Raw genomic sequence first — 71,817 nt, 5'->3', positions numbered from 1 at the left:
ACTTCTCATTGATCTGTCTCCAAAGGATCAAAATGCTTTAATAAATACCTTAGTTCCTTTAGGTCTGGGAAGAAATGAAACAGTTAGTCAAGTGTAGTGTGACATTGAACGAAAGCCTTTCATTCCATTTAACTCGAGAGCCTGCTGGATAAATCCAGGGACCGATAAAGTGAACCACAACACACTTTCTTAATGGCCAATTAGGGCCTACTTTCCTAAAGCAAATAAATAAGCAAGCCTCGGGATGGGGCTTGGGGTTTTGTTAGCGGTCAGATTCCCAGCGGGGTTGTGTACCTTGTATAAGGATTATGGGAAAAATCCACTGCCTCCGGTGGGTGTGACCAGAGCAGGGCAGAGGCAGAGAGCTAGCTCATGCTCTCAGCAGAGGCAGAGGTGCCAACAGGAGGGAGCATTTGCCCGGAGTCCCAGAGCACCCTGTGTGCCAGAGCCCTTGGGACCTTGTGAGAGGCGCATCTTCCTGGACTGGCCCCAGGAGGCCCGGGTGCAGCCTGAAAGTGACCTGCACTTGTTGCCCGTGCCACCTTGGCTCTGGAATACCTGGTGGGCGTGACTGGCTCCGTCAGGCAAATGCCCCTTCCTCTTATTAAGGGCCACAGCCCTGGGCTTGGACAGGCCCTTTTTCACCCAAGGCCAATGGCAGTGTCTTCCTGGGATGAGCCACTGTCAAAAGCTCTGGCATCTGTGCCAGAGGTCACCTAGAGGATCAAGGTGCCCACAGGACACCCACATCCTTTATCCTGGCTCAGCCTCTGGTCATCCCACAACCAGGGGAAGGAGGTGTGGCATCTTAGGGATTTAATGTCCCCCTGCAGATCTTTGGTTGTCTCTGATACCCTTGTCCTGCCCCTGGCCTCCCATCCCTGTCCCTGATGGTGCTCACCATACCCATTACCTTGTCCCTTCCTCTAGGCTATTTTCAACAATATCCACATGAACATGAGGCTGACCTTGAACTTGTGATCCTCCTTCCTGCCCTCCACCAAGTCTGTGGGGACATCCATGCCACTGTGAGCTGTCGTCCTCCAGCAGAGCTCACACTTTAAGTGTGTCCCTCCCCACAGGGACTGGGATGATCACTGATCATAGAGTGTTCCAGCCCCAAGTCCGCACAAGATCACAGTGCTGGTTTGGAGCAAAGGACATATTCTTTTACATTTTGTTTTGGTTAATCTATAAAGAACACCGCAAAATAAACAAGAAAGGGCTTGTGGGGGCAATGACCAAGAACAGGCTAGGGAAAGTGACCCCTCTGGAGGGAAGACGGACAGTGAGTGGGCAGGGCTGCTGCTGGTGCAGCGCAGGCCTGGCCTGTTTGTCAGGGGGCCTGTCTCCTTATCTCTTCTGCCTCCAGGTCCCTTTGTTGTTAACAACCTGGAAATCAAATGCAAACAGCTCTTTTAAAAAACCCCTCAGTGCAGTTAGCAGGACACTAATTGGCCCAAAGTCTCCTGGCACACACAGGGGTGGGCGCAAGAGAAAACTTTCCTTGGGGACAAACTCAGGAGTCTCTGCCGAAGCATTCCCAGGAGCCTCCTTCATCTCTCCAAAGGTGGGTCCTGGGGCGCAGACCCCACATACGGGGATTTTCTCCTTTATCCTGGCTCAGCCTCTGGTCATCCAGCGCAGCGCTCGTGTGTGTGTCCAGCTAGCATTCAGATGCCTCTGTGGGCGTGCTCTGCTCTCCTACGGGCTCAGGAGAGGACTGAGGCTCATCCCCTCTGGGCCACAGCGTGCTCCTGGGGGTCAGGCTGGGCTAAGACGTGCTGACTGGAAAACATCCGCAAGTGCGCAGAGCGGGAAGCCTCAGCCCAGCCACCCACATGCGCTGTAAGGCACATGTGTGTTTCATGGGCGTCCCACACGTGAATGGGGGCGCTGGAAGGGAGAGAGGAAGCAGGCGGGGCTCTTGGATGGCGGGAAGTAAAATAGGAAAGAGCACTTCACAGATGGATAAAGACCATGCATTAGGGCCAAGGAGGCCAATGAACTGGACTCTGCTTCCAGGGATAAAGGGACAGAGGAAAGGAGGAGGGAAGGAGGGAGGGAGCAGGGGGGGCGCAGGAGAGGGAGAAGAAAGAGGAGCCATTTCATTCACCTCCCTCCCGATGCCAGCCTGAGAAGCGTGGCACAGGAGCACGCCAGGCTCCCAGCACACACCAAGCCACTGGGCTCCAGGAGGGCACGGCCAAACTGGGTCTCAGCCACTGTGCTTGTCACCTTTGCCTGCCAGGAGGTCCCTGTGGATGGCAGCCCGTGAGTGAGCAGACGTCTTATTTGCTTCTGGGCCTTTGCCTCCCTTGTTCTTTCAGAGTAGCACTCGGTCGGCACTTGGTCAGCAGAGCGTCGTCCGCAAGGCAGCGCCCAGCATGGTGCAGGCAGTGAGGGGACTGGGAACAGGAAGGTGCTGGTGCAGGGTCACACAGAGGCCCAGGCAGATGAAGGTTGACTGGGAATGTCAGGGACGCTTCCCGAGGAGGCGGGCACGGGGGTCTGTGTGAGAAGAGTGGATGGTTCATGCTGTCACTTGGTTGGTGGAATGCGTGGGAGCCCCAGCCAGGCTTGCAGGAGGACCGGGTGTCTCCCCAGCTTCAGAGGGTGCTGTCCACCTCAGGCCAGGCCCAGGCAGGGGGAGAAAGGCTGATGGGAGCGCCCTGGGGTGACCCGCCCTGAGTGGTCAGGGACAGCCTTCCTTGACAAACCCAGGAGCTCCCAGGACCCGAAAGCCTGTGTGGCAGGGGCTTGCATCCTGTGACTTGTCTCAGGAGGGTCCACATACCCGGCCTCCTGCCCTGCAGTTGTCCTTAATGGGCACCGAGGTCCCAAAGGACATTGTGTCCTAGGAGGCAATGCTGAAATCAGGGGGCCCTTTTTGAATTCTAGTGTCTTCAAACTAAGCATTGACAGATGAAGAGCCGTGTTGTGTTAGGTTCCTTTTATTTCTCCTCTCCACCCCAGTGAGGGCTTCAGAGTGGGTTTCCTGGGAGTCTGTGCCATGGGTAGCGGGCAGGGCCTGCGGAAGCATCTCGAGGTGGAGGGGGAGCACTGCTCAGAGCTTGTCCTGTACACCCTCGAACCTTTCACCCCTCTAGGTCCAGAGTCCCGCAGGAGCCAAGCCCACCTCACTCTCCACAGCTGACCTGGGCAGGCCTCTGGGTGCCTGCCCCTCCACTCCCTCTGCCCCAGGAGAAGGAGAGGGTCTCACTGCTGCAACTACATCTCTTCCCACCCCTAGGGCACTACCTGGGCTAGGCCACAGTTCAGCCCCTGGACTCCCAACAACACCTGGGACCTTTCCACCCCTCACCCCCCATTACAATGGCCTGTGGCTTCCTGTCACTCCTGGTGAACTCTGCCTGCTCTCCTGGTGGGTGTGTCCTGCTGCTTCCCACTTATTCCCGTCTTACCACCCTCCTGCCTGCCTCTCCGCCTCCCTGAGCTGGAAGGTGACCTGTGCTATCTGGAGACTCGGGGTGCTCGCTCCTGACACCTGGCCTCCCATGCTCCCAGCATTCCAGCCACTGACCTCTTCTCTGTGGGCTCTCTCAGCCAAAGGCTGGCTCCCGGCTGTGCTGTCTCAGGGGCCAGAGGACGCCCAGCTCAGTCAGGAGGGCTGCTCCTGGGTGGGAATGGTACCACGGGCTTGTTTGGTGGACTGGATCGGGGCACTCCCTTCCTAAGGCATGACTTCGCTACCTCTTCAGTAGGATCCACCACCTGCCACCGCATACTCAGCTTGAACTAAGATAAAGCCCAATCCTCAGAGACCTGCCAAGGTGGGGTCGACATTGTGCCTGTGAAGCAGAGCCACCGGAAGGTCTGAGAGCCAGGTCTGTTTACATCCCAGCACAAGCTCCGCAGGGATCAGCCTTCCCTCAGACCGCCCCAGGGAGAGGCAAAACCAAGGGGTAGGGAAAGAAAGGAACTGGCCTCGTGAAGCCAGTATGTGCTGGACAAGCCAGCGTCCCCCAGGAACTACCCTGCACTACGAGGGCACAGGGTGCCACCCCTGAGTCTGACTGCATCTGCCTGACCTCCAAGCCCCTGGGCAGCCTCCTTCTGAATAAGGTGGTGCACGGCTGCTCACCCAGCTGTTGCTTGCCCAGGGACTTATCACCTTCATCAATCACTCCCCCCAGAATCCTGGCAGGACAAAGGCTCCACCTGACAAATCTGCCCTTCAGTGGAGGCCCTGCCCCTGGGGGTGGCTCCCCTGACCGGCTGGCAACTGCTCAGGCAGGAGGGTTTATTGGGCCCTGAGCTGTGGTTTGTTCTCCACAGTCTCCCCTTCCCCTTTCCCAGGCCACAGCAGCCCTCTGTGTTGTCCCCGGGGCAGGCTGCTGCGAAGGTCCAGTGGCTCTTCAGCTGGTGAAGCAGGCGCCTCCTTCCACGCAGCTCCCAGGCGGTGTCATCCTTCAGAGATGCCCCTGTCACCTCTGAAGTCTCGCAGGTACTGCTCTCTTCAGTCGACACAAGCTTACGGTGCCCACCTCTGCCCAGCGCCTTCAGAAGCAGGCGGCTGCTCCTGGAGCCTGGGCCCCCTGCTGGACTCCTGTCTGTGGGCAGGGCTCAGAGGCATGGCCAGGCGCCGAAGGGCCTTATCGATCATGCAAAGATCACGAACATAAACACAAGCAAAATAAACACTGTGGGAAACACGTTCAGAAAAACAAGTTCACGGAGTACTGACGCGGCAGTCCTGAGCGCTGGGTCGACGGCCTTCGCCCTCGTATCTGCACCACCGACCTTCTTCAGCAGAACACTCACCTGGCGCTGCCCCTGCCGCTCCCCTCGTATTGCCAAACAACTGGTGTGAGGAACGGGAGGAAATGCTGGGTTGGGGCTGTGCTCAGTGCAGCCGTGCGGTCCCAGCTTCCCACAGAACTGGGAAGGAAAAGTCCCAGGAAGCAGGCGACTCCACAGGGGAAGGAGGTGGTTGCTGATGCAGCGTGGTGTGTTGGATAAATAGTTACCGGAAATGTGAAAATTAGGTAAAATGGCCCCTAGGAGGGGTAAAACCTCCTGAAATTCCCCATAGGAAGAAAAGCAGATGAAAGAGAAAGATAGTGTTTGTTGGGGGAAAGAAAACCTGGAAAACCCCTAAAGCATGTGTCACAAATATGATGCGAATAGTGTGATAAAGGTGAGGTTCCACGCAAGCCTCACCCAACAGGTCGCAGCGTGCTCTGGGGTATGGGCCCCTGCGCCTGTGCCCTCTGGGCTGGGCCTGGGCCATCGCAGGCAGCCTTGGCTTTAGCCATCCCTCCTGCAGCCCCTGAGGTCCTGCTGGCCACTGGACCTGCTCCCCGCCCCAGCCTCTGCAGGGAGACACACCTGGAGCTGGAGCCCGCAGCCCGGTGGCACACGCAGCAGTCTCGCCTCGCCACTCAACTGGGCACCTGCCTGCAGCAGTTGTCCCCCAAGGCTCAAACCCTGGCATCTCTTCCCGGTCCTGAAAGGGCTTAATTTTTTCAGCATTACCTGCCTTTATTTTCTATTTAGTTTACTTGTGTCTTGGTACCAGGGATTGAACCCAGGGATGCTTAACCACTGAGCCCTTAACCACATCCTCAGCCCTTTTTGATTTTTAGTTTTTATTTCGAGACAGGGTCCTGCTAAGTTGCCCAGCGTGCCCTTGAATTTGCCATCCTCCTGCCTCAGCCTCCAAAGTCACTGGGAACACAGGCGTGCACCACTATGCCCAGCTTCTGCCTTTAGTTTTACTTATTATTCTCTGAATCTATTAAAATATGCCTGTATCCTGGAAAATACTGAAGAAACTACGAAGAGAAAATTTGATCTCGCCCCAAGTTCCAAGTGAGAAGAAAGAATGCTGCTATCAGATCCCTGCACTTCCTATGACAGACCCAAAGCTTATTGTGCAGGATGAGGACAATAGTATCAATAAAGCTTTATGGATGCTCCTCTGTGACAGACACACCAGGATGCATCATCTTGGAGCCATGAGAACCAGAGGCCGTACATCCCATTATTACCCCCCTTTAACAGATGAGGAAACTGAGTCACAGAAGTGGATGAGACTGTTCTGCTTACACCACCAATGAGGACCAAGAGGGATTAGAACTCAGGTCTGGCTTGGGGACTCACCTCCATGTGACCTGGCACCTCACCTCCTTTTGTGCCTAGGAGTCTTCCCCATGCCGTGGAGAAGTCCTGAAAGCCGGACTTTGGGTGAGGTTCCATCTCCTGGCAGTGCAACATTTCATTTAACCAAATCCCAAACATTTCATATTTAGTTATTCTTTGATCCTAGGTGTTATAAATGAAATTGAAATGAGGCTCTGCTCTTAAACCTCTATGCACAGTGGCTGGTGCCATTTCAGTGGCTGGTGCCATCTTTGACGGTCTCCACTGATCTTCCCTTTTGGTGAAGGGTTAAAATTGAGTTTCAGATGTGAAAGGAGGAGGCACCACTGTCTGTCACCACCAGTTTCCTTAAAGAATTTAGAAAATTCAGCCCATGCAATAAAATAAGAAAAAATCAATATGGTATAATTACTTAAAAGCATAAGATTAAATTATTTGTTTAGATGACATCGTCCATCTTCAAAGTTCAATAGAACTGAAGTTTAAAAATGAGTACCCACTAATGTACTGAGTTACAAAAGCAATAAACAAAAAATCAATGGTTCTACTGTATATTAGCTGAGGAAGTTAGAAAATAAGACTGGTAAAAGATCACATTTATAACAGACATGGAAAAATAAAATATTCAGTATTAATGTAATAAGAAATTGACAAGTTGATATGAAGGTAAATGAATGGCATTATATTCTCCGTTACTGGAAGGAATACTGAAAAGTTATCAATGTTATACTAATTAGTTTATAACTAATGAAGTTTAATGAAAAGCAAACAGGTTTATTTTTTTCTTTTGAAACCAGACAAAAAGTACTTTAAACTTTCTATTATAGAATGAATACATGGTAATGGCCAAGCAAAGCTTGAAAACTAAAACTTCAAGCCAAAATTCAGTTTTTCAACATAAGAAATTAAAGACACTAAAGAAGCTGGGTGGCACATTAGTAGTAGTAAGGGTGGCGCTTCCACTGAGAGGGGAAGTGAGATTCGTCCAACTCCTTGTAAATGGATCGTAGGTTCCAACTTGGAAGATTTAGAAAGGTTCTGAGCTCTCCGTTGACCCACCTGGTAAAACAAAGAAAAATAAGACCATGGTGGGATGAGAGAAGACATGGACAGCCATTGGATTGCAGTTAATATCAACAAATAAAGCAGAGAGAATCTCTGATGGCTGTGCCTCTCCCACAGATCAATGAAACCCTTTCCAAACATACACACAAAGGAAAAGGATCACGTTTACCCTCATTAATTACAGAAAGGCGCTTTCTTCCACAAATACTATAACCACTTTAAAGTAAGCCATATACTTGGCAGCAGCACTGCCCGTTAAAACAGGATGTGGACCCTTCCCAGGTGAGGTCAGGACTCCACACAGAAAGAGCGAGTGGATGAGGAAGGACAGCCTGAAGAGACAGCAAGCACATCGGTGGGGACCACAGAAACGTGACTCAGAGCAGCCAGGAGTGTCCTTGGTTACACTGCCACAGCGGGGACACGGGGACACACACACTTCAGCAACTTTTTGCCGGGCTGGCTAATGTGTGCCACGACGTTGCCACTGAGGGTTCAAGCTGGTGGAATGTTCTGGAACAGACGCACTGCACAGCACTGGTCCAGCGGCCACCACAGTCTGTCTGCTTGCTGGTCTGTTGGTCTTGGTGAGTGCTTGTTGCATTTCCCTGAATTCCCCCCTGGGTTCATCTCCCCTAGTCTTCTTGGAAAGCCCTGTGAGGTGTGCACTCAGGCCGGGGAGGCGGTGTGCCGCGCTGGGTCACAGCTCAGACTCCAGGGAGAACCAGGCAGGAGCCCGTGCGCCCTGTCTGCCCCTAACCACAATGGTGCACAGGGGTCTCCACGGCTTCCTTCATCCCAGGGAAATGTACAACAAGAACTGAGAGTGAGCCACAGAAGTGAAATGCACACAGTGTGGGCGGCAGACGTGAGGTCGTAGAGGGCTGGATTATATGATTTCAAGTGAAAAATAAGTAACTGCTCTTTTGTGAAAAGTTGAAAACAAGACAGAAGTCAAGCAGGAAGCAACCCACCAAAATCCCAATCTGTGGGCTCCACGTGGCTGAGTGGGCAACGTCCGGCTCTGCTTTAGCTGTTCTGTTCTCAGTGTTGTTTAATGGCACCCAGCTCACCAGGTGTGCCTGAGCACACACGGGCACAATGCAGGTGACATGTCCCCACAGGCAATGGCTCCCGACAGACCCTCAAGGCCCCGCAGGGACAAAGGGCCACATTCACCAGCTCGTTACCACCAAGGCTGCCCGGGCGCTTCCTTGGTTTCTGTCCTGGTAAAGTGGACTAAAATAGAACCAGGGCGCGAGCAGCTCGGGGCAGACACCCCAGGCAGGCATACTCGGGGCCCCAGCCTGGCTCAGTTTGCAAAGAGTGGAACTGGCCCCGTGAAAGCTCCCATTGGATGGAAGCAAAGCCTCATGGGTCAGGAGCAGCAAGCAGCCCACGCTGGTGAGGCCACCATGGGGCGTCCACCGGGGAGCGCGAGAAGGTGACTTTGGGGTGCACAGTCGAGGGGCTTGTCTGGCTTCTGTGGGTCCCGTAAACACTGCCTCTGACATTCGGTCACTGGAATGCAAGACCTCTTCCAGGCTAGAGCTCCTGATTCATAAAGTGCTCTGACTCCGACAAACTCTGAAGTTTGGTTGAGCTTCAGCTGCATTTTGAACAGCTGTGTGGTCACAGACTCCTCGCTGCTGCTCCTGAGTCCCCTAGTCCCAGAGCGCCCGCCCCTGTGCTTCTGGCCACAGAGCAGTGGCTGTCACAGGCCCTGCGGCAGGTCCGGGAGCTCTGACCAGGCCTTGCCCACTCCACCTCTCAAGTCCCCTCTTTCCTATCATCACTGGCTGCAGTCAGGGCCACTGATGTCCCCAGATCACCTGGGCCTGCCTGTGCCAACAGAGCAGCAGGCCATTTTTCCTGCAATCCCCCCCGTCCCAGCCACATCCTCCAGGGCACCCAATGGCCTACAGCAGGAAGTTTGCTTTAGCGATGCCACCAGTTCTCACGAGAAGGTCCTGGGTGCAGGGGAGCTGGGTAGGCAGGCCCCAAGGGGGAAGGAGGGCCTGCTGCCCTACTGGGGCAGGAGAGGGGCTGGAGGGACTTTCCGGGTGCAGGGAAGGCAGTGGCACCTGCAGCTTGTGAGACAGGGAATGGGGAGGGGGCGGGAGACTGAGCCGTGGTGAAGGGCTTCAGGTTACCAGGAAGCGACGTGCCTGAGTTTGCCGAGAGTCCTGGTCACATGAGCAGTCACTCAGCCTCACCCAGGATGCCCTTCAGAGTGAACTGCAGGGGCAGTGGCTCTGTGGGCACCGCTAGCCCCGAGTCCTACCCGCTCCCACATCCCTGCCCTTGAGCCTTTCTGTGTGCCTGTGAGGTGGGGTACTCACGTGGACTGAACTCACAAACAGCTGGTGCCAGCTCCACCCAGTGCCCCCAGGGATCTTCTAGAACCCTGGGCAGGGTTGGGCACAGAGTGGGTGGAGGGGCTGGGACCTGCTTTTGCAAATGGCTCTGGACACGTGGTGTTAGGCTGCTTTCCTGCTGCTACAGCGGAGTCCAGAGATTGCAGCAGAGAGCATCTGGCAGGCAGAGTCTGAAATATTTACTACCTGGCTTTTTACAGAAAATGTTTCCTGGAGTCTGATCTGCACATCAAACCATGACCCGCCGAGGAAGTAGGGAGGACCAATCTACTGCCCTGGTTGACTCTCAGGCAGGCGAGGAGGCTAGGGTCTGCAGGGAGCTTATTTTGGAGAGCTGGCAGGAGGCCCCATGTCCCAGTGCCCTGGGGAATAGGACCCTGGAACCTGAGGGACACTCAAGCTGCAGAAGCTAAAGGAAGAGGCAGCCTGAAGCTGCAGAGGACACAGCTTTGGTGGAGATGAGCTGCTGCTCATGTGTGTGTCCCCAGTGACCTGCACCAGGAGAGATGGAGGAGGGCGGGAGGGGGGTAGGAGAGAGGCAGAGAGATAAAGACAGAACAAACACCGACCAGGTGGTCTTCAGGCACGGCCAGGAGAGTCCCCGGGCAGGGAGGACAGATGAGCAGAAGGCAGCGGGTGTGGCTGGAAGCCAGGCTGGAGGAGGGTGTGATGGGCCTGCCACAGGGAAGGACTTCCCTTGCAAGGACCCATCTGTGGGGCGATGGGGGCCTCAGCAGTGGACTTGGCCAACTCTGAACAATCCAGTGTCCCACACATTGACCACCATCTTTCCAGAGGTGCTGGGAAATGAGTTCTCATGTCCCTGCACTCTCCCTGCTCTCCTCCTACCCCAGGGCAGAGGCCACACTAGAAACGTGCAAGGCGCAGGGCAAGAAGCACTGGCAGAGGCAGTGCAGAGGGACCTCGGCCCAGTCCAGTCTGCTCTGCCCACCAGGTACGACCTGAGCTAGGACGGAGAGACTGGCCCAGAAGGTCAGGCTTGGAGGGTCCTCCATACCTCTGTACCTGGGCTGGCGGGAGGCGCCTCTGACCTGAAGGTTCCGGAGAATCTGTGCCAACCAGAGTGTGCAGATGAGTTGTGGGCCTGACCAGCATTTTGTCCAGTAGATGGGGAAACTGGCCCCACAGAGCTTATGTGAACCAAGAGGGGAAAAGGAGACAGCTGGCTCCATCAGGAGAAAGAGGCTGCGCAAAGGAGGTGAGAAACGGCACCCAGCGTGAGGGCCCCCTGCTGGCAGGTGACAGAGAGTGGTAGGGACTATGGCGAATTTTCTAAAGGGGCGACCGTGACTCACCACTCGCCAATTGACCTCCATGGAAATCCAGGCACAACTTGGCCAAAGAATTATTTATTAATAAAGCAGAAACCTAAATGTTAATGTAAAATATATATACTCTTACCACCGAATTCCTGTCAATTTTAAATTTAAAAACATCCCATAGCCAGGGAGGCCCAGACAAACCCCTTCATCAGTTAAAGGTCGCTGGGCTTTAAAATGACCTCCAATCCGAGCCCAGAACTCTTCATGTCCGTGTCCCCTGCCTTCTGCTTTTCCTTCCCCTTCTGTGCATCCACAGTTTACATGATACAGATCCTGTGCTGCTGGCTTCAGCAAACATCTCCACCCAGAAATCTCAACGCTTATGTCAAGGATACTCAGTGAAAGGTGAAACACGTGGCCTCACTGACGCTGTGTCATTTCTCACTCTTGCCCTTGCTGAGTTCCCGTACTTCTCCAAATGGAACACACATAGGCGCAGGCACACACACTTGCACACACATGTCCACACATGCACATGTACATACACACATGCACACACACATGCACACTCACACAACCCATACTAGCACACCCACACTGGCACATGTGCACATATACATGCACACACATACATATATGCACAGACACAGGCACACACATACACATGCATACTAGCACACCCACACAGGCACATGTCTACATGTGCACATATGCACAGACACTTGCACACACACACATGCACACTCAAATATGCACACACACACAGGTTTTTGTGGCATCCACACAAGAGTTCAGCAGACCTTCCCAGTGATTCAGGAGAAGAAGAAAGCATGAAATCCTTCACCTGAGATATATTTGACAACAACCTCAATGTGCACAGGGCGTGTGACGTTATTCAGATAGCACCACTCTTCCCGGGGACTGTGGACTCCATTAACAGCTGCTCCATGGACAGGGAGAGCTGCTCGCCCACAAGACTCACTTACGAGGATGAGCTTGTTACGGACACGTTAATATAGAGACAGCGTGTGCTGGACTCCCGTGCAACGTGCCTATCAGGAGAACATATTCGTTGTCAAAACAACACTTATTACCTGAAAATAAAGCCCAGTTCAAATGCTGAGCAGAGGCAGGTGGTCAGCACACAAGCTGAACTTGATTTTCCCTGGGTCTGCTTGTTTTCAAGCAATGGAGGCAAATGTGATGCTAGACTTATTTCCTTCACTCGAATATTATTTCTTCACCAGCTATCAATCTGTTTGGGGGTAACTTTAGCGTTTGGGGATTTTCTACCTTGCCTGTGAGCGGCAGTCACAGGAGGGTCATCTTCCTCTGTGTTGGATGCTGCAAACAGGCTACCTCATACAGGAAAGAAAGTGCGATCACCTACGCCCCTACCTTCACATCCCACTTCCTTCCAGCTGGATTCAAAGTTGCCCAAGTTCCTCGGAAGCCCTAGCTTCCAGAGTCCTCACCCTTTGAAATGAAACTCCCCTGACATTGTGGCAGCTCACAAAATGCACAACTTTAAGTCCTCAGACTCTCATCTAGCTTCCACAAGGGATGGGAGGCTCAAAAGTCAGCCAAACTTTCTTAAAAAAGAAGAAGAAGGAGAGTGAGCTGGGTTGGGACACTGTTCTACCCACGGCTGCCTTTGGAAGTCTTCACAATGCTGCTCTTTTGTGCTATGCATGTGCTTCAAAACCCGGTGGAGACCTGTTTATCTCCAACATTAAACAAAGAAGCAGTGTCCATCCCTGATGTATGCAGCCAGAACCAGGCAAAGCATGCAATCAAGGAGAGAAAGAACTTCCAGCACATTAAAAGGTTTTTCCCTTGCAATGTAAAATCGACTCATTGAGGGACCTGAATTTAACCTAAGGTATTACGGCAGACTCAGAAGAAAGAAGAGAAAGATCTTAAAGAGTGAACCATGCATTTGTAAAACACTGTAAGACAGTTTATAAAATATTTATGGACAGATTAAAAATAGTAATAAAACTGGATCCTGCCACCCGCCCCAGGGTGAAATGGAAGGTTGCTGGGATCTTAGCCCAGAGCAGCGGCTGCCCTCTCCTTCCACCCAAGGCCATCCTACCTACATCCCGCTGGCCCTTCCTGCCTCTCTACTAATTGCACCACCCAGGTAAGTGTCTCCAGCGCTTCTCTCCGTTGATTTCACTTTCGACAGGCTGCCTGGTGTAACTTGATAGTGGACCTCACCATTGGTCAGCGTCTGTCCCCAGCTTCACAATTCCTTTCCAGTACCCTGGGGGCTATTCTAGGTCTCTTGCTTCTTCAGACAAATTACAGACTCAGTCGGGGGATATCCAGAAAATAGCATGGGAGAGTTTTAATTAGGATTTCCTTTCTGTACTCCATAGATCAAGTTGAGAAAAATTAACATTACCAATATCGAGTCTTTCATTACACGAACATGGAATCCTATTTATTTAGACCTTCTTTGATCTTTTTCACGAGAGCTTTCTAGTTTCTTGCATCTATATCCTATATATATTTCATATGCATAATCCATTGTAAATGGTGTTGGATCTTAATTCTCATAGCCAGTATATAGAAAAACAACCGACTTTTGTATATGAGCCTTATATCTTGTGGGATGCTCATTAATCTCATAAATGTGTCAGTTCCCTGCTCGTTTCTACACAGGTAATCACCTCTTCTGCACCCAGTGACAGTTCTTATCTTCCTCCTTCTCACCCTGCTTGTAGTTATTTCTGTTCACCAGCTTGTTGTACCAGCTGGGGCTTCCAGGATGAGGTTAGGCAGAGAGCAGTGAAAGGTCACATCTCACCACTCTCTGACTTTAGGGGAAAGCCTGCAGCTTCCTGCATTAAGTGCAATGCTAGCTACATATTTTATGGGGTGATTTTATCCCTTTACGGTTTCTCCACATTCCTACTCTGCTGGGTTTTTATCACTCATGGCTGTTGAGTTTGTTAAGTGATTTTTCTGCATCTCCTTCTTCAGCCACTTAATGTGGATTCAGTCAATTAGTTTTCAAATGTTCCATCCACCTTGCATCCATGAAGTCACTTCCACCTGGTTGTGGGACACCAGTATCTGTAACCTTGTTGGGCTTGACTTGCTGATACTTTGTGAAAGATTGTTGTACCTATCTACATGTAGATACTAGATTTCAGTTTCCCTTTGTTGAATGTCCTCATGTGGTTTTGGTAATAGAATAACAACTATTTCTGTTCTCTAGAAGAATTTGTAAAGAATTGGCCTCTTTTCTTCCCTAAATACATGGTAGAATTCACCAGGGAAACTATGTAGACCTAGAGCTTCCTTTCTTTCTTTAGGTTTTTTTTTTTTGGAAGGTTATTAGTTTAAAATCATCAATTCAGTTTATTCATGGCTGAAGCCTGTTCAGATTATTTACTTTTTTTCTCTTGTGAACTTTAATTACTCTACCTTGCAAGGAATTAGTCCATTTCTTCTAGATACCAAATTTGTACACATGCAATAGTTATAATTCTCCTTAACTGTCATTTTAATGTCCATGGGATCAGTAGTGATGGCCTCCCTTTATTTCTGATACAAGCAGTCCCTGGTCAGCAGGCCTTCAGGTCCATTACCTATACTCGTTGTTTTGGAGCTTCAGCCTGCGGTAGCAGAGACCGTAGGCTGGCTGCTGGCTTGGACGCAACAGATCCTCACTGGGCGTTCTGGAGGCTGGAGGTGCTCACGCTGACAGGAGGGTTGATGTGCAGGGAGAGGCCACTCCTGGCTCTCATGGCTGGTCATCTCCTGATGGTGACCTGACCCTGGAGGGCAGGATGGAGCAGCTCTCAGGCCCTCTCATGAGGTGAGCCCCTGTGACTGAGCCCCTGGGGGCCCACACCTCCCAGATGTGCAGCTGGCAATGCAGTCACCGTGGGCAGGGTGTGACTGAGCTGGGGCTGTGCTCAGTTCCTGCCCTCCCCATCGTGAGCAACCCTCGGGGCCCATGGCTTCCTCATTGATTCCCGTGTTCAGTTCACTGACTCCACCGAGGTGTGGCTTCCATTCTTGCTTTAGGCTGCAACTGCCTTTCCTGCTCTTGTTACCTTCGGTGGGAACGTTCGCTATGGATTCCAAGTCCTCGCTGCCTACCTGTGGGCTTCACCTGAGGCATGCCGTGTGCTCAGACCTCACTGTCCACACATTCTGGCGAGTCATGTCCCCATTCTCGTGCACTTCATGGTTTACATTTCAATGAAGCTCACTTTTTGACCCAGGTGTTATTTAGAAGCACATAGCTTATTCTCCAAACGGTTGGGGCTCTCTCTGTGTGCATGGCCTCCCTGTCCTTCTCTCTTATAAGAATCCATGTGGCTGGATTTAGGGTCCACTCAGGTGATGAAAGATAATCTCATCTCAAGACATAATTTTATCTGTAAAAACCCTTTTCCCAAATGAGGCCAAGTTCACTGTTCTGGGAGTAGACGTGAACATTGGAGGTCATCAACCTCACCAAGACCAATCTGGCTACAGTACAGCAATCGTCTCCAACCTTGGAGGTTGCACCTCTATCAGGAGGGACAGTGTGGAGGAGAAAGGGACAGTTGGTAGACAGCTGGGAGGGCAAGGCGGGGGGAACCATGGCCATGCACTAGAGACCTCACCTACACTGGGGACATTGCTGACCAACCAGACCAAGACCAGAACCGAGGTCACTGGACACATGAACACACACACTCCTAACTCAAATTCCCCACATTGCCTGAGATTGTGGCTTCAGCCTCCATTATCCCCAAATCATTGCCCGGCCAGCATGATGGGCACAGGAACATTTTTAAAGTAGCCCTACTGGTTGGGTGGAAGTCCAAGTTGGTTCACTAATGAAAGAGCAATAAAAAGACGTTTGTCTGACTATTATTTGGACATTTCGCTGATGGACGGAGCAACAACATGTGTGGTTCTTTTCTGCAATGCTTTTCTACAGCAACCAAAGCGACCGCTTCTCTTTGGGCATGGGCTGCGTGGAGACAAAGGGAGGACCATGAGAGTCTCTGGGACATGAACACCAGGGGCCGAGGGTCAGGATGAGGGGTCCACTTTGCCTGCTCTGCGGATGATTTCTGAGGGACACCTTTGTGAATTTTCTTGCTTTTTCCTTGAGCCATGAGAGTGTGGCATTTGGTTAATTCCCCATGGGGACCAGGGTGAGTCCAAGCAGAACTCGGGCCAACAGCACCAGGATTCTGGAGTCAGCATCTTGTCTTTTACTCAGAAGGAGAAAGGCAGGTAATCCATTTGGCTACCCAGTGCTCAGCCAAAATGACATTTCCAAGTGAGAATATATTGTCAGCTGTTTTGTCTGTTCATTCATTTTAGTTTTGTTAGATCCTTTGTCTCTTTGATGCTGAGAATATTGCACCATTTGGCGCTAAAATCTACATTAGAAGAGCATTAATTAAAGGCAGACACAGTGCAATGGAGACAGTGTTAAAATTACGCTTGAAGGTACAATGTAATTAATTTTGTACAAGAGATACATAAAGGAGGGAGAGTGAAACTGGAGGAGATAGGACCAAAAAGCACAAAATGATAATGAGAAATACAATTGCAGATTAGACAAACCATGCAAAGACATATGGAGCCCTTGGACTTCAAGGGGGATCACAGCAAGGGTCACTTGCTAAGTACTCATAAAAACCGGATGGAGAGTGCATGTCTTGCTTTTGGGGCAAGTACCTTCCTGAGCAGGACGACAGATAGCAAAGTCCCTGCCAGGTGGAGGGGAAGATGAATCTGATGCAAATTTGCTGGTAACTTGGACCACGGGGGCAGGAAGATGATGGTACTTGAAGCAATTCTGTCTGGTGCAAGTGCCAAAAACAGATAATGAGCTGTGATTAAGTTCTCCCTGCCAAGCCAAGCCAGAGCGGTCTTCCACCCAGAAAGTCAACCAGCAGAGATGGCGGTCAGGGCTCCATCGCAACGTCCTGGGATGCGGGTAAATACTGGGATTGACGGCGTCTGTATATCAGTAGAGCTCTAGGGCACTGTTCCAAAGTTACAGAAAACTCATGAAGTGGGTCTGGTGAAAAAGAAAATGAATTTATACAAAGTATTCCTCATGGAAATCCATCCAGTGACTGTATCGTCATCACCATGATGGCAACGGGCTTTTGACCAAAAGAGAACTCTCACTGATCACCACTACTGCGTGTCACAGAGCTCCGCAGGGTGTAGACGACTAACACAGATGGCTCACCACACCCAGGAAGGGCGTCCAGCACCTTCTTCACAGGTGTGGAAGCTGAGCACCAAGGAGTGAAGGGCTCAACAACCAGGAGAGACCCTCATCTGTACCCTTCACGGGAAGAGGACAGGCAGGACCCGCATCACTGTGGCCTCTGCGATGTGCTGGGGCTTTCTGTGGGGCATCTCCTAATCCCCAGAACCATGGGCCACTCCCCACCTTCCAACAGAGGAGGGAGAAGCCCAGGAAAGAGAGGGACAGGTGGAGGTGGCAGAGCCCAGACTGGACTCCTTCAGGGAGACTCCGCGGCACCTGTGGATGAAAACCTTGCAGTCTCTTGCTGTGTCAAATGCCACACAGCTGGCAACCTAAGGGGACCAGTGGATCATCTCAGTTTCCATGGGCCACAGTCCAGGCACAGACCGACCCGGGGGCCTCTGCTCCAACAGTGGAAATGGAGATGTCTGTGGGGCAGGGCTCTGCAAGAGGCCACTCCTGAGTCCCACAGTCATTGGCCTCCAGCTCCTTCTCGTGCTTCCTTACCCCATGGCTCCATGCCTCCTCCTGCCAGAGAGGGACACTTGAGTCCCCTGACCTCGTCCCCGACAGCCCTTGGCCTCCCCCTCCCCTTCCGTCTCCATCCTTCTCCTGGGCTCACGGCAGGCCCCCCGGGCACCCTGTTCCTAGCCATCTCCTCAGGGTGGGGGAAATCTCTTCTGGGATGACCAAGAGATTCTCCACCAGGCTTCCCGAACTTTCAGAGCTCCTTCTGTATTTCCATCCCTGACCTGTCTCGGGATCATTCTGGAAACCAGGGACCTCCTGCCATCATGCTAGTTCCAGGGTTTGAATGAACATTTTCTAAAAGGCCAGGCATTAAAGATGTGGTCCCCAGGGTGGCACTACTGGGGATGGGGTCTATTTGGAGGGCCTTAGGTCACTGGGTGCCGGCCCTCCAAGGGCACCATGGGACCCTGTTCTTGTCCTGTGCTCCTCTGTACTTCCTGGCTTGTGCTGTAAGTGGTTTTCTCTGCCACACACTCTTGCCATGATGGGATTCTTTTCAGAGGCCTAAAGCAATGGGGTCACCTGTTCTTGAACTGGAAACTCCAGAACCAGCAGCCAAAATCAACCTTTTTTGTGTGAGGTCATTGCCTTGGGTATTCTGTTATAGTGATGGAAAACTCACCGATACAAATGGCTGAGGGTAGCTTAGCCATCTGGGTTCTTCCATATAGCCAAATATAAAAACACAAACTTTCCTTATTTCTGTAAAAAAAAAAAAAAAACCAGCCAAACCCACACTTCCTACTCCTGAGGAGGCTGGAGACCTTCCATCCTCCTAGCAACAGTTCACTGGACACTGAGCCACTAGTGAGGACCCACGGCCACTGTCCTCATGGTGGGTGAGGGAGAAAGGCAGGCAAGCTAACGAAACATGGTATGGCAGGAGAAGTGACAGACGATCAGGGTTTGAGGGAACTCAGAAGATGGATAGCTGACCAGGTCACATAGGTGGAAGTCATCAACAAAGATCCCCAAGTCACTAGAATCAGGTGAGTGAGGAATGGGGGAGAGAGGTGAATGTTGGGGACAGAAGGCACATACCAAGGTCTGGAAGGGGAACGGCAGGAGCAGCCAGGGGGTGGGGGAGGGGAGCCCTGGTGGAAGCTCAGGGAGGCTGGCAGGTCTGCCTTCTGGGCTCTTCTGGTGACAGTGAATTGTTAGGATTGATTTGAAGATAACAGACACTGCTGAACATCAAAAGGCCCCAGTGGGGTGGAGGATGGGAAATAGAGCCCAGCACTCCCTGTCCTGCCTCCTGGACCTAAGTGCCTATTCCTTTGGGCTATCTTGTCCTTCTGGTGTCCCTGGTCAAAGCTCCAGGCAACCAAGGTCACCACTCCTGCTGGTGGTGTTGGGAGCCTAAGGGGACGCTCACTCGGGTGATGCTGCAAAACCCAGCAGGAACACAGCTCTGCCCCTTCAGTGGCCCTCCTGTCCCTTCATCTTCTGAAGTCCTGCAGAGACCTGGTCCCTCCACTCTGGGGGATGTCCTGCGTGGTGTCTTTCCTAGTGGCTGACCTTGATGGCCAGGGCCCCCGGTGTTTGGCATTTCCTGCCTGACCCCCTGTCGTGGGGACAAATGTTAGCATGGTTCCCCGGGACCCTAGGGAATTTACCTTGCCAGAGACCATCCAGCCACTGCGGGGCTCCTCCACAGCCACGTTACTGTGAAGTCTGAGCGGAGCTCTGTGATGTTGACTGCTCTGTCTGAGCAGAAGATTTATGACCAACGATGGCAGTGCAGCCACAGTACATGGCGTGCAGGACGCGGCCTTGCTCCCTCACAGCGGAGGTCTCCTGAATCGATATCTTCTCTTGGATGTTTCTCCTGTCATTCCTGCATACAGAACAGGCGCTGAGTTGAAAAATCAATTCAGAAATTAAGATCTGGGTGCTGGGTGTCACTGTGCTGGCCCTATATCAAAGTTCTCCATCTTCAGCAATGAATTTCTAAAGCCAAGCTAGAAGTTGCTGAAGCTCCGCAAATGGCATTCTTTAGCTTTTAACTTTCACATAAAACAGAATAAAAAATTATCACATGTCCAAAAAAAAACCTGGCTACCGCTTGTACTAAATTCCCGTGCACGACTCTGGTGCAGCGTTGGAGAGCTGCCGGCCGCATGCTCACTCTGTATGGTGCTCCTTCTCATTTGGGATGCAGGCATTAAGAAAGATGTCAGGTGTGTGCATATTAATCTCTCTATTTATACTATGCACATTTCCAGATGCACATAAATACTTACCCACAAAGACACCCATGCCCACACACCAATATATTTTCTCATCCCAACCAACCCGGGCCTCAGGGGCATCTGTTCCTCCACAGCCTTACTCAGTGAAACACTCCATCTTGCTGAAAGTCAGACCTGGAAGGAAAATCAGGGTTCCCCCACTTGCATGTGGTACTGCAATTCCTTTCATATGGAGGCCTTGTTTTCCAAGGTTCATCTATTAGAAGACTGTTTTTTATAACTTCCACACTTTAGAATGCATTAGAGAAGTCTCACTCTGTAGCTGCAATTACACAAAAGCATACACCACCGAACGGCAGGAAGGGGTTTTGAAATGAGGATAAAATTTAAAAGTGATTATGATCATTATAACTTTGGGAGATAAAGAGTGAAGAACAACACTGAGACCCTGTGGGGTAGAGAAGACAGAAGACAAGACAGGAGGAAAAGCCAACTTCTGGGTCTAAATTGATGCAAAAGGATTAGATCAAAAAGACTGTCTGTCAAGTCCCCGCGGCAGACAGATGGCTCAGCTGAGGTGGTGGACAAAGGGCCAGTTCACCAGGGTGTAGACAAGTGACACTGGAGAAGGTAGCCCCTGCAGGGCAGCACTTCCACCAGCGTTTCTTATGTGGTGAATGGAGGGAGCTTGTCCCTGAACCCAGAAGGAGATGGAGATGTAGGGAGGGTGTTGTGGTTTACACATGAGGAGTCCCCCCAAGCTCACGTGTGTGATAAGGCGAGAAAGCTTAGAGGTGAGATGAGTGGGTTATGGGAGCCTTCACTATCAGGGAATCACTACCCTGGTAGGGATTAACCGGGGGTAGCTGCAGCTGGATGGGGTGTGACTGGAGGAGGCCCGTCCCTGGGGGCCTACCTTTGGGGTTTACATTTTGTCCCCAGTGAGCGGAGCTCTCTCTGCTTCCTGGTGGCCACGTCCTGAGCTGCTTTCCTGGGCCACACCCTTCCGCCATGATGTTCTGCCTCACTTGGGCCCTGAAGAATGGAGTCGGCCATCTATGGACTGAGTCCTCTGAAACCATGAGCCGCAGGTAAATTTCTCCTTCTTCAAATTGTTCTTGTTGGGTCTTTGTTTTTCTCAACAGTGAGAAAGCTAACTAAAACAGAGAGTCTGCGGGACCGGAGCCCAGCCCTTGATCAAGGACGACAATGCTGCTGCGACCTGAGCTGCCGGAACCAGAGGAATGAGCGCCCAGCCCTGCCCTCCGCTCTGCCATCTGATGGTGCCTGGCACCCCCACAGCCAGCCAGCAGGAGGTGGAGGAAGGGGGTGCAGCAGACACCGCTGGGGTCAGCACCCGGGACTGAGCAGGGACGAAGGGGAGAGTCAGAGGATCAGCAGAGGCCAGCAGAGAAGGTTCAGCCGAGGGGAGAAGAAGGAAGGGAGGGGAGAATGGGAACCGAGCAGGAGCGCTCCAGCGGTACAGGGGACCCCGGTGAGGGCCAAGCCAAATCCCGGACTCATTGAACTCCCAGAGTCTGTCTACCATTTGACAAGGAGGTGGCTTCAGAACTAATATTTTTAAATACCCACCATGTGCCAGTCAGTGTTAGGGATCCAGCAATGAACAGGTTCACACACGTGGAGCGGAACCGCCGGGGATTGAGATGACGGGGAAGGCACCGCCTAGCAGAGACCTGAGGGGCCCAGGGACGTTTCCTACCAGGTGCCCAAGTCTGGCTTTAAATTGAAGTTTTAGACTGATCCCTCAAAAGAAAATGGATCCAGTCATCAATGACACAGGAAATAGCATTCGAGGGAGAGAGAAGAGTAAGGCAAAGGTTCTAACAAGCGAATGAGCTCAGAGCCTCAGAAGCTCCAGGGGCCCTCGTGTTTGGAGCCACGGACAGGGTTGAGGGGCAAGCGGGGAGAGGCAGGCAGAGCCAGTTATGCAGGACCCTGGACACGCTCAAGAGAACCGGGTCTCCTCCACTGGAGGGCGGCAGGCAGGAGAGCAGCATTAAGTGGGAGTCACTCTTAAAATCCACCTGGAAGGCGTGCAGACCAGACGGAAAGCCAGGCGGCTTGAGAGGCTACTTGAGCAACAGGCGGGAGCTCCTGGTGGCTGGTCCTGGGGAGCTGGTAAAGACGGGGAAGCCAGGCACTCAGGATGCTTGGGCTGCGCCCGCAGGACTCATGGCACCATGGTGACACGGCCTGGGCTGGCAGACCTGGCTGTTCCTTGCCAGGCACCTTGATAGGTGGGAGGGGGTCTGACTGCAGTCTGACCTGCCTGTTCCCCAGTGCTGAGCCTCTCCTCATGAGCTCATCAGCCATTGTCTGTTTTCCTTGGCAAATGTCTATTCAAGTGCTTTGCCTATTTTGAATCAGGTTGTTATTTATTTATTTATTTATTTATTTATCTATCTATTTATTTATTTGTACTGATACTGCTGAGCTTCACAGGTTCACTAAATATTCTGGATGTGAATCTCTTATGAGATATAGAATTTGCAAATATTCCCCCATTTCTTAGGTTGTCTTTCTAATCTAGTAATATTTCTTTTGTTCCACAAAGTTTTCATGAAGTTAAATTTGTCTGCTTTTGTTAGATTGTCTGTATCTGGTTGTCACAGTCATAAAATAGCCATGATGATTGTGACCACTTTTCCTCTAGGAGATGGAGGGGTTTTGCTCTTACAGTTGGGTCTTTGGTCCAGTTTTGTCGGAGACCAGCTCCAACAGGGGGTCTCAGGAGACGAACGCATGGTGAGGAGTCGGCGAAAGGGGGGTGGAGAAACAACACAGACACCAAAGTGAAGGTGCTGAATCCCAATCTTTACTTGTGAAGTCGATCATATATACTTTTCATTTTGGCAGGCTCACAGTACTTTGTGGTTACAAAACAGGAATCATTATTCAAAGAAACAAAGTATTACGTAGCTACAATTAGAATAGAAGAATGTATCCTGGCTTATGCATAAGCAAGCATTTTTCCTTTCAGTTCAAGTTTTGCTTTGAGCTATTTCTGTTTAGTTAACTTTTAATAATAGTTAGAAATGTCCCAACTATTGGCTATACCTTGACTATTCTTTCTTGATTTATTGACTGGAACCGGTGCCATGGTTACAGCAAGTGGTTGACTTGAAAAGAGAGGCTACTAATTTTAATCAAACAAGAGTAAGAGCACAAACCACTGTGCACAGGAACAAGAACAAGTTGCCCAGTACTAAGCACTAATCTGTCTTCTTAACATTAATTCTTCTTCTCTAGATTTTAATTTAATTTCTCAAAAACTTCCTTGACAGGAATACAGGGAGTTTTTCATTAGACATTAACAATTTACGCTCCACAGCTGAATCATTGCATTTAGAGCAAACAGATCTATTCTTAGAAGTAGTTGCATTAATTGGGAAAGTCATGTTTTTTCCTTCATACTTAATGGTCATATGAGAAATCGCAACTATACTTATTAAAGGAATACAAAAACCAACCAGCCCGTTCCCAGAAACATACTGCGCTCCTCCAGAGGATGGACGCCCTGCGCCATCCACCTCAGTAAGGCCTTGCCATTGCCTGAGTCAGGGGAGGGGTGCAGCACAGTTTTAGTTAAATTCTGTGTATGGAGTGAGGTAAGAGACTGGCTTCATTCTTTTGCATGTGGACACGCAGTTTCCTCAGCACCATTGTTGAAAAAACCATCCTTCCCCACTGGTGTCTTGAGACCTTTGTCAGAAATGATTCTTGTCACCCAGCCATATATGTGAGAGATTTTTTTTTCCTGATTTCTGGGCTTTTTATTCTATTTCTATTCTATTCTATTCCACTGGTCAATATTTTAGCCAGCTTTGCATCACTGAGAGCAAAAGACCTTACAAGAACATCTTAGAGGAGAAAAAGTTTGCTTTTGTTCATAGTTTCAGAGGTTCAGCCCGTGGTGACCAACTCCATAGCTCTAGGCCCGAGTGAGGCCGAACATCATGGCAGAAGGGTGTGGTGGAGGGAATCAGCTCAGGACATGACACCAGGAAAAAAAGAGTATCTTAAAGTTCCTGTCTTCCCAGGAACAAAATGTAAACCCAAAAGTCACCCTCCAATGACCCACCTCCTTCAGCCACACCCTACCTGTGTACAGCTACAGCCCAGTTAATTCATATCAGTGGATTAATCCAGTGATTATTTTACAGCTCTCGTAATATGATCATTTTACCTCAGAAGACTCCTTCATTGTCTCACATGTGAACTTTTAAGGGACACCACCTATGCAAACTGTAATAGTCAACACGTCAATCTTTATGCCAGTACTAAACTTTCAACCATTATGTCCTTATAAGTAAGTTTTGAAATCAGGAAGTGTGACTCCTCCAGATTGGTTATTTTCCAAGATTATTTTGTCTATTTGGAATCCCTCGAGTTTTCATACAAATTTTAGGATGAGTTTTTCTATTTCTGCAGAAATGTAATTGAGATTTTGATAGGGATTGAATGCGTAGATTACTTTGGGTAGTATTAACATCTTAACAATATTAAGTCTTTCGATCCATGAAAATAATATGTATTTCCATTTATTCATGTCCCCTTTAATTTCTTTCACAGTGTTTTGTAGTTTTCATTGTACAAGTCTTTTATCTCCCTGGTTAATTCCTAAGTATTTTGTTCTTTTTGAGGCTACTGTAAATGATGTAAATGGAGTTACTTTTGTTATTTCCTTTTCAGATTTTTCGTTGTTATCATATACAAATGCGGAATAGTTTGTGTGTTGACTTTGTATTTTACTACTTCACTGAATTCATTGATTAGCTATGGCATTTTTGGTTGTTGATCTTCAGGTTTTCTATATAAGATCATATCATCTGTGAACACAGATAATTTTACTTATTCTCTCGCGTTTGGCTGTATTCTGCCTCTTGGTCTTGCCTCATTGCTCTGCCTAGAACTTACCATGCTGAGCTGAATAGCTCTTCTACCCCTCGTCCTGTTCCCTTCTTAGAGGGAATAGCTTTATGTCTTTCACAATTGAGTATGAAGTTGGCTGTGGGCTATTTATAGACTGCTTGGTCATGTTGAAGTAGTTTTCTTCTGTTCTTATTTGCTGAATATTTTTCCTTAGGAATGAAAGCTGAATTTTGTCAATTTTTTTCTGCATCAATCAAGATGATCATGTGATTATTTTCCCACTCATCCTGGTCATGTGATGCATTTCACTGATCAGTTTTCACCTGCTGGACCATCTTTGCATTTCAGGAACAAACCCCACTTGGTTGATTGTGGTGTAGAACCCTCTTGGGAGAATGATAAATTCTGTTTGCTTGTATTTTATGGAATATTTTTGCATTAATGTTCATGAGGTCTATAGTTTTTTTTTTTTTCTTGTATTTTCTTTGCCTGGCTTTGGCATCAGGGTAATGCTGTCATCAGACAATGAATTATGAAGTGTCCTCTCCTGTTTAATTTGTTCTGAAATTCTTAAGAAAACTTGGGGTTCATTCTTCTTTAAGTGTCTGGTGTGTTCACAAGTGAAGCCAAGTCCCTGTGCTTAATTATCAGGGAAGTCTGACCCCTGGCTCGCTCTCCTTACTAGCAGGAGGGCTGTGCAGATTTTTCTAACTTTTCATGGGATTTGTCTTAGTAGGTTTAGTGTTCTAGGAATTTGTCCATTTCATTGGTGTTACCAGTGTTTAAAAGAGGTTTGTACTCCTTTCTTTTAACCCTTTGTATTTCTGTAAAGTTAAACATAATGTCTCCACTTCTGTTTCTTGTTTTAATAACAAGTCCTTTCTCTTTCTGCTCCTTCCTCTCTCAATACACTAGAGAAGTTTGGTTAATTTTATTGATCTTTTCAAAGAACCATGTTTTAGTTTGCTCATTTTCTCAGTTGCTTTTCTATTTTCTGTTTTGTGAATCTCAGGTGTAATTTTGATTGTTTCCTACCATCTGCTAGACTGGAACCACTTTGTTCTTTGCTAGTTCCTAAGTTCTCAAGTGAAGTTGCTGATTTAAGATTTTTATTTATTAAAGTAAAATAAGATTTTATTTTGACGTGAACATACACAGCTATAAATACTCCTCAGAACTCTGCTTTGGCTGCATTCCATAATATCTGGGTTGTTATGCTCTCGTTTTCATTCTCCTCTAAGTATTTTCTGGGTTCCCTTGGGATTTCTGCTCTGATCCATAGGTTGTATAGAAATGTGCTGTCCAATTTTCACAGATTTGTGCTTTTTCCATTTTTATTCCTGCTGTGGAGTTTCAACTTCATCCTGTTCTGGTCAGCAACAACACTCTCTATACCTGCCTTGGGGCTAAGTACTGAACAGCTTCTGTGTTTGGACCTCACTTGGCTGAAATTTATGATGCAAGCCTTGCCCTGGGTATTGGGAGACTTCATTAGATTCAGTTTTCCAAAATAGTGACATAAGACAAACTCTGCCAACACAACTTTGTTCAAGTGAGGAGACGGCTTCCTGGCACTTCCTACGGTGCCGTCTTCTCAGAGTCCACCCCTAGGGTAGTATATTTTATTTAGTCCAGCATGTCTAACAATCTTATAATGCCAACATGCAATTGGTGGAAAAATCATTGAGATGTTTTGCATCTTTTTTTTTGGTACCAAGTCTTTAATATCCAGTGAGCATTTTACACACACAGGGCTCCTCAGTGCAGACTCACTACCCAGCAGTGCCCACAGGGCCACACTTGGCACATGGCTGCCATGCTGGACAGCTTGGGCTGGGGCAGCTGAGTGGCGGTGATGCTGCTTGGTGCTCAGGATGGTGATGATGATCAGGGTGAAGTGGGCAGCAAGCTCAAGGTTAAGGGATTGATCTGATCCCTGTGGCCCCTATTAGACACACAAAGAATGATACCAGAGTCAGACAGTGAATCCAGGGATCTGGGGAGAGACCAGCCTGGACCCACGGGGAGTCATGTGTCCTAAAGCCACCATAGTGGACAGTGTAGGACAATGTACACACAGGGCAAGACGTGGGCTGGCACTCTGGGAAAGCTCAGCATTTACAGCATGGTTTCTTACCCTTGCCACTCTTGGTAGCTATGTGGGCACTTATTCCTGGTGTCTTGCCCCTGGCCTGTTGGCAGCTGAGTGGGTGTGCAGGGTGGTGGGCACTGTTCTGCTGTCTCCCCACTGGCCCTGTTTGCAGCTGGGTGGGTGTTCACAGGTAGTGAGCACCATTCCGTGTGATGGTGGGTGTTCTGTGCACTTGCTGGTCTCCTCCCACCAGGGGCCAGTGAGGCCCTCCACCCCCACACTCTGATGTTACAACACAGACAGAAAATGTTCCTGACCTAGCCAAATGTTCCCAAGATGAAATTTGGCCCCGACTTAGTGATTTACATGCTGGACACAGGAGAAGACGTGCAAGAGGCAGAGAAGGAGACGCAGGGGAGGGGCAGAAGGAAAGCCGTCACCTGAGGACTGACTCAGGGCATTGATGGCATGGGGAGTGGAGACTGGGGGCTTGGCTTCCAAGGACAGGCAAAGTTAAACTGAAAATGGAGACGCATGGGATCATACAGTCAGTGCGAGGTCTTGGGGGGCGCGGGGGAAAAGAGGCCAGTGAAAGATTCTTCCAAGAAAGGACGAGGACGGCCACAGAGTCTCCAGTGTGAGGAGGCAGTGACGCGTGGCCTGGTTCCTCAGCCTGGAGAAAACGTTCCCATCCAAAACCTCACATAACAAAGGCGCAGAGAAGGGATTAATATTTTTCAGAAAACACAATGTCATATTTATTCCACTTTCTGTGACTTATTAAATTCCCTGCTACAATAATTATAGCTATGTATTGTTAGGGAGGATAAACACTAGAGGAACTTATTACTGTCAGAGGTGATTATTAAAACCACAAAATTTTGCCTACAGACTAACACAAGCAAAGAAAAAGTTATTAAACCTCATTTTCAGGAGTCTGTGGTGTCCTTGGGCTGAGTTCTACAGCAAAGAGGAAATTGATACTCTGATCGGTTTCCTTTACGGCCCTTTTATTAACAGCGTATCTTGTCTCTACCAATTAATCGTCACAGAAGTTCGCCCTTCCCGAATGCCGGCTGAATTCTGATGTTCTGCTTCTCATGACTTGGGCAGAGCAGGAGAATGCTCCTCAGTCTGCTCTGCACTGGGGCCTCTCTAGACTAAGCCCCTGCATGTTAAAGCCACCAAAATGCTCCACTGCTACAGAATGATGCACAGTGGCCACAGTAACCACGTGACCGCATCCCCCCTTCACTCCCTGTCTCCCCCACCAGCCAGTCCCTCCTCCCTTCCTCCTTGCTCTCTCTTAATGAGGACATTTCCAGTGAACAGATGTCCTAACCTGGGGACCTCTTAGGCCCCCAGTAAGCCATGCACTCCTCTCTTCCCAGACCAGGGATCCCCGAGAAGAGTGACTGACCTCTGTGGAGAGGCGGACTTGCCTGGCCTCTGCTTTCAGGAAGGAGAGCCCCTTCCAAGTGACACGCACCAGCACGTTCATCAGGGACCAGAGCTAACATAAAAACTGTTTTACCCCAAAATGTGGTCCTCAGTCCAGTGAGAAATACATCCTACTCCAAAAAATGCGTGGGTCGGGAGCTGGGGTGCTACTGGCTTCTGCCGGTGTGACAGTCATGCTGGGGCTCACTCCTGCACATGCAGGACATAGTGGAATCTTGACAAGGCTCCTGCCCTCCAGCCCATCATGAGTGGGTCCCTGAACCGCAGGTCCCGCACTGCTCCCAGGGGTGCCTTACAACCCCTGTCGGGCACCTGGATTCTGTGCCCCACTGAAGTGGAGGGTGGGGATCGGGGACCGGGGTCAGGGAGGGACATCAGGTTCTTATGACCGGGCTGACCCAAAGAGTCTCTGAGCAAGTGGAAAGTTCCAGCATTACTCCCATCTGCTTAGGAGTGTCTTTATTTTAATGGCTTTTTGTGGCATTCCTCAGGGCAAAGTCAGGCTTTTTCGATGAATTTCTAAGGGAGCGAGAGTGCATGTCTGTTTAAAACCACGAGGGTTAATCGCTGCATTCAATCTGCAAGGCTGTCAGAGCCAGGAATGCTGGGATGCGACTGTCACGTCCAGGGCAGAAAGTCAGCAGGCAGACCCAACTCCATTTATTTTGTGGGCTTATGTGCCTGATAAGGGCTACCAGCCTGCTGTGGAGAAACTTAATAAAAGTAGCTCAGCCTCCACCTCATCCTGAGCAATGTTGTCCTCAGTTTTCTGAGGAATTGCTTTTGCTCTGAGAATTATATTTCCAAATTAAAGACACCCCCACCCCACCATAGCTTGCTTCTGGATAACTGAAAGGAATCGAAAGCCTGCAGCTGGCTGGGCTCTATTAGCTGCACATTCCAATCCCAGTTTATTCATTTCACTATTGTATTAGCCTTTTAAATATCATTCCATGTCTATTAAAATGAATGATAATGCATTTATCTTGGTACCATTGGTCAATTTAATTTTTTAGTTAATAACTAGGTGACTTGTCAGAATAAAATTGTAGGAAATCTGGGTACCATACACATTAGTTGAGAAGAGAAATAGAGATAATTGTGAGACTTTGCCAAAGGTTCTCAGCCTTGTTCCATAATTCTGTTCATAGAAAAAGTAAATACTGACATGAAAAATAGTTGGTAAACCCACATACACAATTGTTTTAATTTCCAAGAAAACAATACTTTTTTTCTAAAAAGTACCTGTTTTAGAAATTTTAAAAAAGTACTTTTTCTTTTAGAAAATTTTATTTTAGTATATTTTGTACATTTGGAGGATAATTTGCATATGTCCAAAGCATTATGCACATTGACAAATTACTTTTAAGTGATGCCTAGTGAACCAGAGAGTAAATTGTCAGTGTGCATATGCATGTTCCCATGTCCACACCACATGCACACACTGATGGAGTGCGTGGATCTGTGCATGCACACACAGCACTGGTCTACCTACCCACTCAACTTAAGTCACAATTCAGAGGTTCCTATCCAGTCAATGTGTTCATGGAAAGGCAACTGATTTTTGATGATATAAGAGCCTCCTTCAGATTGAGGGTTAAAAACACACACACACAAAAAGAGCATTGAGTCCAAACTCTAGGCCTGACCTGCTGACTGGCCAATGGCTGCTTCCTCTTTGCCACCGTTTGCCAACAGCCGAAGCCCAAGCCTTTGGTAGCAAATGAGACTCAAGACGACACTTTCTAATCATAACAACCAAAAGGGTCATGTTGGACTATGGAGAACGGGAACTACCTTCTCTCTTCAAGCAACTCGGAAACAAGATAAAATATACCAACAGTGGATGTCAGTCGAGGTACTCGGGCGTGCAGGACAGGGCACCCCAGACGAAGAACGTAGACAGGTCCTCCGCATAGTGTCCTGATCACTGCTGGGGAGGCTCCTCTGCAAAAGGGAGGAGTTTGCACATGTAAAGAGCAGAGCTCCAAGAAGTGGGGCACGGAGCCCTGGGGAGAGAGGAGGAGGGGGCAGGGAAGGAAAGGGGGACAGAGAATTAGAGTGGTCCAGGGGGCTCAGGAATTCAGCTGAGAACACATCTATGCATCACATTAGGAAACCGCCAAGGGCAGGCACAGAACTCCTTAGAAACAGGATCCCCAGAGCACCTCACGAAGAGAAATCCTTGGGGGTCACTGTATGCAGGGTAGAAGCCATGGGAGAAGTTTCAGCCAAAATTAAGCACAAAGAGTAAGAAGATGGATCAAGAAAAAACAGATCATCGGGGAGTTGAAGACTCAACAGGAACACAGCTATGGGCCAAATTGAAGCAGTCCCCCCTGAGCACAGCTGTGGCCCACCGTAGAGCAGTCCTCTTGAGCACAGCTGTGCTCCACCATGGAGTGGTCCCCCTGAGCACAGCTGTGGTCTACCATGGAGCAGTCCCCATGAGCACAGCTGTGTCCCAGCATGGAGCAGTCCCCCTGAGCACAGCTGTACCACAGCAGGGAGCAGTCCCCATGAGCACAGCTGTGGTCCACCATGGAGCGGTCCCCTAAGCACAGCTGTGGCTCACATGGAGCAGTCCTGGTGCACACATCTGGAGTCTACCATAAAGTATTCCCCATGCACACAGCTGGAGCCCATTAATGAACAGTCTAATGGGAACATAGGTGGAGTCTAGAAAGGCCAATTGGAAAGCATTGAGCTTATGTATTTGAAGAAATAATGTTCAAGAGTTTCAAAATTTAGTACAAATAGTAAAGTCACAGACCCCAAATCTAAACCCTGAGCATGAGCCGAGTCCTATGAGACACACTGTGAGGCCAACGCCAGGAAGGGGCAGAGTTCAGAGGATGGAGGGCTAGAATGACAGCAGAGTGCTCATCGGAGATTGCAGCTCCAGCCGGCAGGTGTAGGACCTGGCTTCAGTTTAAAGGAGGGAGGGTGTCCACCCAGTAGTGCTGTCCAATCAAGGGGGTCACTGAAAATGAAGACAAGAGTTTTTTCACCCAGAAACTAAGGCCAGTACAGTCCAAAGACACGAGGATCACAAGGACTGTTAAAGGGAAACCCTCAGATGGGCACAAAGCGAGATGAAATCTCAGGGAAAACCAAGGAGTGGGGAGGTGGCATTTGATAAAGGGGCATTTAATCTCTTCAAAAGCTGTTTAATACAATAATAGTGGGCACTCCGTATTCCCAACATTTGTAAACGAAACGTCAGCCCTGTAGCACTGTCCTAATGTACATGCTGTGCTGTGACAGTATTTAAACACGGGCAAGGATGGTAGGTTAATAAATGTGCACCACGGACCCTGGAGAAAACATGGGGAATAGGACATAGGACAGTTAGAAGACTAAATTGCATCACAAAATTATTAATTAAAACAAAACCGGTCAGGGAAAGAAGGGAAGTGGCAGGTAGAACTGATGGAATCTTTTCACAGATGGTCCAGGAAGAACCAGGAATCTAAGGAGGAAAATGAAACTCAAACTTGACCTTACCCTGTTCACAAAATTACATCAAGCTAAAACAAAGAGCTAAAATTATAAAACTTCTAGACATAAACAGAAGCGATCTGTCCTTACCCTGGCTTAGGCAAAGATTTCTTCAATGGCACACATAAAAGCACAAATTACAAAATAAGTTTGACCTGAACAAAATCTAAAACCTGTGTTTTTCAAAAGCCATTGTACAGAAAATCAAAAGCAAGTCAGAGACTTGAAAAATACACATCTAATAAAGGACTCACGTCCAGAATATATAAAGAATAATTAAAATTCGATATCAAGATGACAACTCAAGTTTTTGAAATGTGCAAAAAAATTGACCATAGAGTTCACCCAAGAAAATACGTGGGTGATAGATGAGCTTCTGGGGAAAAATGCAGCATCCTTTGCCATCAGGGAGATGCAGATTAAAAGCAGAATTCACATCACTGCACCCACCCCACAGGGTAGGATAAGAAGTGCAGGCAAGGGTGCAGAGGAGGCAGAATCCCAGTCACCACTGGCGGCGATGGCCAGGAGACCCTGGGGAAACACTTTGGCGGGTCCTTACAATCACCTTCAGCAGGAGTCAGCAAATCTGCTCCTGTGACTTATCTGAAAAAGAAGAAAAAGGTGAGCCCGGGTAGGGCTCCACACCTGTGATCCCAGCTACTCCCCAGGCTGGGGCAGGAGAATGGCAAGTTCAAAAGCAGCCTCAGCATTTTATTGAGACTCTGTCTCAAAACAAAAAAATAAAAATAAATGAAAGTTCTGGATGTGTTCCTCAGTAGTCGAGCAGCCCTGGGTTCACTCCCCCAGTACTACCAAAGGAGAGAGGGGTGGGGTTTAGGAAGCAGAAACCCACACGAAGGCTCGGCTCCCGGCAGCCCAACTGGAAACAGTCCTGTTTAACTGCCCGTCAACCAGTGATCAATTCAGAAGCGGGTGCCTCCACACAGCTGAGTGGCCCTTGACAAGGAGAAGAAACTGAGCTGCAATCAGGTGCCTCTTCAAGGAGGGACCTGCACACTCCTCTGCCCTGAGAGAAGCCAGACGCCCGAGAGAGCTGCTCGATCGAACACAGGACTCCCTATAGCTGACCCCGGCAATGGCGCCAGACCTCCGGTGGCCAGGCCAGCCAGGAAGGGAGAGCCTGCCTGCAGAGGGCACAGAGGGGGACTGGGGGTCACCGACGCAGTCTATGCCCTCTTTTGGCGAAGGTTACTCGGCTGTGACTCCTTGTTGGGACTCATTGAATTATAGCCTAACGTGGTTGCAAATCACAATCCCGGTCCTCTACTTGACTGCGTGCCAAGGTCACGTGGTAGCTTTAGAGACAAAACTAATGCCAGGCCTGATTTAAAATTAATATCATTAAATGAGAGGGTCCTCGGCTGCTTCTAGTTAACAAGCAGGGTTGACACCCTCAGGGAGACAGACAGGCAGAGGCCAGGCCAAGGGGTCAGGGAGACTGACTCCAGGACCGGGCACTTTCTCCTCAGGGTAGTGGGGAGCCAAGAGTCTAAAATGAAAACAGGTGCATTTAAAGAAAACTCCTCTCGGAAGAGAATAGGGAGGGGCAGGCTGTGTTTGTGAAGATCTGATAACAAGAAATTAAACGATCCAGGATAGAGATGGAGGGGTGGAAAGGCAGGGAGGGGGGTGGCCTGAACTCCACTTGGAGGCAAGTCTGACAGGCTTGCTGGCCAGTTAGGTACAGGATATCTCAGCAGCGGGAATTGTGGGGGTGAGCGGGCAGGACGCTCGCGCCTTTCCCGAGCCCAGCCATCTTGCTTCCTTAGACAAGTGCCAGAAAAGGAGGGGGGGATCTGATTCTTGCAGACAAGGACTGGGGACACTCCCTGCAGGCCAACTGTGGCCAGCTCCAAACCTCGCCCTCGAGGGCCGAGGAGACAACAGGCCACAAGCAAGCACAGACGGGACCTTTGTTTTGAAATGTTAAAAAAAGAAGCCTTACACATTGTTCCATTCGCCTCTTAAAACTGACCCTCTAGAAGCTCGGCGCTGACAGCCCTTCTCCGTCTGGTAATAGGCGTCGGTGCAGAAGGACGAGCCTGCTAGGTTCACGTCAGAGTCCAGCTCTTCCACATGGAGCTGGTCAGAAATGGGGGGCTCTATGTTGAGGGCCAACCTTCTCCACAGGTCAGGGGGACACTGTCACTGACAAGGACGCAGGAAGATGTGTCCTTTATGAAGGCACAGGAGGGAGGGACCAGCACAGAGGGGTGTATGGCCCCACAGGCTTGTCATGTCTGTTTCACCACCCCGGCCTCCCCCAGGTCCAGAGGCCTCTTCTCAGCTCCGTCCAGCCCTGGTGGACTTCTTGCCAAGGGGACATGCTGAAGCAACTAGACTGCCTGCTTTGCAGCAGAGACGCCAGGAGAAATGTGACAGGCACATGCATCTCATTTGATGTGGAGGGGAGGACCTGAAGTGAGTGTCCATCTATGAAACCAACCACTGTCCTGCTGGCCCTGCTGGCCGTGCTCACGTACTCGCTAACAGATCTCTTAATTTCAGTCCCTCGGCTGTGACTCCTTGTTGGGACTCATTGAATTATAGCCTAACGTGGTTGCAAATCACAATCCCGGTCCTCTACTTGACTGAGATCAGTCCCTCCCAATATCCCTCTCCTCACTTTAGAAAACAATGGAGCAGAGAGCCTTCCTTCCTGGCCGGGGCCCGCGGGTGACTGCAGCCCCCGGCTAAGCTGCCCTGGTGTGTGAGCCCCCAGGTCTTGCCTGCTACCCAGAAAAGGCTGGGAATCGTGCTTCAAAGGAAACCAGGAGGCAAATGTCACTAACAGAGTTTGCTGCATATTTGAAACCAGGAAGATGGTCAGGCCACCTGTCTTTCTCCTGCCAGCTCCTATTAAACCATCAAAGGCTTATTTGTGTCCCTTTGATGTGGGCTGCAAATGTATTTCCCGTGAATGATAGTAGATTAAATGCTATAAATGGACCCAAAAGGCATCCCTGGAAAAGAACCAAGCTCTCATCTTGGGATCAACTGTATTTCCAGTTAAATACCAGCTTTCTATGGTGCTAGCTAAGGGGCATATATGGTTCTAAGTGGACAACTGCTTCAAAGGGTAATTAGCAATAAAGTTGCATCCATCACAATTAGAACACCAAGAACAAGAAAGAAAATTTATGCAACCACCCAAATGGCATCCAGGGGACAGCCTCAGGAGCCACCACTGCAGCAAAGAATCCCAGATACTGGTCTCAAGTAAGCCCCATCTGTGAGCCCTGGTTAGCACGTACACGGCTTTGTGGTGTGGGGTGGGGAGGGTAGAGCCAGGCATGGGTGGAGCTGTGGGGTCTGCTGTGAGATGGAGATGCCAGGGACACTTCCTGACGTCTCAACACACTAGGGAGACAAAAACCGAAGTGGGGTTCGCCAGGAGGTGAAAGGCCAAGGTCCCCTTGATGGGGCGAGAGTGTGAGAACTGGGTTCCCCGCCGTTTCACCCTTGCGCTGTGCCAGGCATCTGACTAGGCAGCCACACAGGGAGCAGAAGAGGGGCAGGGGCTGCAGAGACAGAACCGTGAGTCCTACTCTGCCAGGAAGGAGAGTCTTTAATGAACAGACCAGGCTGTCCAAGGGCTGCCTGGAGGACCCTGGGTGTGCCCCAAAGCAGATGTGAGCAAATAGGCCCCCAGGGACACAGCCCCCGGAGGCAGGTGACACAGAACGCAGCCAGGAGAGGTGGCTGTGCACAAATGGCTCAGCGTCATTCAAACACCCAGTCGGAAGAGCAGAGGTCCGGCCCTCACACCACCCTGCAGTAAAGCCCACTAGACAGTTTCCGACCCATCTGTGCATGGCAGCTGGCCTTGTAGAAGAAAGCTCGGAGCACCCCCGTTCCCCTGGGGTGGACAAATGCTCTCCCACAGGACACCAGAGGCACTAAGTGTGGAGGAAAGTGACTGATGAGTTACCCTTAAAATACACACAGGTGTCATAGGCAGGTGTGAGGTAAGTGGGGGGGGGGGCACTTGCAGCCGTGTGTCCGTGACGGCCTGTGATCCAGTGTGCAGTGAAGAACCTGCCCCACCAATAAATAAAAGGTGGATGTCCCCACAGGAAATAGAGGATGCCACAGGCGTTCTGCAAGGGGACCAATGGCCATCAGGCACCACATCCATGGAAAGGTAATCAGCAGATTTAAGAATGTTGGAAGTGCAAAGTCAACTCCCAAAGTGATGTCACTTTGCGGTCACCACAGTGGCTAAAATTGAAAAGACAGAAAACACCAAAGACAGGGACCAAGGGTTCTCCTGGAGTGCTGGCAGGAGGTTATGCAGGGGATTTGGGAAATCTCTCTGGGAGTTCTACTAAAGCTGGGCCTGCAGATGATCTGTGACCAAACAGTTCACCTCTTAGAGAGCAACCCAGCAGCATCGACATTGAAAATATGTGCATTAGAAATATGTCCAGTCGCCTCGGGCACTCTTACTATCAGTCGGCAAAAACGCGGAGGCCTCCCTCAGGCCATCAACGCTCCAGTGAGTAAACTGGTGCTGTCGTATAAGGGGTCTCAGGCAACAGGGAGAATATAAAACTTGTGACACACCCAATAACGTGGACAAAGTGTACAGACAGGCTGGCCAACAAGGAAAAGAAAGAACGCAGGGCGGCGGGCGCCCTTGGGGGAGGATCACATCTGAGTGGGGGGCTCCCAGGGCTTGAGCCTTACCCTCTTCTGGGTCTGGTGGCCTTACCTGTGAGGGCTGCCTTTGAGAAGCCCTTGATCTGAAGCCCTCTGCTTATGTGTTTTCTGTATGATGACGACATTGCAATAAGCATGTCTCCCGGCCCAGATCCCCATCTGGGAATTTGTCCTACTGCTGTGATCACAAGAAACAAGGACTTCATGTAAAGTGGGTTTTCTCTTTCTTTCTTTCTTTCTTTCAGCAGTATAGTTTGCTGTCTCCAACACCATGTGGCTCTGCTCAGGTAAACAAGGGCACATCTCTACAATGCAGAACTGCAAGCTGCAGGAAGAACCGGGAGCTCTGGGTGGGTCAGTATGAACCAATCTCCAGAGGGGAATGAACTGCAAAAAAGCAAGTAGCAGAACAGTAGGCGCTGCATTCTCTCACCATCGCTGACGTGGAGGACCCAGCAACCTGCATGTTTCTGAAGATTGCACTGGTCGGCAGACAAGATATTCTGGACCTAGCCAGCAGGGACACCTACCTCTTCACACCTCTTGCTATTGTTTTCCAGCCCCACCTGCCTCCACAGGAGGAGGCAAGAAAATCTCAATAGGAACCAAAGTTACTGTCAGTGGCCTGGCCCGGCCTTTCCACCTGCACCCATCAATCCAGGCAGAACTCGTCAGCCACAGACATCAAGTGTGGGTGACATTCTGCAGCTCCAGTCGTGCAGCTGGAGTCCTCTGCAGAGCACCCAGTGTCACCGTGGAGCAGGAAGGGGACAGGGCAGAGCGGCCTCACCCCACGGGAAGGAGGGATGCAGTGGGGCCTGAGTGTGGGGCACAGGAATAACGAGTCACTTATGGACTAGCTATCCGCGAGCTCTTTAAAGCACCACAGAGATCGACACAGCCTGGTCTGCGACTGTATCTGCAGGGGAAGGAGTGAGCGTGTGAGCACCTTCCGTCCCGCAGACCTCTCTGGGCAGAGGCCTCTCCTCTGTGTGGGAGAAAACGCATCCAGTTGCTTGGGTGGAGGGGAGCTGTCTTGGCAAGGCAGAGTCTTGTCCCAAGTCAGTCCAGTAATCAGGTTGAAAACCTCCAAGTAAACACAATACACAGTAGTTTATGATGTTTTTCATCTATTTTTCCAAACTGAAGCTAAGCTAATCTGGAAGGGAACAGGAAATAAATTGAAGTGTAATGTGAACTATGGGCAAGCGCCCTTGCATGACTTGAAGGAGAATATGAGAAACGGTGTGAGCGAGGGACCAGGTATGGGTGGACAGAGACCCACTGCCTGCCTGTGTGCCCAGGGGAAGCAGGCTCTGAGCAGGGCAGCAGGTGTGAAAGCCACTCAGGAGCCACAACACAGTATGCAGGAAGCGCTCAGTACAGTTTGTTGAATCAGAATCCATGGGACTCCCAGGAAACCCTGCTACTCTGCAGTTCCAAGGATGTCACAACGATTAGACGCCTTTGTGGAAGGACTGAAAACAGATCCAGTCCCAGGAGGCATGAGTGTTTTTGGAGGTTATGCATGGTGCGTGATTTATGTACGTTCCTGGAGCGTACCTACTGTGTGCATTGCACATAGTGTGCATGTAGACAAGTATAAAGGTGTAGCTTCGGATGTTACTTATGTTTGTGTACAGAATACGAATGTATGTGTGTGTGTGTGTGTGTGTGTGTGAATATTATTTGCTGCATTGTTCATGATAAAACATTGCAATGACCTGACAGAGCTTGGCCGAGCGCACTTTGTTTCCAGGCTGCAGCGGGCAAGGCGGCTCTCACCAAGAGGTCAGCGCTGTTCGCTGAGCTGCAGACCTGTGACGGCTAACACCGTCCACGTTCAACACCTTGCACAGACTCTGCACTTCCAGGAGGATCTGGCCATGCTGTGAATGCACACAGAAAGGTCTGGAAGGACACCCACCAACTCAGTGGCAATGGTGCAGTGGGGGCCAGGTCTGGCTGAGCTGGTGAAGGGGAACTTTATTCTTTTTTTGTGATACTTGGTATTTTTAACAACAACAAAAAAAAAAAACTCATGTAAAGCTTGTACTTTTTTGTGAAATGAATGATATGAGACCATATGAAAATTATGTAGTTGTATTTAACGTGAGCACTAAGCACACAGATGGGACACAGTGTTCGGGAGCCTGTGGGTCCGGAGCTGGACCCTCAGCTCTGCACGGCTCTATCCACACTGTGGAGGAATCTGCTACTCTCTGGAGTGAGGCTCACTCACTCACTCACACATTTATTCTACAAACATGTTTTGGGCAGGACAATATGGTAGGTGCTTGGAGGACACAAAGCTCCTCCAAGAGAGAAAGACATTCACAGGAAGTAGAATTGTAGCTGGCCATTGTCTGGGCCACACTCTGTGCCCCCAAGACAGCATCGGTGGTGCCTTAGAAACTCCCATGTGCTGAGGCAGCATGAGAGAACGAGAGAGAGAGAGAGAGAGAGAGAGAGAGAGAGAGAGAGAGAGAGACAGAGACAGAGAGACACAGAGACAGAGTGACACAGAGACACAGAGAGAACTCTCCCTGAGTATTGTCCATCAGAGCCTGCAGCACACATGGTTTGGGGTCAGAGAGAGTTACCAGGGAACGGGGGAACAGGAAAGAACGCCTATGAATGCCCCCCGGGGAGAGCCCACTGGCTAGGACACTGTGGAATCTCTGTGGAGGAGGAGGGCAAAACAAGGAGACCTGGGATCCCAGTGAGGCGGTCACTGCACACTCTCCTGGAAACGGGGATGGCAGTGAGATTAATATAAACAGTCACAGGGCCACCGGAGGGCTGCCCGCTGCCTGGTACCTGGACTCCAACCACCACACACGCTGGAAGCCCGGGACAGACCACACAAAGCATGGTGACTTCATGCTTGACAGACAGCGCAGCTGAAGCTGGAGAAGGAGAAACACCTATTCCAAGTGACCCACAGGGCCAATGTGGGAGCCTGGGCTCCATCCCAGCCCCTGGCTCAAGATTCCATCAGAATCATGCCGTGCATCAATAAGAGTGCCCTCCATGGCTGGTCTCAAAGGAAGTGGCATCAGCAGTCTCTCAGGTGGCTTCTAAGGCCAAGGTCCTGGGCTCAGGCGACCACAATTCCCAGCTCAGAGAGGAACTGGGGACAAGCACAGACCTCCAGGACCTGCAGGAGAGGTGCTGGGATTCACCTGCAGCACATTCAAAGTGATTAAGGCTGTGTCATAATTCAGTGGATCTGACAAAGAGGGAGCAACTAGCAGTGACACTAACAGGGAAATACCAGGCTGTAGCTGGACAGAGGCTGAGCTCCTAACTCTTGGGAAGAACAAAATAAGAAACTATTCTATACTTCAGACAAAGTCCCTGCAAGGGAACACCGACGAGCATTATCCTTGGAAGAGGGACAACCCTGATCACAACCCCCCAGTGGACTTCCTGGGGCAGTTTGGGGTGGACAAGGCCAGCAGGTGAATGATACAGCAGCGTCTGTGGCAGTGCAGGAAGTCAGTCAGGAATCCTTGTTGGAGCTGCAGAGAGAGGACTTGGTACTCATGAGAACAGTATCAGAAATTGCTCAGTTGTGGTAAAAAAAATAAGCTAAAGTGTTCGAATATGGGAATTGGGGCATTTAAACAGTTCTGCGTATGAGACACTAGGAAGATTTATAAATGTGGCTCAAATCGCCTAAAGTCATACAGAAAAACAGGAGAAGAATAAACAGAAGACGAAGGTGACGCCGGTAATCTTTGACGCTGGGTAAATACCTCGTGCCGAAGGGCATCATTGAGGGGACCTCGTCTTTGCTACCCACCCAGCTGATGGGGACTTGCTCCCTGTGGCTGTGGAATCGCCCAGGCCTGGATCTCTGCCATCCCCGCTCACCACGACCCTATACCTCCCTTCCAGTTTGCTCTTCAAAACAACAACTGTCCCCACTCTTGCATTTTTAGTCTCATATTTTCATTGGCCACACGTGAAACACCGTTTCTGTCTGTGCCCTCCCCAGTGAACCTGATGGCCAGCCTTGGTGGCAGCACGTTCCTTTCGCACCATTCAGGAGCAGGGGCCATGCCAACGGGCTGCCCAGGAAGGAGACAGGAAATAAAGTCCCGCAATTTTCTGACCTATATTTGAATGTGGCTTAAGCCACTCATAAAATGGGCATTAGGGAGCTTATGCCTCGCCAGTCACTGAGCAATTTCTGGGGGATGGGCTGCATCCTTTCCCAACTTTTGATTTTCTATGATTTCAAGGGCCCCGCAGTCATTTGATGCCAGAGGCCGGAGGATACAGCAGGAAAGGGCAGAGAGTGGAGGCCGCATTGGGCCTCGGGAGCTGGTGCCAGGCGCCACTGGAAACAGGCTTCACGCAGCTGTGCATGGAATTCAGCGCCTGTCCCTTGAGTGTGTTATCGCACAGATCGAAGCGCAGCCAGCCAGACGCACGAGCAGGGATCAATTTCCTTCTCTTCTACGAGACAGTCTTCAATAGACACCGTTTTTAATAGAGGAGGGGAGAATCAATCTCAGCAATGCTAAAGGAAAATTTGAGAGATGCCGGCATAAACGGCACTGCCAGTGTTCGATGGTGACCGTGTGGCAAACGATCCCGGTGAAGTCAGGCCACCGACGTCCTTCTGCAGCTCCAAGGAGTGGCTTTGCTCCTTGCGACTTCAGGAAGATCTAATCAGCTCGTTGTGACCCACGCAGATGTTGGTAGACAGAGGCTCATGTGGCTGCGTGGCCCGCTGGAGACGCTTTCCCCACAGAGACTGAAGGGCGTTCCTTTATAAACGGAGTAAATGTCACTCGGTGTAAAATCAATGTGTCATTGATGTCTTTTTAAATTCCATGTATTTTTACTTTGCTGTGCTCGCTGCCATTGAGAACAGGCCCTGTTGGACGCAGCAGGGGAAGAGTCAGGAGAGGGAGCACCTCAGTCTCAGGGGATGGGACCCCGTGGAACACAGGCCGTCTTCCACCTGCCCACAGCGAGTCCTGCCTCGGCACCGACACGGGTGCTGCCAAGTGATGGGTGAAAGCACTAGAAACAGGCCAGCAACAGGAGGACCCAAGGAGCAAACCAGCCACGGCCACAGCCACGGTGCCTGGTCCAGAGCCACGTGGAGCACGAGGACCCCGTCTTCCCGCCATCGCCCAGGCCATCCCAGTCAGCACTGCAGACAAGTCAAGACAGGCCTTGGCAGGGGCCGGCTGACACTGACATCTGGGAGCCGGGACTCCAGGGCTGGGCTCCACGTGGCTGGGGCTGGCAGGGCTTGGAGAGGGGCGTCCACGCCTGTTCAGATATTGGGAGAAGCCGTAGTGCCAGTCCTGGCTGGACAGATCAGTGTTTGGGGACCAGGACATATTTGATTTCTCTTTTGAAATAAGTCTTGGAAATTTCAGTTCTGAGCATCAGCCTCACCTTCAGGGACCCGAGTGTGCCTTGAACTCTGTGAACCAGGGACTCGTCTCTCCCTCTCCCTCTCTCTCCCTCTCCCTCCCTCCCTCTCTCTCTCTCTTTCTCTTCCTCCTCTGTCCCTCTCTCTCCTTGTCCCTCCTTCCCTCTCTCTCCCTCCCTGCCCCTCTCTCTCTCTCTCTCTCTCACTCTCTTGCTCTCTTTAATTTCTTTCTTAGTGTCCCAGACAGAACTGATCAGACTCAGGACTGGCCACTGAAGCCAAGGTGGCAGCCATAACCCAGTGGCAGGCCCGAGTGCTCGGTGAGCTCTGCCCAGGGGAGGCCTTGCACACTACAGTGACCAAAGGCCAGCCTGAGCCTCTCTCTGAAGAAGAGAGGAGTATGCCCCAAATGCTAAGCAAGTGACCTCAGTTTTTGCATAAGTGGATTATTAAATTCAGAAAAAAATGGCAGTCAAAGCCACCACAAAATTAAAAAGAACAGCAACAAAATCGAAGACAAACCTGGACAAAGTATACTACACTTTTCTAACAAATTCTGGGAAAACAACAGACAATGCATGGCGTCACCAAGGTGTTGCATGCCACTGGAATGGGCAGCTGGCCAGCTTCCTTGCAGGGTTTGGTGTCCTGGGAGGTGTACACAGTCAGTGGGGACTTGGCAGTCAGAAGACGTCCCCCAGATGGGTCTTCACAGAACCGCAGAGCCCCCTCCCCAACTCCTCCCTCACCTTTGCATCTGGCTGGGTTGCAAACGATATCAAATGGAATGTCAACTCTGCGGCAAATTGTTTTGGAAAGCTGCGGACTTTAATCATATTGTCAAACCCCAAATAAGCCAATGTATCAAGTTGTTTCTTCACAATATAGCTTAATTACAAGAGGTCAGCCCAGCAGAAGCAACCACAGCTTGGAGAAGCACTTTTCTTAATCACACCAAACCTGGCTAAGATGGTTTGCCTGCAGATAAAGTGAGTAATCACCAAGCTCATTAGGAGCCAGCAGAGGACCCTTAATAGGAAGGGATTCCCAGTTGATTTGGGGAGGAAAACAGATCAGGTTTGAGACGAACGTTTTGGAGCCCGTTGAACTTCTGAAGAGAAGGGGCTTGGCCCTGGGGTGAGCGGCCATCCTCCTAAGAGAGGCCTGCGATAACCCCCTGCCGGTGGTCCCTTCCCTTCTCCCTGGCCCAGGCCCTGAGCGAAGAAGAGGAGGTGTCGTGTCCTCATCTAAGTCCTCTTTCCATCTCAGATATGAATACACAGGATTTCTGATTGTTAGAGATATATGGGCCTCAGTGAAGGCCGTTCTGGTAGCCAAGACAAAGGGGCCAGGCACGGTGGCACACACCTGTAATCCCAGCAGCTCAGGAGGCTGAGGCAGGAGGATGGCGAGTTCAAAGCCAGCTTCAGCAAAAGCGAGGCCCTAAGCAATTCAGTGAGACCCTGTCTCTAAATAAGGCACAAAATAGGGCTGGGGGTGTGGCTCAGTGGTGGAGGGCCCCTGAGTTCAATCTCTGGAATCAAAAAATGTGGGGGATGTAAAAGTATCCCCTGGTGAGGGGAGCTCTTGATACAGCCGGTGAGGCAGGCCTGGCGGAGACTGTGGAGAAGTGGTGCTGGCTCCAGGCTCCCCACGCCCAGGGGAAACGAAGGGGACCAGAAACAGTGGAAAACGAGGGAAAAAGAAGGGCCCAGGCCCAGGAGGAAGAGCGGGGCCAGACACTTGGCTGAAGAGCACCTGAGACCTGGCCAGGAGCCAGGAGGGCAGGGGCCACTTGCACCCTCCTGGGGCCCCTGGGTTTCCTGAGAGCAGGAAGCTCCGGCAGAGCCTCTGTCCCCAGCGAGGCCAGAGGGAGTTGGGGCGGAGAAGCAGTGTGCCCTGTGACCGCGGCCCAGGTGCTACATGGGCAGACTTACATGGGCCCAGCCCGGCAGGACTCAGTGTGGCAGTGCCCTGGCCCTGTGATTTGCTGCCACATCACGCAAATAAGGACATTCCACGTAAAATTTCAGACCTTTGCCTCCTTTTGAAAAAGATAACGATGTGGCCACCTGGGACCCCAAGTCAGCGTGGCCTGGACAGGCCAGGAGCCCCCTGCTGTCTCTGAGCCGGTGCTGCTGCAGCCGCCCACCTGCTCTCACATCCGAACTGTGCCGCCCACTGAGTGCACTCCCACCTCTGCTGGGCTCCGCTTGCCTGTGACCCTGCAGGGGACCAGCAACAGGGAGCCACCTGGCCTGAAGGTGGAGCCTGAGCGGCAGGGCCCCAGGACTTCGCTGCCTGCCCTGGAGTTTGGGTTTTGGGCCTTGGGCTGACGGAAGGTGCTGGAGGGCAGGAGAGAATTCAGAGCTGCAGAAGCAGCCGGCGGCAACCGGAAAGTATGGCTGGAAACTGACCGCTGTCGTGATGTCCCAGACCCAGAGATGTCCCCAAGCAAGAGATGGAAGCACAGTGGGGCACTAGCCAGACACCAGCATGGCCCCCACAAGCTGATTCCTGAGGACAGCAGCCGGGCAGCTCCATTTTTGCTTTTTTCCCTGCATTGAATTATAAAGCAAAATACCTTTTTTTTTTTAACATTAAAATCATGTGTGTGGAGACGTCCTTAGGCAGAAGGTGCGTACCTGCTTCTCTCTGACCTGCATGTGCATGGGAGACAGAGGGTGGGAGTGAGGAGAAGGAGACCCCGCGGGGGAGGCTGGGCAACGATTCTGAACATCTTCCCCTGAAATTTTCTGTGTGGTTTGAATTTTACATAACAGCCTGCATCAATTTTACAAAAATATTACAGCTGTTATTCTCAAGTCTACAGAATACTCTATACCCCCTAGCGTGGATGTGCCCAGGGGGAAAAAGACCCCAAAATGTTAGCAATGTGTGCCTCTGGGATGTGGGACAAGAGTTTTCTTTCACGCTTATTTGACATTTGTGTGTTTTCCATGTTGTCCACACTTGTATGCTCTGTTTTCACTGTGAAGGCACAAAAAATGGTTCATGCTAAAAGGAAACAAAATAATTTCCACACTGAAACCCACAACCAGGGACGGAGGGAGGGTCTCTGGGCCAGATCACAGCTGATAGGGGAGGTGGAGGCAGAGGGGGACCCCTCCCCCTCTTGTCACGGTGATCCTGACGCCCAATCCACGGGAGCTCTCCTAAAGCAGCCCTTCCTCTTCTGAGTGTCTCCGTGTGGATCGGTGAATCTTCCTCCTTACCATGTGGGCTTGGCTTCGTTCCCACCCACCTTCATTTTATTTGGAGAGCCCTAAAGCCGCTGAACCATCCGCCTCTGGAAGCTGGCATGTTCCCAGCGGTGACTGCCTCTCCAGTGTCCTCGCCAATCTCCGTCTCCTAGTTACTTAACGGTTCTGATTGGATGTGGAGCACTTTTATCTGGGTTAATTTACTCTTCCTATTACCATGATGGAGAGTGCATTTGTTACCCGGATCACAGTCCTCCATGGAGCAATACATCACCCGCAGGAGAGCTGCAGGGGAATCCGGCCTCAGAACGTCTCTCTGGCAGCTGGGACTAGGAAACCACACTCCTGACCTCTCCTTTCCTGCCCACAGATGGGGCTGCTCGTTGCCCTGCTGTGCTGGTCCTTGACAGGCTGCGCTTGCCCCAGCCCCTCTGGAGCTGAGCCCCAGATCCCAGGTGTGTGGGGACTGGTGGGTGGGGACTTGGGGGGGGGGGGTGAGAGCCCTGAGCCAGAGGAAGGCAGGAGCTGGTTTTGCCTGAATGTGACAGACCCTCCCAGTGTCCCCAGCCCTGGCTCAGAGCACTGTCTCCCACCCAAAAGGCTAGCCAGGTTGTCCTCAGGTCCCCATTCTGCTCTTACCTTTCTGACTTCTGTCTTATAGACCAGGCACAAGGATGCCATTGTGCCGCTGCCCGCGTCCTGTTCTGGCTGAGTTAGAACTACAGCTAAATTTCACCTCCTTCCAGATGTCTGGAACTTAGCCCTCCTGACTTAGATCTGAAATTAGAAACCTCTGCTGAAAACTCTTTCCAAGGCAATGGAGGTGGGCGTGTGCCCTTCCTAACCAACTGACATGTGCTCTCCCTTATCCCCACCTGGAACCCCAGTTCTCCCACCTGAGGTCACAATGACCACCCCATCCCATCCGCCTGCAACGCGAACCTAGAATGGGAGCGCCGCCTCCTCTTAGCTGTGGGTGTGTTTCCAGCAGGAGGACCACTGCACGAGGCTGGGCCCTACCTGGTCTAGGAGAGGCCCTTACACAGAGGCTGGCATCCAGGAGGGTCTGGGGAGACTCGCACTGCCTGTTCTCCAACAGACCCTTGGACTGCGCACCCTGGGGTCTCCAGCAAACTGGGTGCATTATTGATGTTAACAGGGAAGCAGGGTGTGGGCTGGCAGCTGAGAACCTTGCACACCCTCAGGGGCAGCCCAGGGTCTCACAAGACTGTAATAACACACAGAGCATCAGGAATCAGAGCAGCCCCCAGTGCCATCAGGACAAAATCCTCCGCAGGATGAGGCGGCCAGGGAATGGCAGGCAGGCTTCTCCCTCCTGTGGAGGAGTCGTCACTCAGCAAGATCTGCGGGGAATATCTGCCTTCCCATCAGTGCCCAGAGTCCGCAGTCTGGGAATTTAAATAATGAACTGGTGCATAAGGACATATACACACAATACTATACTGTGGCAGTGTTGCCTGTCCCAAAGAACATTAAAGAAGACTGGAGATTAAGTGCCTGTGAGAGGAGCAAAGGTGCTAAGTTGTGGTGCATCTCACGCACATGAGTGGGCAACCCTTCCTTAACAGTGCCGTCCGTCCTTGGTTGCCCTGGAGGGAGTCCCGTGGGAACTAGACATGCGTCTCCAAAACATAAAACCAGAAAGTGACGAGGGGAAGTGGGTAGAAGCCCCCACGCACAGCGTGCTTAAATGTTTGCACGGAAGGAAGGCTGGGGGATAGCTCAGTGGTGAAGTGCTTGCCTAACATGCAGGACACCCTGGGTTCAGTCCCCAGCACTGCAAAAGAAAAGAAAAAGTAAAGATTTACATGGAAAAATGCATTCTGTTGGGACGGCAGGGACTCAGGAAAGGGTCACTTCTTTCATTTCAGTTTCATTTCATTCCATTCTTTGACATATGATCATGAATCAGGCACATTATCAGAGAAAGAAACATTGAGTCTCCTGGGGGTGAACAGAGTTGCACAGCAACAATAAGGAAGAGCTCAGGGTGTGGACCAAGGGCTCTTGCTGCCTTCTGATGGGGACTGCGGGTGGTGGCTGCAGCTGTAGTTACGTGACCTCCTTCCTGGCAGCCTTCCAGCACCAAGCGACCCGGGGTCCTGCATCATCAAAGAGCAAAGACCAGAGGTCCATGATGGAGGCGCTCCGTGACCACAGGACCTGCTCCTTCCTGACCTCTTCCTGAGCCGGCAGCCTCTCCAGGGGGTGATCTGGGTATTTGAAGGACCTAACATCTTGCAAAAACTGAAGTATGGATTTCATTTTGTAAACGAGAAAGCCAGATTCCCCCTGGAACAGCAATCTGGAACAAACAGAAACATCTGTTTGAATAATGAGCTGTTTGTCGGGCACGTTCAGAAGGCAGAGCCAGCCGCTGGTGAGAGGCGGACATAGGGGACCCTGGTGTGCGTGGGGTTGATGAGGTCTGGGGTGGAGGCGCTCGCCTCCCTAGGCCTCCCCAGGGTCCTGCCCTCTTGGAGCTAAGATTAGCTCATCCAGGGAGAGAACTGCATGCTGTCTTGATTTTCAGAGTAACGACCACATCAGACCCCCTTGTCAACAGGCCCCCCCATCAGCCCCCCACCTTTGGGGAGTAATTACTGCTCTGAAGATGCATCTCCCCAGTGTTAACTGAGACAAGTGTTCTGCTCTGTGCATTTTCCGATTTTAATTGAAGGAAGGTAACTAATTACCTCGGAGAGAGAGCAGTCATTATGCCTAGCTTCAGGCTGGCCTCTGCGAGAAGACTCGGGCTTCTTGGGGCCGTCGATACATTAACCACTCACTGTGGCCTGTGATTTGCAGGGAAGCTGACAGCTCCAGACCCAGAACGAACCCCAGCCCTGGCTGTCATATTTTTCATGACACCCAGTGAGCACAGTGTTGATAACCAATGGATCGCCACGTCTCCGGGCCCTCTGTACCAGAGCAAGGGAGGCCCATCTCAGTGCTCCACAGCCACAGAGGTCCACGGCCTAATCTGCAGGGTGGCTTTCAGGGGTTTAAAGCAGACAAGCAAGAGACAAGTATGTGAAGGATACCTTGGTCCAAGTAACCCCAGGGGCTGCTTGAGGGAGGCCGGGCCACCCTGGGTGCAGGAAATACGGTGTGCGTGCAGATATTAGGATGTTCGCATATATCAGGGGGCAGATGACAGCTTCTATCCTGCTGGAACCACAAAGATCACTTTCTTCTGGACAGTCTGGGAAATATGCCCCCATTCATGGAAAAGCCATAAAACAAACCAACAGAAAAACTCAAAATACCAGTCTCACCTCAAATGATCACCATCTCAGAATCCCGTCTGCATAACAAAGATGAAAATCACAAAACTATCCAAAGAAACCCTCGGATGGGGTGATGGACACCTTTGTGGCTCCTGAGCCCCCTTGAGTAAGGAACATGTCAAAGGAAGGACAAGAGCAGCGGGCAGAGTGCCCCCCAAGGCCAAGGAAGCTCACAGGCAATGGGCTGTGCTCTGCTGACCTGCCGGCCTGTGGCCATTTCACCAAGGGCACCCTTGTCTTGGAGATGGGGCTGCGATGGGACAAGGCTTCTGGTCAATCAATATCAAAATAAGTAGTGACCTTAAAACAGCACGCGCATGACTCCTAGCACGTGTGTGTGCGCGGGATACTTCTGCACATACCGGGTCACGACCTCCACACACTTATTGCTGGCTTGCTTTAAACCACTTTATTTTGATTTAAATTATTTTTCAAGAAATCTATTTATAATAAATGATTTTCTGGTTCATTTTGACATTATTGATGTATTTTTATATTATTGGTCGCGCTGCGGATCCTGCGTCTCTGGAACTGCTATTCCAGAGATGCTCCTAGGCTTGGCCAGTTTGTGGTTTGCAGTCCAGGCTGCTGGAGGATGTGTCCAGAACCTGCCTCCATCCTGACAGGACAGGCTGTCCCCTCATGAGCCACGAGCCTCTCTCTGGGCCAGCCTGTCCTGGCATCCCCGGTTCTGCTCTTCCTTCACTCCTTGCCACAGACTCTAAATGCCCTCTGGGAGAGTTCAACACCCTGCAGTGAAACCCAGGGCCCCCCTGCTCTGCCCTTGCTACCTTGGGAGCCCTGCGGATCTTGCAGGATCCCCTTTGGGAAGCCGCCCTGGCCCAGGCCCCTCCCTCCCAGCTGCAGCCCTGCTCAGCCTCCCTTGCACTGACATGGCATCAAGGCGGCCACCCCTGGCGCTGTTACCCTGGCAGTCAGAGCCAGTGCTTACTGAGCTCTTATTATGTGCCATCTGCCGTCACATTCAATGCCCACAACAGTGTCTGCAAATGTGCATTTCACAGATAAGGAGCTGAAGCTCAGAGTACTGAGGATCAAATACAGGCAGACGGGCTCTGAGGCATAACTCATCCCCAGCCCACCACCTACGTGCCACGCATGGCTCAGCGCCAGTCCCCGCCCGGCACAGGGAGAGGATGAGATCCCTATGCCTGGCCCATGCTGATCAGCACTGAGCTAGGCTGGCCTGGGTACCAACAGCTCTAAGTGGATCAGGCATCAGGTGGAGTCTTTATTTTTTGGAGGTGACTTGGCACAATTTCCCTGCATCTGTAAGAACTGACCTCCCATCGTTTCCTGCCATCCTAGTTTCTCCACCTTTGAGGCTGATGAAATGCCACACAAGGCCCCATATTGTTAAGAGCAACTAACATTTACTCATTTAAAAATCCAGAAGGTGCCGAAGTACCAGTTCCAGGAGCCCCTTCCTGCACCCTCTGAGATGGACACTCCCCTCTGACTCCAGCTTCCCCACACACTCCACAGCCACTGCAGCTGCTGCCCTGGGTTGGAGAATCTGGCCACTTCCACGCTGCTCCTTCCAGGCCCAAGCCCTGAGAGAGGGACCTGGCTCTCTCTGCCTCTGTGCACTCCTCCGATGTCTAGCACAGTGTCTGACACTTAGTGTGTGTCAGGAATTAATTCTAACTCTCTTTTGACAAAGAAAAGCCAGAAGAAAAGAGCAGAGGTCCGTGCTCAGCCAGACGCATCTGCACAAGTGGAACACCCTGAAGGTGAAGCCACCAGCCCCACCACGGGCCTCCGCAGCCCACAGGCAGCCACCCCTTGCGCCAGCTCCTAAGAGAAGGCTGCTCCTCCCTGGTCTGGCTGGGAGGCTTCCTCCCAGGGCTGCAGGTTCCAGAACTAGGTACTCTTTTTTCGAATCTATTTTATTGAACTTGGTCTGAATGAAAACGGACCAGACACATGCTGCCATCTTATCTCACGTGACCCTGACCACAGTGCTGGCCACAGCACCCCTGCTGCTCAAGAGGAGAAATTGTGGCTCATGGTCCCCAGCAGAACCCAGTCAGGAAACAAATGACTGTGCCTCCTGGGACCACTGTCGCACCCAGATGGACGGGTGGTCAGAGGCTGGACTCAAGACCCCTCCCCTGCAATAAGGCCATCTCCCCAGATTCCCCGTTTGGCCCAAGTGTGACTCTGTTTCTGACAGAGGATTCCATCCCACCCCCCTCCCAGATCCAGAGGGGACCTCATTTCCATCAGCGAGGAACATGGTGACCTTAACACACGCACGGCTCCTGATGAGGCCTGATGAGGCGCTGACAGCAGGGATGTGACCTTTACAGAGCATCTGATGCCTCAGGAAGAACACGGAGAGGGAGCGCTGGCCCGGCCGCACTCTGCGCATCTTTATCCGCCTCCGTCATGAAGCTCGAGGAAAACTAAGCATTCTCTCTGGTCTGGCCTTTCCAGGGTCGTCTGCACCTGGCACTTCAGGCTGCTCTACCTCTGGGGTCACAGGCATCTGACTGTCTGGGATGAGGGAGGACAGCCCCACGGCTGGCATGAGGCCCAAGGGGCACTCCATAGCAGTTGGATGTGTCCATCTCTGCGTCCTCTCCAGCTACCTCCTGCAAAGTGAGAACAATGACCTTGAGCCCTGTTACTTGGAGACTGGAATCAAGTGGAGCCTGGCCCATGGGAACTGCAGACACGTGGGCTCCCCCTCACTCCGTCTCCGTGACCCAGAGGACCAAGGAAGCCCCAGCAGAGGTCCGGGTCCCTGGAGTCTGCCACGTGTGAGAAGCTGCTGGGTGGTATGTGAGACGAAGACTTGGAATCAGCAGGTCTGTGGCTGCACCAGAGGTTCTGATTCCAGTCAGTTCCCCACAGATGCAGATGCCCGTCCTGTGGCCACATCAAAGAAACCTGAGGGACACAGTGCCTGGGTCAGAGGTAAGTCGCTTCACCTGAGCCTCAACCCCCACAGGCCCCCGTCCCTCCGCGAGCTGGATCTTCAGGTAGGAGCAGCTCCTTCCTGCTGACTGCCGCCCCCACTCCCACGACACTCCTGCAGGTCTCAGTGCTCACTGTGACACGGGAACTCCATGTCCCCAAACCACTCTCTTGCTCTGTCCCCTCTCCCTTCGTGTGGATTGCTTCCATGACATGGCTTGCAGGGCCAGCCTGCTGGACTGCCAGGGGTCCAGGGGCACAGGGACAGATGTGGGTCAAGAAGGGACTTGCAGGCTCTAAGGAAGCCCCACTGCCGAGCTACCCCTGGTGTCTCTGGCCAGTTCATGCCCACGTTGCCCTCGGAGGGTCCCCAGCTCTCAGAGGGAGGGAGGCCTCTTCTCCAGCAGCAGAAACACGGGACAACGGAGACCCTGGAGAGAAGAGGGAGCTGGAAGAGGCCACCCTGAGTCTTTGTCCCTGGGGGGGACTGTGGTCCCAGAGCCCCCCAGGGGGTCGGCCCAGACACCCTCCTGGGCCTTGCTTTCCCAGAGCCCGCTCCTCTGCCGGCCTCACCTCCTAGGTAAGGCGCTGGGCCCCTGTCCTTTCTCAAGGCCCACCTGGGAACCCCACAGCAGGCCTTTCCTCGGGGAAGCCAAGGCCGGACTCTGGTGACCACCACGCCCAATCTGGGGAAAGCTCCAGACGCCACAGGAGCCCACAGCCTGGGAATCCCCTCATTTCTTCCTGGTGGACACGCTGCCCTGGTCAGTAAACCCATCTGCCGGTGTGCACACACTCACGAGGTGGGGCCAGCCAGGGTTCAGAGGAAACGTCTTCAGTCCACATTCACACAGCATGAAAGGAACATTGAGACGTTACAGCAATCAATTTTTCATAAATAATACACGTGTGCAGCCACATTACGTATTCCGAGCAGCAGTCAAGTGGTCGGGGAGAAGGATCATTTATTCTGTTGAATTTCTTCAGGATGAATTCCAGGACAGATCAAACAAAAAAGTCATAAACTAGGAACCACAGGTAATGAAGGCCTGGCCTCCCCGGGATGCATCATTACAGCCGAGAGGGCAGGGTGAGGCCCGGGGCCATGAGGAGGAGGCGCCCTGCTCCACCCAGCAGGAAGGACGCTGTGTCTTCTGTGGGACTTGTCACCCGCAATGGCAGGAGCCCGACATGCTACCTGACATGTCAGGGTTGGCCTCAGCGTGCAGGGCAGGCGGTGGCCAGAGGAGGTGAGCCTTGTCTCTCTGCCCTCTGCAGAGTGCTGGTATCCTCTTCCCCTTTGGCTCTCTCAGGGTGCGGTGTTTGGGCCACCCTATGTCCTGAAGTCACTGCTTCCCCGTGGGAAGAGTGGAGCGCCAGGGGCCCAGGAGCATGTGGGACTCTTGGATCAGGTGTGGCCCTAACCTGGGGCGAATTCCATCCCCCAGACTCCCTCCTTCACCCAAGGAGCAAGGAGCAGGGCAGACTACGGAGGTTGACTCCGGCTGGTAGCAGCCTCCCGCCCACCTGAAAGCCACCCGGAGAATAGATCCCAGACGTCGTCACCAGAAGAGAGTAAGTGAGGGGTGGGTCACCCAGCTGGCTTCATCACGCCTCACTGCACACATCTGGACCCGGTCCCGTGGTCACCACCAGTCAAGGACTCACACCTGTCAACTAAGGAGGTAAAGGCCCTGCTGAGCAGCCCAGGCAGGCCTGGCACCCGGCGGACCTCGGTTCAGATCCAGCCTGCAGAATCTGGGCTGGGTGACTTCAGACAGCCCTCTCATCTTCACGTGCTCCCTAGTGAGACGGAGATGACACTGCGCATGCTACAGCTGATGAGAGGAACAAGTGAGACGGTGGGGAAGGGCTTTCCACTCGGATGGCACCTGGAAGCTTCACAGAGGCTGCCACCCGGGCAAATCAAGGGGCTCAGTTTCCCCCATGCTTCAGGCGCTTTCTGGGCCAGATGCATGGACTGCAGGAAACGGAAATAGAGCTCTGGATTGCTGGTGGCTCTGAGGAGGCCACGGAGCCCGGGTCCTTTCTGTTACTCAAGCTTCTGCAATCAGAGGAAGACCTGGCTCAGCAGCCACTACAGGGACAATCTCTGCCCTTCCCACTCTGCACTGGGCCTTGTGGGTGGCAGTGTGGAGACGGCAGAGCAGCCACCGGCAGCTCCCCGGGAGAGGTGGGAACACAGTTTGTGGCCAGGAGCTGGAGAGGGGTCCTGACCCCCTGGTTGTGCATGCAGAACTCAGCACACCTCTCCCTTCACCCATGGGGAGGGTCCAGGGGTGCACCGCAGGCTGTTGAGGGCTGGAGGCCTGCAAGGGGCTTTGCATGCTCTGGCCCAGAAAACCCCTAGAACATTCTAGAAGTAGCACGGATGTTCCTCTGCTCTTGCTCTTGTTGCTCAAGTAGCTCTGAGCCCTAAAGAAATGCAGGCAAGGAAGCAGGCTCTGCCCTGAAGTCCCTGCTGGGCAGGGACTCAGGGGTGATGGCCAGTGTGGGGAGGAGAGTGACGCAGACTTGAGGCCTCTCTCCTGGGAAGGATGGAAGCACGCCCAGGGGTCCTGCACAGTCTCCCAGCATGAGCCACTGCCTTCTGAAAGGACGCAGCCCATGGACCCCCAGGGCCAGCAGCCGACCTTGGCCTCCTTGAGTTTCCCCACCCCACCTCTAAGGTGAATAACAGGAGACCTTCAGCTCTCCACATCCCTGGACGCTCTTGGCTGTCAATCAAAACCCTGCACCCCCTGTGGCCGAACACGAGGGGGGCTTCAGAGCCAGCTCCTTCTGACACCTGACACACCGTCTTCCCCCAGGAGAGGCTGCAGTGTTCCCAAGCCCCTTGCTCAGCACAGTCCAGAGGAACAGGGACAGGGCTGTCCTCCTGCCAAAACCCAGGAGGCTCTGGTCTGCAGAACGCCCTGGGCCACCCTTTCCTGGTGCATCTGCAATCCCACATGGTGTCCACCGCTGGAGATGGTCACTGGCCAGCTTCCCAGGCCTCAGGCTGCGGGGAAGAGCAGGGCCCGCGGACGCTGGTGGGCAGCCCGCAGCCTGCAGCCTGCTCCTCTCTCTCTAATGTCATGTTTTGTGTTTAGATTGCTGGTGCTTCAGAGAAAGTGCCCGCGCTCTTCAGCTAAGCCATTTTAAATTAAGTCCACGAAGTGAATATCAATGTTTTATTTCATTGTGACAGGCTGTCAGTAAACCTAAGGAGTAGATTTGATGGTGGAGGTTCCGTGGTGTGTTGTTCTTGTATATTTTTTGGCATCCCATCACAGAAGCATAAAGAATTCTCTTTGTACTGGCCCCTTAAGAGCCTTTTTCCAGGAGAAACACAACCCGGAGGCAGCAGGCTTTCAGCCCTGGCACAAACAACCCCACCCCTCCCACAGCTCAAAGGAGACGGGGCGCCCGGGCCACGACTGCAGGCTGGTCACAGCGCCAGGAGCAGTAGCCCACAGGACGGACCGTGGACACACTCCAAGCGCGTCACCCAGGAGGCAACGCTGATGCTCCGTGTGAATTGCCAGAACCTCCCGTTGGCCTCCTAAACCCAGAAGGTGCCAGAGAGCCCTGGAGCAGAGGAGAAGGGGCAAGGGGCAGTGCCAGGGGTGTTGCCTAGGGCCCCGTTCACAAGCGCCCTCCCTTTGCTTCAGAGAAGTCCTGATGTTTCAGGAAAAGTGCAGAGAAGTGAGTCAGAAAGGGACACAGGAACCCCAAGGTCACCTCCCTGGCACACTGTCTTGGCACCGGACTCTGTGGAGTCCTAACTCAGGCCTGCCCTCACCCACACCAGGCCTCACGGGTGTCTAGAGGAAGGGGATGCAGGATACGTTGTTCACCATGGTGCCCCTCTGGCACCCAGAGGCCCCTGTCCCCTCCCCAGCCCCGCCCTCCTGCCTCCTGCACCCCAGCCAGCCAGCAGCTTCCCGTGCTCTCCACCGGCTCCAGCCATGAGACACTCTTTCCTTGGCTGCAGCCCTGTCTTGGTGCTGCTGTGCCCAGGGGGACAGCTGAGCGGGTGCTCAGGGCCCGCTGCCCCCATGCCTGACCAGTCTCCCCACGCTGTCCCCTCTGCTTCTCATCTGGCCACCTCTGCAGGGCTTACAGGAACGGGAGCCACAGCCCCCACCCACCCTCCACGTTCTCTCCTCTGCCAGGTGACCCCAAGTCGCTCGACAGCACGCAGCACATAATGTGTGTTTCTAACAGGCCCAGGTGGGCCCGCGTGTGTGGACAGGTAACCAATGCCTGCTCATGGACCTTGGTTTGCTTTTAATGCCACATTTTATTTTCAACACTCAGCCCAAGTCTGCCTTTCTGACAGCAATTCACTGCCCTCTTTCCTCCCTGGTGAACTTGAATTTGCTTTCCTGTTCTAACAAGCTGCAAATGGATTCATTTCTAGCAAATTTGAATCCTGGGGCAATTTTAGCCATTTAGGGAGGTTGACACACACCCTTTAAAAATGTCAGTTTGAGCAAATCTCGTACTGGTGTCCCCGGGATCTGGGTAAGAGAGAGAACCCCAGAGCTCTGCGAGGAGGTCTAGCCTGCGCTTGTTCACCCCATCACCTCCGAGAGCCAAGGTCCACTGAGGGCTGCAAGCGACTGTCCTTTCCTGGGGCATCTGTCCTAGGATGGGGCAGGTGATACGGCTCCTGCCAACAACACCCTTGGCCCCTCTTCTCTGGCTCTGAAGGCCACATCAGCCACAGGGCACCCATGGCCCTGCCTCAATCCCAGGAGGACGCACATGCTGTGGGGGGCAGGTGGGCACCAGAGCTTACCAGAGGGGCTGGAGACATGGCTAAACTAACTGCCGGGCGTGGGGCCTGCAATTTGGGACCACATGTTACATCCACAGCCATTGTCACTTGCAGAGAAACAGGAAGTGGTATCCAGGGCTGCAGAGGGTTTGCGGCCACAGTTGGACGTAAATTTCCCCCAAATGTCCACATCCTCTGAATGATGGTGCCGCTAATGTTGACTCAGAAAAAGGCTCCGACTGGAATGTTCCCAGATTAAAATAAAGTGGATCTATCTTTATTCACGCGATAATTTATCTCGAATAAAATCTCCAAGCTACATTTTGGATGGCAGATTTTAGTGGCAACTCACAAAATTTATCTCTGGAGAGAAAGACAATGAAAATACACATAAAAGTCGTTGCCATCAGCACAAAAGAGGGAGGGGATTTATAGAGCTGCAGGCTTTGCTGGGTTTGGATCGGGCTGCTCCTGGCTTCCCGGGTGGCTGTCTCCCGGGGCCTGAGGGAAAGAGGCAGGACCTCAGTGAACGATCCTCGGTGGCACTCTGTGCCAAGCTCTTTGCCACACACGTCCTCATGTGTCAAGAAACGCAGGGACGGGCAGGAGCGGGAACCAGGCTGGACCTGGAACAGGACCGGCAGCAGCGCGTTCAGCCAGAGCCCGAGGCGGCGGTGCCCGGTGTGCGTGAGCTCTGCCAGCCCCATGCAAACACGGACTGCAGGCCCCCCTGAGACTGAGCTATCACAACCCCCATTTTGCAGAGCAGAGAGCTGCCACACAGAGAGGTTGGGAATCTTGCCTGAGGTCACAAAGCTGGTGGCCCAGACGGGGGTTCCCACACAGGTACGGGCTCCAGGATCAGCCCTCTTCTCACCCCTCTGGCATGCCCAGCAGATCTGCTGAAGTGGCCTGCATGCCCCTCCTCTCAGAGGACAGCAGTTCGCATCTCTGAGATCCAGGTCAGGTGTCGTATCCCTGGATACTGAGGATCTCAGACCTGGAGAAATAATAAGGATCCTTGTCCCTAAAGCCTGCACACTGCTGCTGGCCTTGGAGTCCCACTTCCTGCACAGACCCCCCTAGTGCTGGTATGTGAGCCCCCATGGAAGCCCTGCCCAAAGGACCCTGCTGAGACTGGGTTGCTGGGTGCTCAGGCTCCTAAATTGCTCTGAGGAGAAAGGCTGTTAGATGTGCTCTGTTTAATCCTGGTCCATATTTAAAACTGAATCAATTCTGCAGAAAAACACCCATCCAATGCTTCTCCTGCAGAATTCCATGATTATAGCCTGGAGACTCCACCCACCAGCCTTTTTCCGGGAGCTTCCTTAAGAAGGGAGCATTAACTAATTGGATGATTACCATGCACAGGAAGGAGGCTGGAGCTCAAGTGGCAGTGAGGGGCTCCTCCCACCCTAGATGCCCAGGACCAGGCTGGAGGCCAGGTCCTCCAAGTAGCAGGTCTCCGGAATCCGAGGGAACGAGGTGCTTAAAGCCTCTCTTCATCTGTGGCCTAAACTGCCGTCTGGAAAAGTCGCTCCTGGCTGTATTCCATCCAAATTAAATAGACTGAGCACAAGCCCCAAACACGAGAGCTGACCAGGGCTGTCTGCCATGGGAAGGGAGTAAGCTGCGGGGGTGTTTCTGGACGGGGGTGAGCGTGGGGTGCTGGGTCACCCCACACACTGCTGCTCATCCCAGGACAAGCCCCAGCCTGTTCCAGCTGTGGAGTTCCCAGAGTTGCTGCAGCCTGAGGCCTGTGTCCAGAGGCGTCAAGCCAGGGCGGAGGACACCCTGCCTTCCTCCCAGAGAGAATCCGGGGCTGTGCATCTCCAGGGCGAGCGGTGCTCACTGCACACAGAGCAGGCTTCTGGTGCTCATTTTTTAAAATGTGTTCTTTTAGACATACCTGACAGTGGAGTGTATTTTGGCATATTATACATCCATGGAGTGTCACCTATTAGGACCCCATTCTTGTGTTGGTACATGATGAGGAGTTACCCTGGTCATGTATTCTAATACAAGGCTAAAAAGAGATGCAAATTAATTCTACTGTCCTTCCTGTTCCCTGGCTCCCTCCAACCCTCATTCCCTTTTTCTAATCCAATGGATTTCTATTCTTGCTCTCCCCACCCTCCCTTGTTGGGGATTAGCATCCACATAACAGAGAGAATATTTGGCCTTTGGTTTTAATGCCATGCGTCATCCCGACTCGGCTGTGGCCCTCAACAGTTTTTGGAGACTGGCTTATTCCAGTCAGGATGGCAATTATAAAGAATACAAGCAAGAGTCAGGCATGGGTGGCCCACGTCTGAAATGCCAGTGGCTCAGGAGGCTGAGGCAGGAGGAAGGCAAGTTCAAAGCCAACTTCAGCAAAAGCAAGGCACTAAGCAACTTAGTGAGACCCTGTCTCTAATAAAACACAAAATAGGGCTGGGGAGGTGGCTCAGTGTTTGAGTGCCCCTGAGTTAATCCCTGGTACCCCCCCCCCCAAAAAAGGAAAGAATACAAGCAATAATAAATGTTGGCGAGAATGTGGGGAAAAAGTACACTTATATGTTGCTGGTGGGACTGCAAATTGGTGCAACCACTTCAGAAAGCAGAGTGAAGATTCCTTAGAAAACTTGGAATGGAACCATCATTTGACCCAGCTATTCCATTCCTTAGTCTATACCCAAATGACTTAAAATCAGCATACTACAGTGGTATAGCCACATCAATGTTTATAGCAGCTCAACTCACAATAGCCAAGCTATAGAACCAACCTAGGTGCCCTTCAATGATTAATGGATAAACAAAATGAGTGAGTTAATGGAATATTACAATGGAATACTACTCAGCCATAAAGAAGAATGAAATTATGACATTTGCCAGTAAATGGATGGAACTGGAGACTATCATGCTAAGTAAAATAAGCCAATCCCCAAAGAACCAAAGGCCGAATGTTCTTGACCACATTTTAGTCTCTTTCCCTAATCTCAAAGAAGGGATGAAGGGATGAAGCATTTAACCTCACTGGCTGGAGTCAGCAGGCTGCCTCATGGGCTGTGGGAGCCAAGGAGGCCCATAGGTCATACCAAGGGTGAGGAGAGTGGAGGCTGGACTGAGGATGGGCTTTCGTAATGCCCCCACCCTGAGTGCCACAGGTTCTTTTGTATCAAGGAGGAAGGGGAAGGCAGGACAGAGCAGGATGGCTCCCCTCCATTAATGTTCTGGAAGGATTCAGAATTAGCCTAGGCTGCGGGCTTAGACCTCCCAAGACCCAACAAGGGAACGGGCCTCTTGACGAGGTGCAGGTGGCCCACCGGGGGCCACTGGTAGGGGAAGCATGTGGGATGGACTTGGGCCTGCTGAGGCCGGCCCCAGAGGGAGGCAGAACCCAGAAAGCCGTGGGCACTTGGCCTTGTGAGTCTGGGAGTCTGTGGCACCCGGGCAGAGCCCAGGAGCGAGTTAAGGAGGCTACTTTGAAATTTCCTTTAAAAATTAATATTTTGTTGTTGTTATCAGCAATATTGAAGTGCATTAAAGTTAAAATGTATTCAGCAACTTGTAACAGGTATTTATTGAACACCACAGTAAACACAGAAGTGCACAAAGGGACAAAACCCCTGCTTTTACAGAGCTCGCAGCCCAAAGGACGCAGAAAACGGCTGCCTTCAACGCGGCACTGGAAACCTGCAGGCCGCTATGCTGAGCATCTCTGTGTGAACCCGTGAATCCCCAACAGCCCTGGAGCGAACCTACCGACAGCCTTGCTCTGTAAGTGAGGGGCACAGCCAAAGTCCAAGACCACCCTCAGCAGAGCTGGGTGGGACCCAAGCCACGCGGCCTTGCAGGCGGGGCTTACCAGGATATTTCCGAGTTGCCCTTCCCTCAGTTACACACACTTACCCCTAACCCTACTTGGGTAATCAGATGTGAGCAGACCCCCCCCCCCAGGAATGCAGAACCTCGTGCAGGAAAGGAGGGAGCAGTGGACTCGGGGCTGCGGAGGGCTCTGTGGTGGCCGTCAGGATCTGGCCGCTCATGTGAGGGAAGGCCCCGGACCCCTGAGCCCTGTCCTCATGAACTTACTTCTGGCTTTCCCACCTCGCCACAAGGCTGTGCCCGCAGTGGTCACCTCCGCCACCAGCAGGATCAGTGACAGCTGATGGCAAGGTCCCCCGCGGCAGTCTAAGTGTCCCTCTCTGGACATTAGCACCAGCTGAGATTGCAGATGACAGCAGCCCCAGGGGATACCCTGTGGGAACAGCATGAGAGACATAGTAGGAACGGAAGGGTCCATTTGACCTCCCCAACCCCCGTCCTCGGACTGTGAGGAAGTGTCCGTAGGCCTCTGGCTTGGGCAGTTTGTAGGTCTGCACCAGAGGACACATCTCGGCTGCGCACCTCCTGGACCCCTGGGCATGGCCAGCCAGGGCCTTGAACAGCACCGCTTAGTCTCCTCTGCCAGGACACAGCAAGCGGCCACACCAGCCTTTAGTGTGGAGGGCGAGTGCCTGAGACAGATGCATGCCGCCTGGGTGGGGCCGGGAGGGCGGCCACGCAAGGCAGCTTGGGGAGAGGAGCCTGCCGCAGTGGACTTGGCTTCTCTCCTGTTTCTTCTACTGCAAATGGGGAGCCTGAGGAGGCTGGGGCAGTTACACACCAAGTCGGGGCCAAGCAGCCTCAGGTCTCTGTGCGTCAGGGGGACTTGAGCAAACGCGTGGCACTGTGCAATGGCAGTCACCTTCACTGGCATGGACAGGCCACATCTGGAGGAACAATGGGACAGGAATGTGAGCCCCGCAGCGTCCTTCCCACCCTGGCCTCTTGTGACTTGGCCTTGGGCAGTGTTCGGCTCACTCTCCCCACCAGAGCAGGAAAAGAAGGAGGGGTCCTGGGAACCCATGGGTGCAGGGGACTGGCTGGCCTTGTCAATCATGAGTGATTCCAGCAATGTGGGAGCTGCCAAAGCTGAGTCCCTGCACCTTCTAAAGTGAGGCAGAGTCCTCCGTCCTGGTGTGTCACAGGGCACTGTGGAGGTGTGCCCCTGAGGTTAGCCCTGAAAGTGCATGCTGGACTCGCAAGTTAGCATCCAGCTACTTCATGAGCGAGCACTGAGAGAGCAGCAGCCCAGCACAGAGGCTGCATTCTGCGTTTTGCAGGGAAATGAGCAATCAATATGCTAAATACATGCAGGCAATATGCAAATGAGCACCTAACCTTTTGGGAGGAAATGTCTACACCCTTTCCAGAAAGGTTGCTGGGCTAAGTAGAGGGCAGGCTGGGTGTTCCTGCACCCCTGGGCCACAAGCTGGGGAGTCAAAGAAGTGATAGAGATCATGTTTTAAAAATATCTCTTAAACAACAAAGGGAACATTTTTATCTCTTGTATCTGAACAACTAGGAAGCTGCACACTCGTGCACACACACAAGCCTCTACCTGACTAGCTACCGTGAGAAGCACCGCCGCCGGGGAGCTGGGGAAGGCTTTGAGTGCCTTTGCAAGGAGCGTGGACATCCTCTCTGTGGATCATGAAGTCACACAGCGCCTAGTCACCTACCCCAGGTACCATCGACACCATCGGGGAGATTGCAGGACACACTCAGATTCCCAATCCTTGACAGCTAGCACCATGCAGGAAGAGGAGGAGGAGGTGGGGGTCCGAGCCCACGGGAGAGGAGAGCCAGATATTGGGGACTAAGGCACTCAGGATAAGCTTCATCTACGGCTTTCTACCCAGAGAGTTGCAGGGAATAAGGAGGAAAGCCCCTGGGTCTCTTCAGCAGGTCCAGAGACAGCAGTCTGCTTGAGCGCACTTGGCTTTGCTGTCACTGAGCCACGGCTGCTGGCCAGGAGGGCAGGGTTCAAAGTGCAGGTCAAGATGCTTTCCCACTCTCTCTGGTTAATTTCTGAAAGAACATATGAAAGTCATCTTTATTCCCAGGACAGATTGGACAGTCGGTGCACTGCAGCTGAGTTCAACAGCAGGGGATGGGGTCTGCCTCCTTGGCTTTGTGGTGCAACCTGGGGCAAGTGATCTGGCCCTTCTGAGCCTCAGTCGCATCTGTCAAATGGACACCAGCACCATTCAGTACCAGCAGTGTAGGGCAGTGCCGGTGAGGCCACTGGGGCACCTGGCCTGGTAGGCCTAGTTGTTAGAGATCGCTGTTAAAACCGTCACCCAGGTTGCTCTCCCCTGTGTGCCAGTTTCTGCTTCAAACCTGCTAACAGCTCAGCTTGGCTCTGGGGAAGTGTCTGGTTTGAAGCCCAAACAATAAGCAACTTCTGTCACTTCGGCCTGTCAGGGGAAATGGCACCATCTCCCGGAACCACTTCCTGCCACTTCAGCCACAGGCCTTCCCCAGGGTCCCTGGCAGACAGGCCTCCTGCACGGCCAGCTGTCGACATACCTTGTAGAACATCCACGGGGCTCTCAGGGCAGCCTCCTGAGTGGCCTTCCTAGAGGTAGGATGCACTTGGCCAGTTCTGAAGCATGTCGGGCCAGGGCCCCTCTCTGGGCCTTGGGGCTGAGGCTGAGCCAGCAAGGCCCCCTGACACTGAGTGTTGGAGACCTGTGCTTGTCCACACATGCTCTGTGTGCCCAGAGCTCCGCGACCAGGTCCCTGACTTTGCAGTTAGATGCCAGCCTCTGGAGGGCAGAGGTGTCACCTGAAGCCATCAGTCCTCAGCAACCGGGGGCCCCTGGCTGTGTGCTGAGCCCAGCGCAGGAAGCAGTCCCTAATTACACATTTGGACACCTGGGAGGTGGGAACCTGGGGAAGACAGTGCAGGGGCCTGGTGACGACTCAGGGCTTTGGAGGACCGCGGAGGAGAATTCCGAGTCTCATTCCCAGAATCCCTCTGGACTTTTCCCAGAATGCACGGAGATGTTGGAGCCTGAAGAGATCTTTTCCTTTGGTAGGAAGAGAAGTCCCCAGAATCCTGGAACTCTGTCCCTTTGCCAGAATATGGTCCAAGCTCCAGCTTGGCAGAAGCCCCAATTCAGGACCCTGGGTCATCACCCAGCTTCCCGGGCAACCGAGTCTGACATTTCCCATCTGCCAGACCTGGAGGAAGCAAAGAGCACAGGAGAGACTTCCCGGAACAGACACCCCCTCCCTCTCCCCCCCTCCTCTCTTGCTCTCTCTTCCTCTCTCTCTCTCTCTCTCTCTCTCTCTCTCCCCTCCCTCCTGTTTCTTTCTCTCTCCCCTCCCTCTCTGCCTGTCTCTGTCTTCTCTTCCCTCCCTCCCTCCCTCCCTCTGTGTCCCTGGTCTCCCAGCGTGTGACAACATGGCAGATGTGGGCCTCCTGCTCATGAAGAAGTTGAACAGGGACAAGTCTCAAGAGCGCAGGAGGAAGGACCTGGGATGAGCTCCACTATGGAGGGGGCTTGTGGGTTCCCGTGAACAGCATGGACAGTTCCTGGAGCCCCCAGGAGGTCTGTGGTGCTTCTGAAGCACAAAGCGACGCGGCACGTGGTCTTCAACCACTTCTGATTCTCCACAGATATCACCGGGCAGCAGGGCACGGGCCCTTGCTGGGAGCGACTGGACCCAGTTGGTTCACTGCGGCACCTGGCGAGGGGCAGGGTCCGGCCTCCGCTTGCTGAGTCTCTGCGCTTCCTTTGCTCACACCCCAGGGCGACGGCGCTGGGCAGGGCTCTGGAACAATGGAGGAAGTTTCTGAGGGTCGCAGTGCATGACCCAGAAGGCCAACGAGTGCTGGTGAAACAGCTCACAGGCCAGGAGAGGCCAGTTCAAACTGGGACAGGGTTCTGTCTTCAGGGACAGCTCAGTTGTCACCGTGTGCCAGGTCACTTGCGCCTTTCCTTCCCTCTGGTTGTGTGACCTGCCTGAGGTCCTTACAGGATGCTCTTTGCTCTCTGTCTGGGGCCTGGCAAAGACAGAGCTCGGTGTCCCATCCAACAGGTGCAGGTTTGAAGTGTCACATTTTTGCTGGAGAAGGAAATCCAGCTCAAGAGAGGGGAGCAGCAGCTCTGAGCACCCAGACCCCAAGCCCCTGCAAAGGACCTCGCCGTGGGCCACTGCCAGGGGTCCTCCTGTTCCCTGTCACCAGCTGCATCAGGTCCCTGAAGTCAAGGGTTGGCTTGTCTCCTCCACTATCTCTTTGTACAGCTCCCAATGTGCCAGGACACTCTGAGCCACACGGACACTCTCCCTAATCTGCACAAACCCGAGAGGGCAGTTTGTAAGCCGTGAACCACAGGCTATGACCCTTCCTGCCGCAGTCCAGCTGCAGCAAAATAACCGGGGGGGTGACAAACAACTTGTGTAGATTGATACAGCAGGAGTGGGAGCCGTTTATTGTAGGACAACAGAGGTATTTATACATTCCACACAGCTTATCTTAATTAACATAAACTAGATACAGCAGTCAATCAATAAGGAATCTCCACACTTAATGGCTCGCTGGCGTTACTTCACAAACCACTCCCTCTGGCATTTTGCCAGGCGCCATCCAGACTTGTTTACAGACTCTAACATTTCTCTGGCAAAATGCCAGGCGCCATCCTGACTTGTTTATAGACTCTAACACCTTCCCTTAGACAGGAGCCCATGGGACACCAGACAAGACCTCGAGCTATGCTGGGCTCTGGCCAGAAGAAGGACCGTCCAGGGCCATGTGGACCGAGGCTGCCTCTACCCCATTAACTCTTCCCTCTTCCATCTCGTGGTGGAGAACTGCATTCCGAGCACCCCCCATGGCCATAGAACACAAAGCTATGTCGCTGCTGGTCTGGAAATGGCACTCCTGTGCCCTTGCTCCTGCCATAGGAACTCAGCCAAGCTGGCTAAGCACCGAGGAAGAGCTGCGCCCTCCATGCTTAGGAATAGAACGCAAAGGAGTAGAAAAACCAACACCCACCTCAGAGAGGGAGAGCTCGGTGATCCAAACAGCCACCAAGGAAACAGACGTACTCAGGCTTCAATTACGTAGAAGTGTGAGGTGTCTGTGCACCATGAGTACAGATTAATGGATGATTCAGTTAGAAATAATTTGCAATGTAGGCATCAGGAAAAGAATTGTTGCCTGTGATATAAAACATGCTTCTATAACTCAATAAGAAAAATCTGCTTAGTATAGCAGGAAGGCTGGGCCAGGAAAGGCTCCTGTTGAAACCAGTCTAACTTGGACTGAAACCAGGTAGTCCTTAAGCCTAAGTCTGAATTTACAACCAGCCCAGCTGATCATATGTGCGTGCCACCAGGTCCCACCAGGCCGACAGAGGGTGGGAAGAGGTAGGAAGCCATTCCCCATAGGAAGCGGCCTGGTGACGGTGAGGCTGATGGTTCCAATCCATTGCGAGGAGGGGCCTGGGAGCTCACTCGTCTGCTCCACTCCCTGACACAGACATGGCACATCTGATGTTTCCATGCACACAGGGCCTGAATGCATGCCCTTCTCCCTGGAGATGGGTCTTTGGGATTTGAGACAATGACCATCCAAAATTCTGTGATCCACAGAGGACGGCGCAGGGGAGAAGAGATCTCCTGCCTGCCTCAGGCCTCTGGAGGCACACAGAATATGGCAGAGTGTGACCAAGGGGCAGGATGTCCTTGTCCTGTGACCCACACTGGCTCGGGTTGCTTGAATGCCGGGCACATGCACGGCGGTCCACGCTGATGTCCATCACTTCTCTGGAGGCGCTCTCCACTTTGCTGATGGGACTGTCACCAATGGACCTGGTGGAACTTACTTCGTCGTTGCCATGTCTATCATTCAGAAAACAGTTCAGGGCAGGGTTTGGATGCTGGGGCACAGTTCCACCTGGCTTCTTCCCCTCAGTAACTAGCACTCCTGTTCCCATCTCCTAGGCCCCTGCAGGGCGAATTCAAAGCCCACACAACACCCGAATCCAGCTGGAAAGTGAAAAATTAACTCTGTTTGCAAATTGCCGAATGGTTTTTGTGTGCCATGTGTTTAAGGCTCGCCACTCTGAAGCTCAGGAACGGAGGGAGTTGGCTGCGAGAGTGGCATGTGCCTTCCAACTCTCCAATGATGGGGTCCATCCAGCCACAGAATCGGACAAATAAATCACGGTACATCTGTAAGATGGAATACCGTCTCGCTGCTTAATGTGAGCTGGGGCAATATGAAATGACAAGGGGACATGGCGCTGACAGAGTAGAGGGGAAGCCGATTACGGAGCGTCACGTGCTGCATAGAAACAGTTCTGCAAAAGGAGCAACATTAAAAAATTCACCCTCGCTACTTGTTAGCAAGAGGAACACAGGCAAGCTTTATTTTTCTCTAGTGCTTTTGTGTGTCTAAAGCCTTCAGTAATAAATACTGTGTTTTTAATCAAAACATAGGTATTTAAAATATTATAAAACTGCCAAGCTGCACAGCAAAAATTGATTTTATTGCTAGGAGAAGCTGACAGTAATTACTAAGCTTTTTTTATAATGGCAAAATTCATAAAACTTATCATTTTAACCACTTTGAAGTATACAATTCAGTGTTATTAACTAGATTCACACATTCACCCATTAGCTACTTATACTCCTGGTTCCAGAACTTTCTATCATCCTATCCTCTGAAGTACACACTGCCTATAGTCCTCATCTCTAAAAATGATCTGGTCTCTGTCTCCATGCCTGTACTTACTCTGCACATTTCATAAAAATGGGACCTGAGTTAGTGACCCCTGTCTCTGGGTCCTTTGGCTCATCAGGAAGACTCCAAGCTTCGTTGCTGTTGTGGCACATGTGAGGACCTCATCCCCTTCATGGCTGAACAATATTCCATTTCACGGATATGCATACTTACACATTTGTCAGCTGAGCATCCGAGTCTTCCTCTGAGGTTGGTATCCCTTCCACCTTGGACGGTGGGGGAAATTATTTCCTGTAACTTTTTTCCACACAGCTATGAATATTCTTGTGAAAATTTCGCTCAAACACCTGTTTTCCATTCTTTTGGGATCACCCCTAGGAACAAATTTTCTGGGTCACATGGTGATGCTGAGCTGTCCTCCACGTGCATTCCCGCCAGCAGCGCGCGAGCTCCAGCCCCCCACGTCCTCGCCAATGGTGCTCAGGCTGGCTATGCCTGCAGCTGTGGTTGTGCCCTTCTAGTGGTGCAAAGCCGTGTCCTCTTTTTGTGGCTTTGACTTTGTGCATTTCCCAGGTGGCGCAGGCGTTGAACCAAAGGATGTATGAGTGTCGCCCCGGCACATCATCCTTGGAGAACCGTTCACTCAACACTTGCCCCTTCTGAGATTGGGGCTCAGCCTTTTTATCACTGGGTGCTAAGGGTTATCTGCCTATTCCAGATTCTAGGCCCAGTTCTCCTGTTTTGCCGTTTTGTTGCCTTTCGGAGTCACATCTAATTCAGCACTGCCAAATCCGAGGTCATGGAAACTTAATCATTTCCTCCTGGAAAGATTTTAACTCTGTCTTAACAACATGAGGTGTTTCAACCCATGAACGCAGGGTAGACTCCTGTGTGCTTAGGTCTTCTTTACCTGCCTTTGGCAATGTCTTGGTGCTTGCAATTTGGTAACAGATGCACTTTAAGTTAGTTTTTATGTGACGTGAGGCCAGATTTGACTCCACTCTTGCAGGGAGATCTTGCAGTCCCAGTACCATGTGTGGGGAGGTGACTCCATCCCGCTGAATGATCCGAGTCTTCAGTGAAACTCAGTGGCGGGTGGAACATGCCGTTCCCTCTGCTCTCTGTGCTGTTCCCTGCGGCTCTGTGCCTGCCCTCTGCCAGCACTGCCCGGCACTGCTCCCTGCAGGGTCCAGGCGGGCTCCCACTGGGAATCCTGGGTCCTTTGACTCTGTCCTCCCTTTCAAGACAAACTGGGCCATCTGGATCCCTGAGTTTTGTATGGAGTGTAGGTTCAGCTTCCCCATTTTTACAAAAGTCACTGGGATTTTGCTACAGAGGGTCGATAATCTGTGGACAGAGTGGGGAGGCCAACATCTCACCAACGTGAAGTCCTCCACCTCCGGGGGAACAGGAGGCCTTCCTATTTATTTGGGTCTCGATTTTCTCTCAACAACGTCGTGTGGTGTTCAACGTAGAAGTCTCATACCTCTGGGTTATAGGGATTCCTGGGGATTTTATTCTCTTCTGAGCTGCTACAGATGGAACAGGTTTCTAAATTCCCTTTTTGATCGTTCATTGATATTGCCCAAAATGCAACTGACCTGTATGCATTGTTCTTAATGAATTCATTGATTAGAGCTAATTGACTTTTTAGTGTGCGTTCTTTAGGAATTCTACACCCATATATAAGATCATAAAAATCTATGGATGGAGATGATTTTACCTTTTACTATCCAAAGTGGATTTTTTTAAAAAAAAACATCTTTTTCTTACCTAATTGCTCCGGCTAGAAAATCCAGGGGGATACTCAAAAGATGTGGGAGCAGGAATCCTTATTTAGTTCCTGATTTTGGTGGAAACCATCGTTCACCCCTGAGCCTGGTGTTCGCTGTGGGCTTCTCACGAGTGCCTCTCATGGCTCAGAGGAAGTCCCACTTGTCCTTAGTTGTCATCTTTGACAGGACAGGACGTTGGATCTGGTTGAATGTTCTCTCTGCATCATTGTGTTGTGTGTGGCCTTCTCTCCTTCGTTGCAGGAGTGTGGTGTGTGACGGTGACTGTGATCTGCTGATCACATTCCTGGGTTGAATCCCTTGAGGACGTGGTGCACCACCTTCTCGCTTCCCTTTGCTGGTGCCTTGGTATATTCATCAGCTATTGGACAGCGTAATTGTTTTCTCTTGATGTCCTCCTCTGAGGTTGGTATCCAGGGAGTGCTGGTCTCAGGACAAGTTAACACATATCCCCTCTTTTATACTTTGAAAGAGTGAGAAGGATTGGGCTCATTTTTCTTTACATGTTTGGCAGAATTCATTAGTAGAGCCATTTGGTTCTAAATTTTCTTTGTTTGAAATTTTCATTTAACAGTTCAAATAGTTGAACTATTAAAAGGACTGTGTCAAACCAGAAATGGAAGATTTTACTTCAAATGTTCAGTTCAGTCACTTCTAATTTGGGCCATGACTCCAAGCTCAAATCACTTTCCCCTGTGAATGGACACCTTCTTCATTCACCAAACAAGCCGCCTCCTAGTTCGTGAATATTGGCTTTTCCAACTAGTTCATCAAATTTCTGAGATAAAGGTTTTGCTGACTTTTGCTGTATGTTCCAGTGCTCCTCTTTCTGTGGACATACTTTAAGATAAATAACTCACTCAGCAAAAAAGAAGACAAACAAAAGACGAAGCTCTTGTAATGTCAGGCACAGAAGATAAATAAGCAGAAAGGCAGTTCCCACTTGGAGAAGCTGGTAGCTGGAAGTTTGGAATCCCGCCCTCAGCCTTAGTCCATTGTGTCTGACGAGACGTTTTTCCCACCGAGCCCCAGACACCATGTTGGAAAACCCATGCGGTTTCCCCTGCAGGCTCAAGTGGATTCAAGCCGGGTGCCCTGATCCAGTCACCCGGGAGGGCATCTCACAGTGCTGACCTATTGAAAGGCCCCTTGGCATTGCTGCCCAAGTCCAGGTTGGTGCTTTGCCACTGGAATCATTTGGTTAAAGGGGTTCACACCTGTTTGTCTCATCCCATTCTTGACTACAGAAAACCCTTAGCAGTCACTTGCAGAGGCTCATGGGTTTTTCTTTTTTCCTTCAGTTCAAAGGTAACTATTTTGAAAACGTATCTTACGTCTGCAACTGCAATGAGGCTTCTGGGAGGTTAACTTTTTGTGTAGAAGGCTGACTTCCTGCCAAAATAGCCACACACCTGGCCACCAAGCCAGTCTCCCACTCTGTCAGTGGCCAAGCAGTAAGTATGTGAGGGCTTGTGGGCCACACATCACATCACAACCGCTCAACTCTGCCCCTGCCGCACAGAAGCAGCCACAAAGAGTGCGGCCACTTGAACCCCATTTATTAAAGTACACATTGCCTAGATTTGGCCCAAGGTCCGTAATTCACAGATTTCTGGCACGTCGTCTAGCAAAAAGATAAGAAAGCACGGTGACGCAGGAGAAGTGCTCTGCCGTCCTCCCAGAGGCTCAGGGAAGGCTCCCTGGGCTGGAGAGGGACGACGAACAGGAGAGAGCCCAGCAAGGAGGGATAAGGGTACTCCAGTCACAGGGCAGCGCAGGTGCCAGCCAGGAGCTGAACAGCAAGCAAGGGAGCAGGAAAGACAGACAGACAAAACACACCGAGAAGCGCATGGTGTTCTCAAGAAGCTAAAAACCCTGAGTGTGGCTTCAGTCCTGGGGGACCTGGAAACTAGAGGACCGCAGGGCCAGGGCAGGACGGGCCTTGGCACCAGGTCTTAAAAAGTGTCTCAGTCCTGGAGAAGGGCACGTCCTTGAAGGTTTGCGCTGGGGGATGGCAGGATGCGCCTGGAGGAGAGGGCCGTGTGGAGGAGGGGCCGGGGGAGGCTGCCCACCTGCCCAGGTGAGGGAGCTGCTGCTGCGCAACGGCAGAGGGCCGCCTACAGGGGGCTGCGTCCTGGGTTCTGCGTCTCGGGCCTGTTCTTCCCACGGAGAGGATACTTCCCTGGCCCCACTGGGGCACGTGGGCGTCTGATGAGTTGGGTAGTCAGCATCTGCACTCGTGGCTGCTGTCAGGGCCCAGAATCTTCCTAGTTAGATCCCAGCACTCGAGGCCATACCACCTTCATTCTGCCCATACTAAAAATAAGAATTATGCCCCAAAGAAACCTCGAAAGAGATCAACTGAAAGAAAGGCTAATGGTCAAGAAAGCAGATCCATTTTCAACCAAAGTGCGCTCGCTTCAGAGAGGAAATTCTAAGCCATGAACTCTGGGCTCTGCCGGAGCCCATGGGGAGAACATCCCTTCAGGCTCATCCAGGATAAGGCACCCTCTGCCTGAACATGCGTCACCTTCTGTCCATTCCTGACAGTTAAATGGCCACTTGAGTTCTGAGCAGAACAGTCCCTGACTATCAAGGGTGAAGAAGCACAAGGCTATTTGTGGAATCGGCCACCATCCCACCAAGCAATGTCCACTGAGGTGGGTTCACTGTCCCCATCCTCTCTAGACCCTCAAGCCCAGGGAAGTGGGCATAGGAGCATGAAGAAAAGAAGAGAATTGAAGAGTAGCCACAGCCACTCTTGGTTTGGAAACAGCCCTTACTAATGGAGGTGCTGGCCCCCTTCCCAACCAACAAACCCCCAGGAAACCACATGGCCTCCGCACACGGGTGCAGGAAGGAAGACCAATCTCAGCAGAGGAAGCTGGCTTTTCTCCTAGACTCCTCCAAGCCACCAAAAACATTCTCCCCCTGTGTACGTAACCTATTTTCCTCTTTATCCATTTTCTCAAATTTTAGACCAAATTTAATTTCTTGCTCATGATAGCTTAACTCTTACATGCTCGTAAACAAAATGATAGACAGAAAGTCACACTAGAAAAGATTCTATTGGCTACAATTCTGCACACAAAGAGCTCTCTGGTGCATCAGGCCAGGCTAACATTTCATTCTTTTAATGGGATTCATGCTGCATTTGGGTAGCAAAAAGTCAAGTAAAAGATTTTATTCTCATGGAAACCCATTTCCAATGCATGGCATTAATTCAAGACTGAATAAACAAAGCATCACTGGGAAATAAATCCAGATCTGAAGTCTGAAAGGGCAGTCGTATTTCTTGAATATTTTGAATGTCAACTTTTTGATGGAAAAATAA

The sequence above is a fragment of the Marmota monax genome, unplaced genomic scaffold (assembly GCF_021218885.2).
Source record: "Marmota monax isolate L192 unplaced genomic scaffold, Marmota_monax_Labrador192_F-V1.1 WCK01_AAM20220418_F8-fsc00014, whole genome shotgun sequence".
Classification (NCBI taxonomy): Eukaryota; Metazoa; Chordata; class Mammalia; order Rodentia; family Sciuridae; genus Marmota; species Marmota monax.
This window is presented reverse-complemented; position numbering follows the sequence as displayed.